Source organism: Zea mays, chromosome 3 (assembly GCF_902167145.1).
Source record: "Zea mays cultivar B73 chromosome 3, Zm-B73-REFERENCE-NAM-5.0, whole genome shotgun sequence".
NCBI classification, from domain to species: Eukaryota; Viridiplantae; Streptophyta; class Magnoliopsida; order Poales; family Poaceae; genus Zea; species Zea mays.
In genome coordinates, this window is record NC_050098.1 from 218116165 (window position 1) to 218187577 (window position 71413).

The window sequence follows — 71413 nt, forward strand, 5'->3', positions numbered from 1 at the left end:
GGAGTAGCTCAAGCGGCATGTCGGTCGTCATGATGTTCTTGTGTGGATGATGAGAACCAACTTGCTTCCCTGCTTGGCATGCGCTACAAATCCTGTCTTTCTCAAAATGAACATTTGTTAATCCTAAAATGTGTTCTCCCTTTAGAAGTTTTTGAAGATTCTTCATCCCAACATGGGCTAGTCGGCGGTGCCAGAGCCAACCCATGTTAGTCTTAGCAATTAAGCAAGTGTCGAGTTCAGTTCTATCAAAATCTACCAAGTATAGCTAACCCTCTAACACTCCCTTAAATGCTATTGAATCATCACTTCTTCTAAAGACAGTGACACCTATATCAGTGAAAAGACAGTTGTAGCCCATTTGACATAATTGAGATACGGAAAGCAAATTGTAATCTAATGAATCTACAAGGAAAACATTGGAAATAGAATGGTCGGGTGATATAACAATTTTACCAAGACCTTTGACCAAACCTTGATTTCCATCCCCGAATGTGATAGCTCGTTGGGGATCTTGGTTTTTCTCGTAGGAGGAGAACATCCTTTTCTCCCCTGTCATATGGTTTGTGCACCCGCTGTCGAGTATCCAACTTGAGCCCCCGGATGCATAAACCTACAAAACAATTTTAGTTCTTGACTTTAGGTACCCAAATGGTTTTGGGTCCTTTGGCATTAGACACAAGAACTTTGGGTACCCAAACACAAGTCTTGGAGCCCTTGTGCTTGCCCCCAACATATTTGGCAACTACCTTGCCGGATTTGTTAGTTAATACATAAGATGCATCAAAAGTTTTAAATGAAAGATTATGTTCATTTGATACAGTAGGAGTTTTCTTAGGCAACTTGGCACGGGTTGGTTGCCTAGAACTAGATGTCTCACCCTTATACATAAAAGCATGATTAGGACCAGAGTGAGACTTCCTAGAATGAATTCTCCTAATTTTGTTCTCGGGATAACCGGCAAGGTACAAAATGTAACCCTCATTATCCTGAGGCATGGGAGCCTTGCCCTTAACAAAGTTGGACAATCTTTTAGGAGGGGCATTAATTTTGACATTGTCTCCCCTTTGGAAGCCAATGCCATCCTTGATGCCCGGGCGTCTCCCATTATAAAGCATGCTACGAGCAAATTTAAATTTCTCATCTTCTAAGTTGTGCTCGGCAATTTTAGCATCTAGTTTTGCTATATGATCATTTTGTTGTTTAATTAAAGCCATATGATCATGAATAGCATTAACATCAACATCTCTACATCTAATACAAATAGATACATGCTCAACAATAGATGTAGAGGGTTTGCAAGAATTAAGTTCAACAATCTTAGCATGAAGAATATCATTTTTATCTCTAAGATCGGAAATTGTAACTTTGCAAACATCAAAATCTTTAGCCTTAGCAATTAAATTTTCATTTTCTATTCTAAGGCTAGCAAGAGAAATGTTCAATTCTTCAATCCTAGCAAGCAAATCATCATTATTATCTCTAGGGTTGGGAATTGAAACATTGCAAACATGAGAATCAACCTTAGCATTTAAACTAGCATTTTCATTCCTAAGGTTGTCAATCATCTCACGGTAAGTGCTTAGCTCACTAGATAACTTTTCACATTTCTCAATTTCAAGAGCATAAGCCTTTTTAACCTTAACATGCTTCTTATTTTCCTTAATAAGGAGGTCCTCTTGGGAATCCAAAAGGTCATCCTTTTCATGAATAGCACTAACCAATTCATTTAATTTTTCCTTTTGAGCTATGTTAAGGTTGGCAAAAAGGGAACGCAAATTATCCTCCTCATCACTAGCATTATCATCACTAGAAGACTCATATTTAGTGGAGGAGTTAGATTTAACCTTCTTCCGTTTGCCGTCCTTTGCCATGAGGCACTTGTGGCCGACGTTGGGGAAGAGAAGTCCCTTGGTGACGGCAATGTTGGCGGCGTCCTCGTCGTCGGAGGAGTCGCTAGAGCTTTCGTCGGAGTCCCACTCCCGACAAACATGGGCATCGCCGCCCTTCTTCTTGTAGTACTTCTTCTTCTCCTTTCTTCTCCCCTTCTTGTCGTCGCTTCGGTCACTGTCACTTGATATAGGACATTTAGCAATAAAATGACCGGGCTTACCACATTTGTAGCAAACCTTCTTGGAGCGGGACTTGTAGTCTTTCCCCCTCCTTTGTTTGAGGATTTGGCGGAAGATCTTGATGACGAGCGCCATTTCCTCATTGTCAAGCTTGGAGGCGTCGATTGGTTGTCTACTTGGTGTAGACTCCTCCTTCTTTTCTTCCATCGCCTTGAATGCGACGGGTTGAGCTTCGGATGTAGATGGATCATCAAGCTCGTTGATCTTCCTCGAGCCTTCGATCATGCACTCAAAACTTACAAAATGCCCGATTACTTCCTCGGGGGTCATTTTTGTATATCTTGGATTACCACGAATTAATTGAACTTGAGTAGGGTTAAGAAAAATAAGAGATCTTAGAATAACCTTAACCACTTCGTGGTCATCCCACTTTACGCTCCTGAGGTTGCGCACTTGGTTCACCAAGGTCTTGAGCCGGTTGTACATGTGTTGTGGCTCCTCCCCTTTGCGAAGCCGGAACCGACCGAGCTCTCCCTCGATCGTTTCCCGCTTGGTGATCTTGGTGAGCTCATCTCCCTCGTGCGCGGTTTTGAGCACATCCCAAACCTCCTTGGCGCTCTTCAACCCTTGCACTTTGTTATACTCCTCTCTACTTAGTGAGGCGAGGAGTATTGTTGTCGCTTGAGAGTTGAAGTGCTCGATTTGGGCCACCTCATCCTCATCATATTCCTTATCCCCTACAGATGGTACCTGTGCACCAAACTCAACAACATCCCATATACTTTTGTGGAGTGAGGTTAGATGAAATCGCATTAAATCACTCCACCTAGCATAATCTTCACCATCAAAAGTTGGTGGTTTGCCTAATGGGACGGAAAGTAAAGGTGCATGTTTAGAAATGCGAGGGTAGTGTAGGGGGATCTTACTAAACTTCTTACGCTCTTGGCGTTTAGAAGTTACGGAGGGCGCTTCGGAGCCGGAGGTCGATGTTGATGAAGTGTCGGTCTCGTAGTAGACCACTTTCCTCATCCTCTTTGGCTTGTCCTCACTCCGAAGCGGCTTGTGGGAAGAAGATTTTTCCTTCTTCTCTTTGTGGTGAGAAGAAGATTTCTTCTCCTTCCCTTTGTTGGAGGAGCTCTTCTTCTTCTCCCTCCTCTTGGTGTGGGACTCTTCCGATGAAGTGCTCCCGTGGCTTGTAGTGGGCTTTTCGTCGGTCTCCATCTCCTTCTTGGCGTGATCTCCCGACATCACTTCGAGCGGTTAGGCTCTAATGAAGCACCAGGCTCTGATACCAATTGATAGTTGCCTAGAGGGGGGGTGAATAGGGCGAAACTGAAATTTACAAATATAAACACAACTACAAGCCGGGTTAGCGTTAGTAATAAAGAAATGAGTCCGCGAGAGAGGGCGCAAAACAAATCGCAAGCAAATGAAGAGTGTGACACGCGGATTTGTTTTACCGAGGTTCGGTTCTTGCAAACCTACTCCCCGTTGAGGAGGCCACAAAGGCCGGGTCTCTTTCAACCCTTCCCTCTCTCAAACGATCCCACGGACCGAGTGAGCTTTCTCTTCTCAATCACTTGGAACACAAAGTTCCTACAAGGACCACCACAAGTTTGGTGTCTCTTGCCTCAATTACAATTGAGTTTGATCGCAATGAAAGAATCAAGAAAGAAGAAAGCAATCCAAGCGCAAGAGCTCGAAAGAACACAAGCAAATCACTCTCTCTAGTCACTATGGCGTTGTGTGGAATTTGGAGAGGATTTGATCTCTTTGGTGTGTCTAGAATTGAATACTAGAGCTCTTGTAGTAGTTGGGAAGTGGAAAACTTGGATGCAATGAATGGTGGGGTGGTTGGGGTATTTATAGCCCCAACCACCAAATGTGGCCGTTGGGAGGCTGTCTGTTCGATGGCGCACCGGACAGTCCGGTGCACACCGGACAGTCCGGTGCCCCCTGCCACGTCATCACTGCCGTTGGATTCTGACCGTTGGAGCTTCTGACTTGTGGGCCCGCCTGGATGTCCGGTGCACACCGGACATGCACTGTTCCTTGTCTGGTGTGCCAGTATGGGCGCGCCTGCCTTCTGCGCGCGCTGCGCGCGCATTTAATGCGCCGCAGGTAGCCGTTGGCGCGGAGATAGCCGTTGCTCCGGAGTTGCACCGGACAGTCCGGTGCACACCGGACAGTCCGGTGCACACCGGACAGTCCGGTGCACACCGGACAGTCCGGTGAATTATAGTGGACTAGCCGTTGGCGTTTCCCGAAGCTGGCGAGTTCCTGAGGCTGCTCCTCTTTGGCGCACCGGACACTGTCCGGTGTACACCGGACAGTCCGGTGAATTATAGCGCGAGTGCCTCTGGAAATTCCCGAAGGTGGCAAGTTTGAGCTGGAGTCCTCTGGTGCACCGGACACTGTCCGGCGGTGCACCGGACACTGTCCGGTGTACACCGGACAGTCCGGTGCTCCAGACCAGAGGGCCTTCGGTTCCCACTTTGCTCCTTTGTTGAATCCAAAACTTGGTCTTTTATTGGCTGAGTGTGAACCTTTTACACCTGTATAATCTATACACTTGGGCAAACTAGTTAGTCCAATTATTTGTGTTGGGCAATTCAACCACCAAAATTAATTAGGGACTAGGTGTAAGCCTAATTCCCTTTCAGTTTTAGTATTGTCGGGGACCATAATTAGGGGTACCCTCAAGACTCCTAATTCTCAGCTGGTAACCCCCATCAGCACAAAGCTGCAAAGGCCTGATGGGTGCGACTAAGTCAGGGATCGGTCCATTCGAGGGACTCGATCACGCCTCGCCCAAGCCCAGCCTCGGGCAAGGGCAGCCGACCCCGGAGGATCTCCGTCTCGCCCGAGGCCCCCCTCCAGCGACGAACATACTTCCGGCTCGCCTGAGGCCCAGTCTTCGCCAAGAAGCAACCCTGGCCAAATCGCCACACCAACCGACCAAATCGCAGGGGCATTTAATGCAAAGGTGGCCTGACACCTTTATCCTGACGCGCGTCCTCCAGACGACAGAGCCGAAGTGACCGCAGTCACTTCGCCGCTCCACTGACCGGCCTGACAGAAGGACAGCGCCGCCTGCGCCGCTCCGACTGCTGTGCCACTCGACAGAGTGAGGCTGACAGGCAGTCAGGCCCGGCCTCAGGCACCATAGGAAACTCCGCTCCGCCCGACCCAGGGCTCGGACTCGGGCTAAGCCCCGGAAGACGGCGAACTCCGCTCCGCCTGACCAGGGCTCGGACTCGGGCTAAGCCCCGGAAGACGGCGAACTCCGCTCCGCCCGACCCAGGGCTCGGACTCGGGCTAAGCCCCGGAAGACGGCGAACTTCGCTCCGCCCGACCCAGGGCTCGGACTTGGGCTCAGCCCCGGAAGACGACGAACACCGCTCCGCCCGACCCCAGGGCTCGGACTCAGCCCTGGCCTGAGCTGACGGTCTCCGCCTCGCCCGACCCAGGGGCTCGGACTCGACCTCGGCCACGGAAGACAGACTCGATCTCGACCTCGGAGGAGCCTCCACATCGCCCAACCTAGGGCGCAGACCAGCCACGTCAACAGGAGGCGCCATCATCACCCTACCCCAAGCTGACTCAGGCCACGGGGAACAAGACCGGCGTCCCATCTGGCTCGCTCCGCCAGATAGGCAATGATGGCGCCCCGCGCACTCTGTGACGACGGTGGCTCTCAGCCCCCTTACGGAAGCAAGAGGACGTCAACAAGGACTCGACAGCTCCGACAGCTGTCCTTCCTCCAGGCTCCAGCGCTCCTCCGACGGCCACGACACCACACGAACCGGGTGCCAAAACCTCTCCGGCCGCCACGATGGCGAGTACTTAGGGCGCTAGCTCTCCTCCGCTAGACACGTAGCACTCTGCTACACCCCCCATTGTACACCTGGATCCTCTCCTTACGCCTATAAAAGGATGGACCAGGGCCCTCTTACAGAGGGTTGGCCGCGCGGGGACGAGGACGAGGACGAGACAGGCGCTCGCGTAAGGCCGCTCGGTCCCTCTCCCGCGTGGACGCTTGTAACCCCCTACTGCAAGCGCACCCGACCTGGGCGCGGGACGAACACGAAGGCCGCGAGATTTCCACCTCTCTCACGCCCGTCTCCGGCCACCTTTCTCCCCCCTTCGCGCTCGGCCTCGCGCCGACCCATCTGGGCTGGGGCACGCGGCGACATTTCACTCGTCGGCCCAGGGACCCCCCGGTCTCGAAACGCCGACAGTTGGCGCGCCAGGTAGGGGTCTGCTACGTGTTGACGAACAGCTTCCCGTCAAGCTCCAGATGGGCAGTCTCCAGCAACCTCTCCTGCCCGGGATGGTGCTCTGTTTCGGGAGTCTTGAGTTCATGTCCCTCGACGGCAGCTACGACATGATTCTCCTTCCCCCGCTGTGCGACAGCAGCAATGGCGGCCGACAGCCCGCCCGCCGGCGGCGGAATCGGCGACGTCTTTCCCGTGTGGTGGAAGAACAACATTCGAGCTCACCCCGTCCTCTCCCCCGTCGACGGAGGAGGAGGCGGGGCAACCAAGGCCAAGCATGAGGCACCGCCTCGTCGGCTGTCGAGCGAGTCGACAGCGCCGACACCCCAACGTGGGGTGCGCCGGGCATCGACCTCGCGTTTGAGACGAAGACGAGCGCCGTCTCCCCGCAACGCGCCGATTCCAAGCAAACGGACGACGCCAGCACACTCGCGAAAGGCTTGCTAGGCGTCACCCTCGTACCAGAGACGACGGTGCAGTCAGTCCCTGACGTGACTTCATCACCGCCCATCGACCAAGAGGTACCGACCGATTCTCATCTCACGCCCCTTGGATTCAGCCTCGACCCGCCAAGCGACTTCGCTTTGGCGGGCGCCCTCGTAGAGGCGAGTCCAAACCCTCTGGGGTTTCGTATGCGGTCACCTTGGGACCGGCTGACGGACGTCTCGACCTACGGGCCCTCTGGGTCCGAGGAAGACGGCGTGCCCGACTTCTGTTGGGATTTCTCCGGACTTGGCAACCCCAGTGCCATGCGGGACTTCATGACCGCATGCGACTACTGCCTTTCCGACTGTTCCGACGGTAGCCGCAGCCTCAGCGACGAGGACTGCGGCCCGAGTCGCGAATGTTTCCACGTCGATCTAGGGGGTCCCTCCGAAGGCAACCATCTTGGTATGCCGGAGAACGGTGATCTCCCTAGGCCTGTGCCTCGCGTTGACATCCTACGGGAGCTAGGAGTGTTCCCCGTTCAGGCGGGGGGTCATGACCCACAGCTCGAGCAAATCCGCGGGGTGCCGGCCAGGCTCGACGAGGGAGCAGGAGCACTTGAGCCGATCCACCGGGACGTCGGGCAGGAATGGGTGGGCCAACCTCCGGCCGGGGAAATGCGTCATCTACCCTAGGGCTTCCAGCACCGCATCGCCAACGATGCCAGGATGAGGCCGCCGCCCGCTTCCAGTGGAGTCGGCCAGAACCTGGCTGCAGCGGCAATGCTCCTCCGCGCGATGCCGGAGCCATCAACCACCGAGGGACGGCGAATCCAGGGAGAGCTCAAGAATCTCCTGGAGGACGTCGTGGTCCGACGGGCCGAAAGCTCCGCCTTCCGAAGGCAGGGGTACCCCTCGGAACATCGCGCCGCGACTTCCCGATTCATGCGGGAAGCCTCGGTTCACACCGGGCGCACGCGCAACACAGCGCATGCGGCCCCGGGTCGCCTCGGCAACGAGCACCATCACCGCGACCGTCGGGCCCACCTCGACGAGAGGGTGCGCTGAGGCTACCACCCCAGGCGTGGGGGCGCTACGACAGCGGGGAGGATCGGAGTCCCTCGCCCGAACCACCCGGTCCGCATGCTTTCAACCGCGCCATACGCCGGGCGCCGTTCCCGACCCGGTTCCGACCCCCGACTACTATCACAAAGTACTCGGGGGAGACGAGACCGGAACTGTGGCTCGCGGACTACCGGCTGGCCTGCCAACTGGGTGGAACGGACGGTGAAAACCTCATCATCCGCAACCTCCCCCTGTTCCTCTCCGACACCGCTCGCGCCTGGTTGGAGCACCTGCCTCCGGGGCAGATCTCCAACTGGGACGACCTAGTCCAAGCCTTCGCCGGCAATTTCCAGGGCACGTACGTGCGCCCTGGGAACTCCTGGGATCTCCGGAGCTGACGACAGCAGCCGGGAGAGTCTCTCCAGGACTACATCCGGCGATTCTCGAGGCAACGCACCGAACTGCCCAACATCACCGATTCAGATGTCATCGGCGCGTTCCTCGCCGGCACCACTTGCCGCGACCTGGTCAGCAAGCTGGGTCGAAAGACCCCCACCAGGGCGAGCGAGCTGATGGACATCGCCACCAAGTTCGCCTCTGGCCAGGAGGCGGTTGAGGCTATCTTCCAGAAGGACAAGCAGTCCCAGGGCCGCCCAGCGGAAGATGCCCCCGAGGCGTCAACTCAGCGCGGCACCAAGAAGAAAGGCAAGAAGAAGTCGCAAGCGAAACGCGATGCCGCCGACGCGGACCTTGTCGCCGCCGCCGAGTATAAGAACCCTCGAAAACCCCCCGGAGGTGCCAACCTCTTCGACAAGATGCTCAAGGAGTCGTGCCCCTATCATCAGGGGCCCGTCAAGCACACCCTTGAGGAGTGCGCCATGCTTCGGCGCCACTTCCACAGGGTCGGGCCACCCGCGGAGGGTGGCAGGGCTCGCGACGACGACAAGAAGGAAGATCACCAGGCAGGAGAGTTCCCCGAGGTCCGCGACTGCTTCATGATCTACGGTGGGCAAGCGGCGAACGCCTCGGCTCGGCACCACAAGCAAGAGCATCGGGAGGTCTGTTCGGTGAAGGTGGCGGCGCCAGTCTACCTAGACTGGTCCGACAAGCCCATCACCTTCGACCAAGCCGACCACCCCGACCACGTGCCGAGCCCGGGGAAATACCCACTCGTTGTCGACCCCATCATCGGCGACGTCAGACTCACCAAGGTCCTCATGGACGGAGGCAACAGCCTCAACATCATCTACGCCGAGACCCTCGGGCTCCTGCGTGTTGATCTGTCCTCGGTCCGGGCAGGCGCTGCGCCTTTCCACGGGATCATTCCCGGGAAGCGCGTCCAGCCCCTCGGACAACTCGACCTTCCCGTCTGCTTCGGAGCACCCTCCAACTTCCGAAGGGAGACCCTCACGTTCGAGGTGGTCGGGTTCCGAGGAACCTACCACGCAGTATTGGGGAGGCCATGCTACGCGAAGTTCATGGGCGTCCCCAACTACACCTACCTCAAGCTCAAGATGTCGGGCCCCAACGGGGTCATCACCGTCGGCCCCACGTACCGACACGCGTTTGAATGCGACGTTGAGTGCGTGAAGTACGCCGAGGCCCTCATTGCCGACCTGGAGAGCCTCTCTAAGGAGGTGCCAGACGTGAAGCGCCACGCCGGCAACTTCGAGCCAGCGGAGACGGTTAAATCTGTCCCCCTCGACCCCAGCAGCGACGCCTCCAAGCAGATCCAGATCGGCTCCGAGCTCGACCCCAAATAGGAAGCAGTGCTCGTCGACTTTCTCCGCGCAAACGCCGATGTTTTCGCGTGGAGTCCCTCGGACATGCCCGACATACCGAGGGATGTCGCCGAGCACTCGCTGGATATCTGAGCCGGAGCCCGACCCGTCAAGCAGCCTCTGCGCCGGTTCGACGAAGAAAAGCGCAGAGCCATAGGCGAGGAGATCCACAAGCTCATGGCGGCAGGGTTCATCAAAGAGGTATTCCATCCCGAATGGCTTGCCAACCCTGTGCTTGTGAGAAAGAAAGGAGGGAAATGGCGGATGTGTGTAGACTACACTGGTCTAAACAAAGCATGTCCGAAGGTTCCCTACCCTCTGCCTTGTATCGATCAAATCGTGGATTCCACTGCTGGGTGCGAAACCCTGTCTTTCCTTGATGCCTACTCAGGGTATCACCAAATCAGGATGAAAGAGTCCGACCAGCTCGCGACTTCTTTCATCACACCCTTCGGCATGTACTGCTATGTCACCATGTCGTTCGGCTTGAGGAAAGCAGGTGCGACGTACCAGCGGTGCATGAACCATGTGTTCGGCGAACACATTGGCCGGACGGTCGAGGCCTACGTCGATGACATCGTAGTCAAGACGAGGAAAGACTCTGATCTCCTTTTCGACCTTGAAGTGACATTCCGATGTCTCAAGGCGAAAGGCGTGAAGCTTAATCCCGAGAAGTGTGTCTTTGGGGTTCCCCGAGGCATGCTCTTAGGGATCATCGTCTCCGAGCGGGGCATCGAAGCCAACCCGGAGAAGATCGTAGCCATCACCAGCATGGGGCCCATCAAGGACTTGAAAGGCGTACAGAGAGTCATGGGATGTCTTGCGGCTCTGAGCCGCTTCATCTCACGCCTCGGCGAAAGAGGCCTGCCTCTGTACCACCTCTTAAGGAAGGCCGAGTGCTTCACTTGGACCCCTGAGGCCGAGGAAGCCCTCGGGAACCTGAAGGCGCTCCTCACGAATGCGCCCATCTTGGTGCCCCCCGCTGCCGGAGAAGCCCTCTTGATCTACATCGCCGCGACCACTCAGGTGGTTAGCGCCGCGATTGTGGTTGAGAGACGAGAAGAGGGGCATACATTGCCCGTCTAGAGGCCAGTCTACTTCATCAGCGAGGTACTGTCCGAGACCAAAATCCGCTACCCACAAGTTCAGAAGTTGATGTACACGGTGATCCTGACGCGGCGCAAGTTGCGACACTACTTCGAGTCTCACCCGGTAATTGTGGTGTCATCCTTCCCCCTGGTGGAGATCATCCAGTGCCGAGAGGCCTCGGGTAGAATCGCGAAGTGGGCGGTGGAAATCATGGGCGAAACAATCTCGTTCGCCCCTCGGAAGGCCATCAAGTCCCAGGTCTTGGCGGACTTCGTTGCAGAATGGGTCGACACCCAGCTCCCAACAGTTCTGATCCAGCCGGAACTCTGGACCATGTTCTTCGACGGGTCGCTGATGAAGACAGGAGCCGGCGCAGGCCTACTCTTCGTCTCGCCCCTCGGGAAGCACCTACGCTACGTGCTACGCCTCCATTTCCCGGCGTCCAACAATGTGGCTGAGTACGAGGCTCTGGTCAACGGGTTGCGGATCGCCATCGAGCTAGGGGTCCGACGCCTCGACGCTCGCGGTGACTCGCAGCTTGTCATCGACCAAGTCATGAAGAACTCCCACTGCCGCGACCCGAAGATGGAGGCCTACTGCGATGAGGTTCGGCGCCTGGAAGACAAGTTCTACGGGCTCGAGCTCAACCACATCGCCCGGAGCTACAACGAGACTACGGACGAGCTGGCTAAAATAGCCTCGGGGCGAACAACGGTTCCCCCGGACGTCTTCTCCCGAGACCTGCATCAACCCTCCGTCAAGATCGACGACACGCCCGAGCCCGAAGCACCCTCGGCCCAGCCTGAGGTACCCTCAGCTTAGTCCGAGGCACCCTCGGCCCAGCCCGAGGTACCCTCGGCTCGGCCCGAGGTACCCTCGGCCCTCAAGGGTGAGGCACTGCGTGTCGAGGAGGAGCGAAGCGGGGTCACGCCTAATCGAAACTGGCAGACCCCGTACCTGCAATACCTCCACCGAGGAGAGCTACCCCTCGACCGAGCCGAAGCTCGGCAGTTGGCGCGACGCGCCAAGTCGTTCGTCTTGCTGGGAGATGGGAAGGAGCTCTACCACCGCAGCCCCTCAGGCATCCTCCAGCGATGCATTTCCATCACCGAAGGTCAGGAGCTCCTACAAGAGATACACTCGGGGGCTTGCGGCCATCACGCAGCACCTCGAGCCCTTGTTGGAAACGCCTTCCGACAAGGTTTCTACCGGCCAACGGCGGTGGCCGACGCCACTAGAATTGTCCGCACCTGCGAAGGGTGTCAGTTCTACGCGAGGCATACCCATCTGCCCGCTCAGGCTCTGCAGACGATACCCATCACCTGGCCTTTTGCTGTGTGGGGTCTGGACCTCGTCGGCCCCTTGCAGAAGGCACCCGAGGGCTACACGCACCTGTTGGTCGCCATCGACAAATTCTCCAAGTGGATCGAGGTCCGACCCCTAAACAGCATCAGGTCCGAACAGGCGGTGGCGTTCTTCACCAACATCATCCATCGCTTTGGGGTCCCGAACGCCATCATCACCGACAACGGCACCCAGTTCACCGGCAGAAAGTTCCTGGACTTCTGCGAGGATCACCACATCCGGGTGGACTGGGCCGCCGTGGCTCACCCCATGACGAATGGGCAAGTAGAGCGTGCAAACGACATGATTCTACAAGGACTCAAGCCTCAGATCTACAACGACTTCAACAAGTTCGACAAGCGATGGATGAAGGAACTCCCCTCGGTGGTCTGGAGTCTGAGGACAATGCCGAGCCGAGCCACGGGCTTCACGCCGTTCTTTCTAGTCTATGGGGCCGAGGCCATCTTGCCCACAGACTTAGAATACGGTTCCCCGAGGACGAGGGCCTACGCCGACCAAAGCAACCGAGCTAGTCGAGAAGACTCGCTGGACCAGCTGGAAGAGGCTCGGGACATGGCCTTGCTACACTCGGCGCGGTACCAGCAGTCCCTGCGACGCTACCACGCCCGAGGGGTCTGGTCCCGAGACCTCCAGGTGGGCGACCTGGTGCTTCGGCTGCGACAAGACGCTCGAGGGCGGCACAAGCTCACGCCTCCCTGGGAAGGGCCGTTCGTCATCGCCAAAATTCTGAAGCCCGGAACGTACAAGCTGGCCAACAGTCAAGGCGAGGTCTACAGCAACGCTTGGAACATCCAATAGCTACGTCGCTTCTACCCTTAAGATGCTTTCAAGTTGTTCGCATAACTCGTTCCCACGCAAGGTTTAGTCATCAAGGAAGGGTCAGCCTTACCTCGGCAAAGCCCGACCCTCCCTCGGGGGCTAAAAGGGGGGGACCCCCTCTACGTCGAAATTTTCCTCGAAAAAAGATTCTTTCTGCCAGAATGTCTTTCGTGCTTTTTCGACTACTTCGAAAGTGGATCCCGAAAACGACGGAGTACACGTAAGCAGCCAAGGCTGACCGAGCCGAGGGACTCCTACGCCTCCGGGATACGGATACCTCACTCATCACCTTCTGCGATAAGTAACTCGCGTTCGGATAAGTGATTCCGCGGACCGAACAAGTCTTCACGCTCGAAAGCTCCTTTGCTGAAGCGATTCTTCGGGCCTTCTTGACTGCGTCGGTGACAGAACCCTATGGACGGGCAAGAGTGCGCGTAAGCGGCAAGGCCGACCGAGCCGAGGGATTCCTACGCCTCCGGGATACGGATACCTCACTCATCACCTTCCGTGAAAAGCAACTCTCGCTCGCACAGACAATTCTGTTACCGACGAAAAAGTCCAGATACTCAAAACAAGAGGAAAAGAAGCGCAGCTTTACAACACGGCGAGGGTGTGTTTGGGCCTCGGCGGCCGCAGAAAACGCACACTACAAGATAACCCGATCCTGCAGGCTCGGATCTTGACAGTTGAAGGGAGCAGTAGCACCCTCGACGTCGACTACACCTTTGGCGAGGTCCGACCTAGCCTCGGACGGTGACGCGGTCCGAGGATCTCCACTCTGAAGGACGACATCATCATCACGCCCGGGCCATCGCCGCCAGGTTTTCTCCAATAATCCGGCTCGAGAAGGCGGCTCGGCTGGTCACCCCGAGGCCTCGGCCAGCTGTCCCCCGAAGACATCAGCCCGGCCCGAGGCCTCGGCAGATCAACTCCGGCGTCGGTCCCGCTAACGGACGACCCGGCCAGGCTCCGGCCGACCAAGTCTTCTTTTCGAGCCAACTCTGCCTCTGTCCGTGCTGACACCGCTACCCCTGGCCTCGGCTCATCGAAGAGCGGCCGAGGGGTTCCTTTAACTAAGCAAGAGAAGCCTCGGACAGCAAGGCCGACCGAGCCGAGGGACTCCTACGCCTCCGGGATACGGATACCTCACTCGTCACCTTTGCACGGGGCGACTCACGCTTGGTGAAGCGGTTCAGACAACCAATAGGCGAGTCTTAGTGCTCGAAAATGAGGAAAAAACACGGCTCTGCGCCAAAAATACATACATGTTCAGGCCCCGACAGCCACAATGAACAAAAGACCGGCATTCAAGGTGCCATTACAAACGGAACTCCGGTTCCGTCCCCGCGGGTATAAACAACCTCCGCACCGGGGAGCCTGCGGGGCGACGAGTTCCTGGCGACTCGCCAGCGACCTCTGTAGCAGCAGCCATGGTCCCAGGACGGACGCGACCACCGGAAGTCTCTCGTTCGCGTCCCCGCTCAAGGGACGCGAACCAGACATCAAAGCCAAAGAGCGGGCCGCTCCAAAGCGCACCGGCAGGTCCTCGCTCCCGCCCTCGCCACTCAAGCGAGGAAGAGGACGGAATGTTGCATCCTAGCTGGGCAGCAACAGTCCGCCTCCCCCGGCATGGCTGGAGGATGTCTCCTCCGCAGAGCTGGAGGCTGGTTTCCACCACCAGAAGCTGGAAGAGGAGGTGGCCAGCCGACCCGCGCGGCAGGTAGAGCCCCGGCTCGCCTCGCTCTCCGCCCCAGCAAGGATGATGAACATCCTTGAAGCTGAGGGCGGGACCAAGATCGCAGCCCGGCTTGCTTCTCCCCATCCAGGGGCTGGTGGTCACCGTCTCAGGTGACCACCGGCGAGGGGATGCAGCCGGGCCACGTGATGAAAATCCTTGAAGCCGAACGATGGCCGAAAGGTACCAACTCCCACAGAGTTGCGTTCCTCCAACGACAAGGCGGAAGGATTGCAGGTGTCCCCCATTCGGGGGCTCGGAAGGTGGAAAGACACGATGCATAAGGGAGTGCGAAGACATGGTCGCCTTTCAAGGGGGTCACCCTCCTTTTAAAGGCGACTCTCCCTACTTGCGTTCCCAGCCGTCGTGGGCTGAGTCTTCTCCAACACGCTCCAAGGTCCTCCCCCTACGGCGCGGGGGCTAGGTCCCACGCGTAATGCAAGCTGGCCCGGAGCAGAAGAAGCCAAACCGCCGCGCGCGGTGCATGCAACCGCCCAGCGGTTACGAGCATCCCTCCGCCTTCGCCCAGACCAGCGGGCGAAAGGGCGGGCAGCCATGCAGGCGGCATGCAACCGCGCCAAGTGGGTGCGCCCCTCCAACTTCCAACGCACCCAGCATGGGGGCCCACGCCCACGCGTCATGCAACAGGCGCGCCGATTGCTACGTGCAAGCAACTGCACCGCCACTCGTACCACTGTCGCGCCTCCTCGACTGCGGAACCAGTACCGCGACTCGAGGTGACCCAGCGCACGACCCAGCAGCGCCAGCCTGGCGCGACGGTCAATACGACCAAAAATGGGCCGGCAGTAATGGCGGTGGCAGGCGGGCAGGAGCAGCGATCACGTCGTCAGCCAAGCTTACGTCCCATCCGAGGGCAGCAGGAGAACCCTCTCTCACGGCGTGAAGACGGCGCGCCCGTGTTCCGTTCCTCGAACGGCTCGCACACGCGCAACGGCCACCTCGCGAACCGCCCGCTCCGTCGCAATAACTCCGCGGCGCGACAGGCGGCGCCTCTGGCAGGAGAAGCGAGCGACGCTTCACCTTCGCCACGTCAAAAAAGGTACGCCGCATCGTTCGATTTCGTATACTTTTCCTTTTCCTCTTTCTCTCTCTTGCAACAGGGACCGGGAAAGGGGGATACCCCGAAAAGGATCCTTCTCCGTGAAGGAAACAGGCCCCGAGCCTCCCTACTGATCAGAGGTTCGAAGGCTGGCCCCTCGGAGGGGTTTAACAGCCGCCTCAGAGCGCGTGGGCTCCACACCCACTACTGGTCAGAGGTTCGAAGGCCGGCCCCTCGGAAGGGTTCCACGGCCGCCTCAGGCCACTCGAGCTCCGCGCCCACTACTGATCAGGGGTTCGAAGGCTGGCCCTCGAAGGGTTCACAGCCGCCTCAGACATAGAGCGAGGGATGACCCTGGGTACGTTCGATACATAACTGAGGCTCGAGCTACGCTCCCGAGGTACCCTAGGACATTTCCGAGACCAGCGGGAACGATCTTGTAACGGAATCCCATCAGAGGGAGGCATCGAGCCCTCGGACCCCGTCGACAGGGGACCGGGTCCGGCAGATCACCCGCAGGTACTTTTGGGCGCGCCTCTGGGCCTCTAGCCGACCCCTAACAAATGGGGCACGGACGTCTGCTCGGATTACCCGCCAGCAGCTCACCGGAGACACCATGTTCGGCGCCCTCCGAGGGCAACATGGCGCTTTTCCCCCTCCTCCTTGCGGAAAGGCGACACATGGGCGTATGTAAAAAAGTCGAGTCTGTCCCTGACCGTCCTCTCGCCCTGTGCAGAGGCTCGGGGGCTGCTCTCGCAAACCCGGCTCCGGCCAAACCGTTGACAGCGTCAACACACCAGCTCGAGAACTTTGGACCCGACCGTGCACCCGGGCTACGGCCATCTCGCATGAGGGAATGACCAGACCAGCCAAAGCATTGCGCGAGGCATTAAGACCTCGGAGGAGTCAAACCACTCCTCCGAGGCCTCGGGGGCTACACCCGGCGGGTGCGCTCGCGCGCACCCACCGAAACAAAACGCAACCGAGAAAGGCTGGTCCCCTTGCAAAAAAGTGTGACAAAAGCCTCCAAACGAGTATTAACACTCCCTTCGAGGCTCGGGGGCTACTGTCGGGGACCATAATTAGGGGTACCCTCAAGACTCCTAATTCTCAGCTGGTAACCCCATCAGCACAAAGCTGCAAAGGCCTGATGGGTGCGACTAAGTCAGGGATCGGTCCATTCGAGGGACTCGATCACGCCTCGCCCGAGCCCAGCCTCGGGCAAGGGCAGCCGACCCCGGAGGATCTCCGTCTCGCCCGAGGCCCCCCTCCAGCGACGAACATACTTCCGGCTCGCCCGAGGCCCAGGCTTCGCCAAGAAGCAACCCTGGCCAAATCGCCAGACCAACCGACCAAATCGCAGGGGCATTTAATGCAAAGGTGGCCTGACACGTTTATCCTGACGCGCGTCCTCCAGACGACAGAGCCGAAGTGATCGTAGTCACTTCGCCGCTCCACTGACCGGCCTGACAGAAGGACAGCGCCGCCTGCGCCGCTCCGACTGTTGTGCCACTCGACAGAGTGAGGCTGACAGGCAGTCAGGCCCGGCCTCAGGCACCATAGGAAACTCCGCTCCGCCCGACCCAGGGCTCGGACTCGGGCTCAGCCCCGGAAGACGGCGAACTCCGCTCCGCCTGACCCAGGGCTCGGACTCGGGCTCAGCCCCGGAAGACGGCGAACTCCGCTCCGCCCGACCCAGGGCTCGGACTCGGGCTCAGCCCCAGAAGACGGCGAACTCCGCTCCGCCCGACCCAGGGCTCGGACTCGGGCTCAGCCCCGGAAGACGGCGAACTCTGCTTCGCCCGACCCCAGGGCTCGGACTTAGCCCTGGCCTCAGCCGACGGTCTCCGCCTCGCCCGACCCAAGGGCTCGGACTCGACCTCGGCCACGGAAGACAGACTCGACCTCGACCTCGGAGGAGCCTCCACATCGCCCAACCTAGGGCACGGACTGACCACGTCAACAGGAGGCGCCATCATTACCCTACCCCAAGCTGACTCAGGCTACGGGGAACAAGACCGGCGTCCCATCTGGATCGCTCCGTCAGACAAGTAATGATGGCGCCCCGCACGCTCTATGACGACGGCGGCTCTCAGCCCCCTTACGGAAGCAAGAGGACGTCAGCAAGGACTCGACAGCCCCGACAGATGTCCTTCCGCCAGGCTCCAGCGCTCCTCCGATGGCCACGACACCACACGAACCAGGTGCCAAAACCTCTCCGACTGCCACGATAGCATGTGCTTAGGGCGCTAGCTCTCCTCCGCTAGACACGTTAGCACTCTGCTACACCCCCATTGCACACCTGGATCCTCTCCTTGCGCCTATAAAAGGAAGGACCAGGGCCCTCTTAGAAAAGGTTGGCCGCGCGGGGAAGAGGACGGGACTGGCGCTCGTGTGACGCCGCTCGCTCCCCCTCCCGCGTGGACGCTTGTAACCCCCTACTGCAAGCGCACCCGACCTGGGCGCGGGACAAACACGAAGGCCGCGTGATTTCCACCTCTCTCTCTCGCTCCGGCTGCCTTTTTCCCCCCTTCGCGCTCCGTCTCGCGCCGACCCATCTGGGCTGGGGCACGCGGCGACATTTCACTCGTCGGTCCAGGGACCCCCCGGTCTCGAAACGCCGACAAGTATTGTGTGGATAGGGATGTCGATTAGATGTACATATCTATGTGGTGGATTTGATATATTCTCCGACATCGATTGAAAATGTTTGTGATTGGCGGTCATCGTGTCATTTATATATATGTGCATGTCAGCCATTGTGCTCTTAGTTTTATTTGCGGGTTTTGGAAACCTCATCATACAGGGGAGGTGCTGTCGAATTTTTTTGTTGACAGACTTGTGTTCCTTTTTTCTAGAGGTTTTTCTAGCCATTGCGGGTCTGCCTGCACCACGTCCACTTGCCATTGCACCGACACGCCACAGCCCCGCTAGCCTAACTCCACCGTCACCCTAGGTATAACCTCTATTTCCGTATCGTGGTCGTAGATCACATAACCTAGTTAGGCGCCTCCCGTTCGAAAGAGACACGATTGCAAATATGCAGGTCTTTACATATCTATAACCGTATCTATTTCAAATTGTCCACGTTTTTGGGATAGTCGGTGGTTGTGTAGATGGGGTTAGTTTCCATGCTTTGCTCCGATCTGATACAGAGTTTTGGCATCACCTTCATGTTGTTCTCTGGATACACACTCTCCCTGCCAGGACGTGTATTTGGAGAATAGTGGGGAGGTGCTGGTCAAAATTCTGTGTCGGGTCGGAGTAGAGCATGTAAACTAACTCCATCTACGCAATCGCGAGTGAGATTAGGACATATCCTCACCTATTAGAAGGTAGGAAAGTATTGTACATGCATTACATGTTTATATTACACTATATTTGGTTATATATGTTAGGGGATGGAGGACCGTGAGTGTATGTACATGGGGCGTGTAAGAAGGGATTATGTCACCCTTGAATGGATTATAATGACCGATGCTTTCTTGGGACGAGCATTTGGTGAAGCTGCTAAAGGAGCAAGTCAAGTCTCATGTCTGTGCAGCAAATGTGCCAACACGAAAAGAAAAACAAAAAAGATCATGAGAGAACATATTTGGGAGAATGGATTTACGTTAGACCATACTTGGTGGATCTTCCATGGTAAAGTGTGTCGTATGAGAGAGGAGGTGGTGAGACAACGCGTCGAGGATTATGATGATGATGCAGGGGTAGCAGACATGTTGAACGACTATCATGAGGCACAATTCGCCGAAGGATGAGCTCATGAGCCAAAGGCGAACACAAAGCCATTCTATAACATGTTTGACAAGGCACATAAACCCCTTCACGGCAAGACAAATGTTTCTCAACTAGATGCCATTGGACGTATAATGGCATTCAACTCATAGTACAGTCTGAGTCGAGAAGCCTTAGATGGTTTGTTGACATTTATTGGTAGCCTGATTTTTGGAAGATCGTGTTCTGCCAAAGAACATGTACGAGGCACAGAAACTCCTTCGTACACTCAAGGTGACGTATGAACAGATACATGCTTGACTGAAGGGCTATGTGCTATTTAGGAAAGAATACGCGGAGGCAAAGTGTTGTTCGTAGTGTAAATCGTTCTAAACAAGCCAAATCAAAATCCTAAGCCAAATAGATGTCTTGACTGTGGAAAGAAGGGCACTTTCTTCATGATTGCAATGCTCCACCGCTAACTCCCTTTTTCCAAGTATGTTAGACCTTTTTTCTTCAATGCACATTGTATGATAAGAAAATATGCTAGTCATAAAGTGAAGGTTAGGTTCCCAGGCCTGTGAAACAAGAATTAGCCAAAGATTATTTGGGTTACAAAATCTTTGGTTGAGAGAGTTGTAGGCCCTATCAAGTCTAGGTGCCTAAACTTCAAGCTTTATCTCCCTTATGTGTATAATGATCGATAGCGGCTGCACACAACACGTGACTAGTGACCCATGTATGTTCACCTAACTAAACGAAGAAATGGATGACCAAGAAAATATTACATTGGGAGACAACTCAAAAAGTGAGATAAAAGGATTGGGGAAAGTGGCTATACCAAATGATTACTTAATTTCAAATATGCTCTTAGTTGCGCCATTGAGCTTTTCAACTTGCTATTCATTGGATAATTGTGTGATCTTGGGACCTGGGAGACCTATATTATAGTGTTGATCTCAACACCATGATCTATAACCCTAATGTTGGTGTCACATTACCGCCACAGATATATCCACACGAACCCTTGCGTGCTACGTCGATGCCATGGGCTATAGTGTCAAGACGTGTTACCTTAAAATCATAGTGCACGACATCGACCTTCCGATCTGAATACTGTTTTACGACAATGAGCACCGTAAGTGTGATCTTTTTAAAAAATGGTTAAATTTAATAAAACAGTACCAAATACGTATCGATCATCCGAAATTTAGCAACTCATTTTTTTTACATGGAAGTGATGCCTGATCCGAGTACTTTTTTAAGTACCATTCATACAACAGAGTATAGTTGAAAGCTGTGTTCTTAGCCATCGGTGCTGCTAATGAGAATGGTAACCACGAAACAGGCCATCAGTCAGTGATGCAAAAATTTGAATTTGAATTCAAGGAACCGAAGTACAGGAGCATCTGGGAGAAGCGCTAGCTGCACAGCTGAGAGCAGACATCACAAATGAACCCACTATACAAGAGTGTTTTTATCCATAGTATCTTGCGTTATTAGGCGGTGCGGTTGGACATGGATGTCCATGTCCTACGCGAGTGAGCTGAGAACCGTCCGTCGTCTTCGTCGTCCCTGTTGATTAGCGCTAAGCGCGCCGCGTAGACCTATAGCGCCAGGAGTGATGGGTTGGTTAGATTAATGGCTCCGGTGCAGAGGGGCTCTGACGCCGGTGCTCCGCCCGACGATTTGACCGGCCATTTTCCTTCCGCGTCTGGCCCTGGCCGAGCCGTCCCGGCCCATGACCGACCGGGATCACGTGCCGCCCCACCTCGCACCGCTCGCGCCCCGATGGCCGCCGAGCCCCACCGCGCACCGCGGAACGCGTCGCGCCTGGACTGGCTCCCCGGCGCCACCTGACCCGACGGGCCCGGCGCCCGCGCGCCGAGGGGAGGCTGCCCGCTGGGCTCCAGAGAGAGAGAGAGAGAGAGCGCCCAGTGAGGAGGAGCAGGACAACGCGGCCGCGGGGCCACGCCGTCGCAGCGCGTGCCTCCGTACCGCGCGCAAAAATATCGCCACGGGATGATGGGATGGGGTGCCGTGCCGCTGTCTGCTGTTCGGGCTCTAGCCGCCTGTCTCGCCATCACGGAAGCGAAGGGAACGGGCGATCCGGCCGGGCGCGCTCGTCCGTCCGTGATCATTAACGTCTGTGACCTGACCCCGACCGACTGACGGCATCAGCGCCGTGCATAATTGTGCCACTGTTGCGCAGTAGTAGTACCTCAGTTTTCCCGTTTGGAAGAGCTGAAACATCCGTCCCCCGGGAAATAGTGGTGCACGGGCCGAAACTGACGAAGGACACAGCGCGAGCGGTGTTCAGATCGGACGCCACCACCAACGAGTCAAAGCGCAGGCTGGCTGGCCGGCCGGCGACTCGACCGCGCGCGAGACACGGTGGCACCCATGCCGTCCGTCCCCGCAACGTCCGTAGCCAGCAGCCTCCCCACTTGCGCTGCACGCCTGCGCCGCGCGCACCAGCGGCCACCTTGCCAGCCATGCATGGCCGGCCCGCACTGCAGTCTGCAGGGGCAGAGCGGTGCAGTGCAGGCTCGTGGAGTTTACAGCTGCGGAAGGAGTACGTACTGTGAATCAATGTGATGAGCCGGCCCCTCCTCCAGCGCTCCTCGTCTGCGCCGGAGGCGGGTGAATGGCCGAGTCCGGGAAGGGGCGGGGTAGTGGTGTGGTACGCCTCGGGGTGATTAATCTACCCGGCGCCGGATTTGAAATGCGACCCGGCCCGTAAACCCACGCAGCGGGAGTAAATGCGGTTGGAGGAAGGGGTTAACCGGCGGAACTTAGGCCCTGTTTGATCGTCACATATAATTGTTTATAAGTGTTAATAATTAGCTAGTACTCCCTCCGTTTCTTTTTATTTATCGCTGGATATTGTTTGCAGCGACAAATAAAAAGAAACAGAGGGAGTAACAATTAGTCATGGTATGTTTAGAGTCTTAGCTAATAGATGTCTTTTCGATTTGTTAGTAGTACCTATTAGCAAAGTTAAATGACTAATGGGTAAAGAGTTTGTCAGCCCTTCGGCTAATAATTAGTCAATTTATTAGTCAGTTGTTTTAAGGTCAAGACTAAAATTAGTTGATAAACTGTTTGGCACACCGATCGAACAAAGCTTAATTACGGTTCTGGCCAGCGCCCTGTCACCACAGCGGAATCGGGCGTGGGTTGCAACCGAGGCTGTCGGGTCGGGGGATCCTATAAGACAGGCGGGTGGACAGCGGTAACCACCCCCGCCTAGTGCACTCCACTCCTCAAAAACCTCCCCAAACCCCCAGAAACTCCCATCCCGTCACCTCCATCCTCCACACCACCTCCACTCCACCGCCGCCGTTTCCCAACGAGGTCTCCTCCTCGGCTTCCTCCACTCCACGCCACGTCGCCACACCACCGTTGCCGCCCCCGGCCTTGTTCTTCGCGCTTTTTACTTCCTCGGTGTTCCTTCCTAGGACCAGTAGGAGGAGTAGCACTCCGAGAGCGAAGCTTCCCCCTCGCCGAGGAGCCAGGAGTCACTCACGGAGCTCGAAAACCGTTAGAGATACTGTAGTATCCCCGGCGGGGCCGCGGCAGCTGCTGCGTCGGTACTACGAGCGCCGCAGGGGAGAGGACGGGGCGCGGCTTTACTGCTGCTGCCTCTGCTTTCAGCTACTGTACTACCGTGGCTGCTGCTGCCTGCTGCTCCTGCCGCATTTCCGTTGCTCTTTTTAAAGAGCCCGTCTTTACTGCGCCACTCCCTTCCGGCCTTCCCCTCTGCGCCCCGGTCTGCCTTCCTGCTCCCATCGCACCGCATCCATCCCCCTCCCTTGGCTCTTTATTCCCCTACCGATCAGCAGAGAAGGACGGAATCCACCCCGGCCGGCCGTTCCGATCACCCCTGCAGCTTCTTTTCCTTTTGGGGGCAGGGGTGCAGCTCGGCAGGGCCTGGTTTGCCGGGGGTTCTTGTGTCAACCAAGTACTTGCTCGGCTCTCCTTCCTCGTGCGCTTCAGGCCTACACGGCTAGCAGCTAGCTTGGGTGAAGCTCCCGGCAGCGATCTTTGTCGTGCTGCGTGCCATGTCGCGCCCGCGCACGGTGCGGATCTTCTGGGACGATCCTGACCTGACGGACTCCTCCAGCGAGGAGGAGGGCTGCGGGACCCGGAGGGTGGGCAGGATGGTGCGGGAGCTGCCACCCATGGCGGGTGCGGCGGCGGCTGCTCCCGTGCCGGACCAGTGCAACGCCGGGGACGGCGACCGCGGGAGGAGACTCGGCGTTGCTGCTCCCGGTGCGTGCAGCGGGGCGCGGAGACGGCTGGCCAAGACTGGCCCGAGCACCAAGTTCCGCGGCGTCCGGAGGCGGCCGTGGGGCAAGTTCGCCGCGGAGATCCGTGACCCGTGGCGCGGCGTGCGCGTGTGGCTCGGCACCTTCGACACCGCGGAGGAGGCCGCCCGCGTCTACGACACCGCCGCCATCCAGCTCCGCGGGGCCAACGCCACCACCAACTTCTCCGCCGCCGCTAACTCCGGCTCCAGGGCCGGCCAGCGGGACCCGGCGACCCCCGGCTACGAGTCCGGCACGGAGTCCTCGCCGGCGGCGTCGTCGCCGACGTCCGTGCTCCGCAAGGTCCCCTCCCTGTCCTCCCTCGCCGAGGACGACTCCTGCGCGGCCCCGTGCGAGCCAGCCGCGGGGTGCCGCAGCCTGGCCGTCCTCGAGGAGGAGGAGCTCGGCCAGTTCGTGCCGTTCGAGGACGCGCCGGTCTACGCCACCAGCGGCTTCTGGGACTTCGAGCCCGACGCGGGGTTCCTCTACGCCGAACCGTCGTCGCCGGAGGCGTCGTGGAACGCCGCCGCCGCCGCCGAGCCGGCCTCGTCCGACGACGCGCCCAGCTGGGCCGCGTCGCCGGTGCAGGAGAACGACTACTTCCAGGGCCTCCGCGATCTCTTCCCGCTCAACCCGCTTCCCGCGATTTTCTGAGCGGGCGGGCGGGGGGACGGACGGAGAGCGCCGGAACCGGAACGGGCTTCGGTGATTCGTCCGCCGGATTTGTTTGTTTTTTTTGGACGACGTCGAGAGTTTGGTGTGTCGTGTGCCTGCGTGCACTGTGTACTTGTATCGATGAGTTTTTGAGGTGCTGGAGTCTACGAGTTATTAGTACGTGAATGTTTTTTTTAAGTGCCGTCCAAATCGTGGTGCCTATATAATGCTGGTGTACTTGTACGGCTGTACCGTCCCACATGGTATACCAGTCTGCTCTACACTACATGGGACGACGGCCTTGATTTGGCAACGAGCATGCGTGCATTCCCATCCCAATTCCCTTGGCTAATTTGCTATTGGGGCTGGGCCGGCTCTGCGGCGCGGTCCAGAGCCCAGACTCGAGGCGCGGCTGTGCTAGTGCAGTTGTGGTTGAAATGGGGAGGCCATGATGCGGCTGTGCATAAAGTCTACCTGTTTTGGTGGCCGGCTGGGTCCGACGGGACCGACCACGGCGTACACGCGCGCGGGAGACCTTGCGTCGTCGACCGGTCGGGTACAGTGACCTCACCGACCGACCGCGCTGGCGGCGCCCGCGCGACGGAGCCGGGGGGAGGTTCTATCCGTTCTACGGGGCAAGGCTTTCCATGATTCCATCGTCATATGGCGCTGTTGCGTTCGTTTCTCTCTTTTTTTCGCTCGACTTGATTGTCTTTTTTTTTATTAAAATCAGATGGCCGAAGTCTCCAACAGCACGGTATCACTCAAACGTTGGAGTTACATGTGTCTCATCTGATCTTTGTGGAAGTGATCCGCTTAGCTAGAGCATAAACTACTGTCGTCGTTTCGAGACAGGGGGGTCCCTAAGCCGACGAGTGAGTGTGCTGCGTGCCCCAGCCCAGATGGGTCGAGCGCGTGGGCGAGCGCGAAAGGGGGAGAGGCGAGGTGGCCGGAGTCGAGTGTGAGAGAGGTGGAAGTCCCGCGGCCTTCGTGTTCGTCCCGCGCCCAGGTCAGGTGCGCTTGCAGTAGGGGGGTTACAAGCGTCCACGCGGGTGAGGGAAGCGAGCGGCCCTAAGAGAGCGCCTATCCCGTCCTCGGTCCCGCGCGGCCAACCTTCTCTGAGAAGGCCCTGGTCCTCCCTTTTATAGTCGTAAGGAGAGGATCCAGGTGTACAATGGGGGGTGTAGCAGAGTGCTACGTGTCTAGCGGAGGGAGAGCTAGCGCCCTAGGTACATGCCAATGTGGCAGCCGGAGAGATCTGGGCACCCTGCTGGCGTGATGTCGTGGCTGTCGGAGGTGCGGCGGAGCCTGGCGGAGGGACAGCTGTTGGAGCGGTCGAGTCCCTGCTGACGTCGTCCTGCTTCCGTAAGAGAGCTGGGGGCCGCCGTCGTCATAGAGCTTGTGGAGCGCCATCATTGCCCCTCCGGCGGAGCTGGCCGGATGAGACGCCGGTCTTGTTCTCCGTGACCCGAGTCGATTCGGGGTAGGATGATGATGGCGCTTCCTGTTGACGTGGCGGTCTGTGCCCTAGGCAGGGCGACGTGGGGGTTCCTCCGAAGCCGAGGTTGAGTCTTCCTTCCGTTGCCGTGGCCGAGCCCGAGCCAAGGGGTCGGGCGAGGAGGAAGTCGTTCGGCCGAGGCCAGGGCGGAGTCCGAGCCCTGGGGTCGGGCGAAGCGGAGTTTCGTCGTCTTCCGGGTCTTAGCCCGAGTCCGAGCCCTGGGGTCGGGCGGAGCGGAGTTCGCCGTCTTCCGGGTCTTAGCCCGAGTCCGAGCCCTGGGGTCGGGCGGAGCGGAGTTCGCCGTCTTCCGGGTCTTAGCCCGAGTCCGAGCCCTGGGGTCGGGCGGAGCGGAGTTCGCCGTCTTCCGGGTCTTAGCCCGAGTCCGAGCCCTGGGGTCGGGCGGAGCGGAGTTCGCCGTGGCGCCTTTGGCAAGGCCTGACTGCCTGTCAGACTCACTCTGTCGAGTGGCACTGCAGTCGGAGTGGCGCAGGCGGCGCTGTCCTTCTGTCAGACTGGCCAGTGGAGCGGTGGAGTGACGGCGGTCACTTCGGCTCTGCCGGGGGCGCGTGTCAGGATAAAGGTGTCAGGCCACCTTTGCGTTAAATGCCCCTGCAGTTTGGTCAGTCGGTGTGGCGATTTAGTCAAGGTTGCTTCTGAGCGAAGCCAAGGCCTCGGGCGAGCCGGTGATGTGTCCGCCATAAAAAGGGGGCCTCGGGCGAGACGGAAGTCTCTCGAGGTCGGCTGCCCTTGGCCGAGGCTAGGCTCGGGTGAAGCGTGATCGAGTCACTCGTGTGGACTGATCCCTGACTTAATCGTACCCATCAGGCCTTTGCAGCTTTATGCTGATGGGGGTTACCAGCTGAGAATTAGGCGTCTTGAGGGTACCCCTAATTATGGTCCCCGACAGTAGCCCCCGAGCCTCGAAGGGAGTGTTAGCACTCGCTTGGAGGCTTTCGTCGCACTTTTTTGCAAGGGGACCAGCCTTTCTCGGTAGCATTTTGTTCCGGTGGGTGCGCGCGAGCGCGCCCGCCGGGTGTAGCCCCCGAGGCCTCGGAGGAGTGGTTACACTCCTTCGAGGTCTTAATACCTTGCGTAATGCTTCGGCTGGTCTGGTCGTTCCCTCATGCGAACTGGCCGTAGCCCGGGTGCACGGTCGGGGCCCAAGCTCTCGGGCTGGTATGTTGACGCCGTCAACGATTTGGCCGGAGCCGGCTTTTGCGAGAGCAGCCCCCGAGCCTCTGCACAGGGCGAGAGGACGATCAGGGACAGACTCGACTTTTTACATACGCCCCTACGTCGCCTTTCCGCAAGGAGGAGGGGGGGAGTGCGCCATGTTACCCTCGATGGGCACCGAACATGGTGTCTCCGGTGAGCTGCAAGCGGGTAATCCGAGTGGACGTCCGTGCCCCGTTCGTTGGGGGTCGGCTAGGGGCCCAGAGGCACGCCCAAAAGTACCTGCGGGTGATTTGCCGGACCTGGTCCCCTGGCGACGGGGTCCGAGGGCTCGATGCCTCCCTCCGATGGGATTCCGTTACAAGATCGTTCCCGCTGGTCTCGGAAATGTCCTAGGGTACCTCGGGAGCGCAGCCCGAGCCTCGGTTATGTATCGAACGTACCCCTGGTCATCCCTCGCTCGGTGTCTGAGGCGACTGTGAACCCTTCGGGGGCCAGCCTTCGAACCCCTGATCAGTAATGGGCGCGGAGCCCGAGTAGCCTGAGGCGGCCATGGAACCCTTCGGGGGGCTGGCCTTCGAACCCCTGACCAGTAGTGGGTGTCGGGCCCACGCGATCTGAGGCGACTGTTGAACCCTTCGGAGGGCCAGCCTTCGAACCCCTGATCAGTAATGGGGGGCTCGGAGCCCGGTTCCTTCGCGGAGAAGGATCCCTTTCGGGGTATCCCCCTTTCCCGGTCCCTGTTGCAAGAGATAGAGAAAGAGGAAAACGGAAAAGGATACGAAATCGGACGACGTGGCGTACCTTTTCTGACGCGGTTATTATTGCGAAGGTGAAGCGTCGCGCGCTCCTCCTGCCAGAGGCGCCGCGTGTCCCGCCACGGAGTTAATGCGACGGGGCGAGTGGTTGGCGGGGCGGCCGTTGCGCGCGTGCGATCCGTTCGAGGAACGGGTCACGGGTGCACCACTTCCACGTCTTGAGAGGAGGCTCTCTTGCTGTCCCGGGACGGGACGTGAGCCTGGCTGACGACGTGACCGCTGCGCCCGCCCGCCTGCCACCGCTATTACTGCCGGCCCACTTTCGGTCGCTTTGACCGACGCGCCAGTCTGGCGCTGCTGGGTCGCCTCGAGTCGCGGCATAGGCTTCGCAACCGAAGAGGCGCGATGGCGGCACAAGTGGCGGTGCAGTTGCTTGCATGCTGCAACTGGCGCGCCGGTTGCTCGACGCGTGGGCCTGGGTTCCCAAGCTGGCGTGTCAGAAGTCGGAGAAGCGCGTCCACCTGGCGCGGTTGCATGCCGCCTGCATGGCTGCCCGCCCCTTCTGTCCGTTGGTCCGGGCGAAAATGGGGGGTCGCTTGTAACCGCTGGACGGTCGTGCGCACCACGCCCGGCGGTTTGGCTTCTTCTGCCCTGAGCCGGCTTGCATGACATGCGGGACCCAGCCCCCGAGTCGCAGGGGAGGGCCTTGGAGCGTGTTGGAGAAGACTCAGCCCGCGGCGCCTGGGGGCGCACGTAGGGAGAGTTGCCTTTAAAAGGAGGGAGACTCCTTTCGGAAGGCAACCATGTCTTCTTCCTCCCTTAAGCGTCGTGTCTTCCCATCTTCCAAGCCCCCGGATGGGGGGTATCCGCCGCCTTTCCGCCTCCTCGTTGGAGGAACGCAACTCCATGGGAGTTGGTACCTCTCAGCCATCGTTCGGCTTCAAGGATTTTCATCAGCCGGCCCGGCCGTACCCCCATGCCGACGATCACCCAGGATGGTGACCGCCGGTTTCTGGGTGGGGAAGAGCAAACCGGGCTGCGATCTTGGTCCCACCCTCAGCTTCAAGGATGTTCATCATCCCCGCTGGGGTGGGAGCCACGCTGAGCCGGCGCTCTACCTTCCGCGCGGGTCCGCGGGTCGCCCTTTCCTGCGGCGTTTGGGGGTGGAGGCGCTCGCTGGCCCTGCGGACGGCGCGGACTTAGACAACGTGGGGCTGATCGACGGCGGGCGTCGTCACCTCCAGCGTGTCGGAGTCGTCGGCCGGGCTTCCGGCGGCCCCTCCTGCCGGAGGGTGACCGCCGCATCGTGTGCACGGGAGGACCACCCACGATTCCGCGCGCCGTTAGGGCGGCGTTCGTGTTCTGGGGTGGTCCTGCTTTTGCACCGGGACGGCGCTCTTGCGCAGAGGCCGGCGCCCCACTCGTCTGGGAGGATTTGAGTGGGGATCTACCGGGGGGCTGGTGTCCCCTGCCATCGGCGCCGAGGCGGAGGCGGCTCGAGAAGTCCTCGTCACCGACGGGATCACTGCCACCACCCGCGCCCCGGGCCACCGCGCTGGCGCGCTTGTCCTCGCCCCTCGAGCGTCGGCGAGGGCGAGGGCAGGATCGCAGCAGCGCCGGCCCACTGTCGCCGTAGTCTGGATGGGCGGCGGCAAGCCGGCCGTCGGTCTTCTGTGGCTCCGCAGGCCTTCCCCATGGAGTGGGGTCGTTCGTACCCGCGGAGGGGGGAACCGGAGTTCCGTTCGTAATGGCACTTCGAATGCCAATGTTTTTTGTTCATTGCGGCTGTCGGGGCCTGAACATGCATGTAATTTCGGCACGGAGCCGTGTTTTTTCCTCATTTTCGAGCATTAAGTCTCGCCTGTTGATTATCTGAACCGCTTTACCAAGCATGAGTTGCCCCGTGTCAAGGTGACGGGTGAGGTATCCGTATCCCGGAGGCGTAGGAATCCCTCGGCCCGTTCGGCCTTGTTGTCTGGGGCTCCTCTAGCTTAGTTAAAGAGACCCCTCGGCCGCCCTTCGGTGGACCGAGGCCAGGGGTAGCCATATCAGTATGAACAAAGGCGAAGTTGGCTCGAGAATGGGAACCTGGTTGGCCGGAGCCTAGCCGTGTTGTCCGTCAGCGGAGCCGACGCCAAAGTCGATCAGTCGAGGCCTCGGGTCGGGCTGGCGCCCTTGGAAGCCGATTGACCGGAGCCCCAGGGGTAACCGGTCGAGCCGCCTGCTCGGGCCGGATTCCCGGAGGAGTCCCTGGACCGCGGCGCCGCCCGAGGCTGGGTCAGGCTTTGCTGAAGACGTCGTCGATGCCGAGGGTGCCACGGCTCCCTTCAGCGTGAAGACCCGAGCCTACAGGATCAGATCATCTTGTAGCGTGTGTTTTCTGCGGCCGCCGAGGCCAGAAGAACACACCCTCGCCGCGCTTGCGAAGCTGCGTCTTTTTTCCTCTTGTTTCGAGCATCTGGACTCTGTCGGTAACAGGGATGTTTGTGTGAGCGAGAGTTGCTTTTCGCGGAAGGGACGAGTGAGGTATCCGTATCCCAGAGGCGTGGGAATCCCTCGGCTCGGTCGGCCTTGCCGCTTACGCGTACTTTCACCCATCCATGAGGCCCTGTCCCCGACTTAGTCGAGAAAGCTTGAAGGACTGCTTCGGCAGGAGAGCTTCCGAACGTGATGACTCGTTCGGTCCACGGAGTCGCTTTATCCGAGCGCAAGTTACTTATCGCAGAAGGTGATGAGTGAGGTATCCGTATCCCGGAGGCGTAGGAGTCCCTCGGCTCGGTCAGCCTTGGCTGCTTACGTGTACCTCGTCGTTTCCAGGATCCGCTTTCCGAAGTAGTCAAGAAGCACGAAAGAAATCCTGCTAAAAAGAGATCCTTTTTCGAGGAAAAATTCGACGCAGAGGGGGTCTTCCCCCTTTTAGCCCCCGAGGGAGGGTCGGGCTTTGCCGAGGCTAGGCCGACCCTTCCTTGACGACTAAACTTTGCGTAGGTGCGAGGTATATGAACAACTTGAAAACATCTTAAGGGTAGAAGCGACGTAGCTGTTTGATGTTCCAAGCGTTGCCGTAGATCTCGCCTTGATTGTTGGCCAGCTTGTATGTTCCGGGCTTCAGAACTTTGGCGATGACGAATGGCCCTTCCCAGGGGGGCGTGAGCTTGTGCCTCCCTCGGGCGTCTTGCCGCAGCCGAAGCACCAGGTCGCCCACCTGGAGTTCTCGGGACCGGATCCCTCGGGCGTGGTAGCGTCGCAGGGACTGTTGGTACCACGCCGAGTGTAGTAAGGCCCTGTCCCGAGCTTCCTCCAGCTGGTCCAGCGATTCCTCTCGGCTAGCTTGGTTGCTTTGTTCGGTGTAGGCCCTCGCCCTCGGGGAGCCGTATTCCAGGTCAGTGGGCAAGATAGCTTCAGCCCCGTAGACCAGGAAAAACGGCGTGAAGCCCGTGGCACGACTCGGCGTCGTCCTTAGGCTCCAGACCACCGAGGGGAGTTCCTTCATCCATCGCTTGCCGAACTTGTTGAGGTCGTTGTAGATCCGAGGCTTGAGCCCTTGTAGAATCATGCCGTTGGCACGCTCTACTTGCCCATTCGACATGGGATGAGCCACGGCGGCCCAGTCCACCCGGATATGGTGATCCTCGCAAAAATCCAAGAATTTTTTGCCGGTGAACTGGGTGCCGTTGTCGGTGATGATGGAGTTCGGGACCCCGAAGCGATGGATGATGTTGGTGAAGAATGCCACCGCCTGCTCGGACCTGATGCTGTTCAGAGGTCGGACCTCGATCCACTTGGAGAATTTGTCGATGGCGACCAGCAGGTGCGTGTAGCCCCCGGGCGCCTTCTGCAAGGGACCGACGAGGTCCAAACCCCATACAGCGAAGGGCCAGGTGATGGGTATCGTCTGCAGAGCCTGAGCGGGCAGGTGCGTCCGCTTCGCATAGAATTGGCACCCTTCGCAGGTGCGGACAATTCTAGTGGCGTCAGCCACCGCCGTTGGCCAGTAGAAGCCTTGCCGGAAAGCATTTCCGACAAGGGCTCGGGGCGCTGCGTGGTGGCCGCAAGCCCCCGAGTGTACTTCTTGCAGCAGTTCCCGACCTTCGGCGATGGAGATGCATCGCTGGAGGATGCCCGAGGGGCTGCGATGGTAGAGCTCCTCTTCGTCGCCCAGCAAGACGAATGACTTGGCGCGTCGCGCTACCCGCCGAGCCTCGACTTGGTCGAGGGGTAGCTCTCCTCGACGGAGATATTGCAGGTACGGGGCCTGCCAATCTTGATCTGGTGTGGCCCCGCTCTGCCCTTCCTCGACGTTCAGTGCCCCGCCCTCGGGGGCCGAGGGTACCTTGGGCTGGGCCGAGGGTGCCTCGGGCTGAGCCGAGGGTACCTCGGGCTGAGCCGAGGGTACCTCGGGCTCGGGCGTGTCGTCGAGCTTGACGGAGGGTTGATGCAGATTCCGGGAGAAGACGTCCGGGGGGACTGTCGTTCGCCCCGAGGCTATCTTAGCCAGCTCGTCTGCGGTTTCGTTGTAGCGTCGAGCGATGTGGTTGAGCTCGAGCCCGAAGAACTTGTCTTCCAGGCGCCGAACCTCGTCGCAGTAGGCCTCCATCTTCGGGTCGCGGCAGTGGGAGTTCTTCATGACTTGGTCGATGACGAGCTGCGAATCACCGCGGGCGTCGAGGCGTCTGACCCCTAGCTCGATGGCGATCCGCAATCCGTTGACCAGAGCTTCGTACTCGGACACATTGTTGGACGCCGGGAAGTGGAGGCGCAGCACGTAGCGCAAGTGCTTTCCGAGGGGCGAGATGAAGAGCAGGCCCGCGCCGGCCCCCGTCTTCATCAGCGACCCGTCGAAAAACATGGTCCAGAGCTCCGGTTGGATCGGAGTCGTTGGCAGTTGGGTGTCGACCCATTCGGCCACGAAATCCGCCAACACTTGGGACTTGATGGCCTTCCGAAGGGCGAACGAGATCGTTTCGCCCATGATTTCCACCGCCTGTTGGGTCTATGCTTCGTCGCCGAAGGTCTTATAGAAAGAAGTGGTCCTCGGATGAAGCTGTTTGTATAATATAGCCGAAGGTTCCTCTTCGTAAAGCTTCGGCATTACAAACCGACTTAAAGATAGAATGACCTTTTAGTCCATAAATGTCTGAGTCAATGTTGTAAGTTTTCATAAGGGGCATACTTGTAATTCCTCACAGGCTGTGTCCTGTGCCTATAAATAGTGAACAGTATTCCGTTACTGTTCACGCATTCTGGTATTTGCAATCGCATCTCTCGGAATTCAACCTTTGTCAAGGCATAGGTATCATTGTATTTAATGATTCAATATATTAAGTGAATATAATATAATGCATTTGTGATTCATTCAACCATTTTATACCTTTCATTTTGCATTATCTTACAATGTTTATTGAAAGTTTATTACGAAGGTTCAACTTCGTAATAATACTCTCATCAACCTTCGTCCAAGACCCATTATCCTCAAAGGAATAATGCTTCACGGACGAAGGACAGTATCATTTAACATTTTATGTTGCCTTGTTCTTAATTCATAGCATTTGAGAACAAGTCTCCAACATTGGCGCCCACCTCCGGTGAACTCACTTCCACTTTTTGAGCTGATGGCTTCGTTCAACGACCAAGCTGGAGCTGCTTCGGACCCGAAGCTGGTGCTCCCGATCACAGGTGGCTCGTCCTCAGAGCCAGCTAACAAGAAACAGAAGAAGGAAGCACAGAGAAGGGTACAACATGTTGGGGTGCAAGGACCCTTCATCAAGTCAAGATGGTCTCACATTCCTATTACCTTCTCCCAAGAGGACCTTCAGCTCAAAGATTACCCACACAATGATGCCATGGTTATCTCTTGTGTTATCAAAGGATTTCTGGTCCACAATGTCTTGGTTGATACAGGTAGTGCAGCTGACATCATATTTGCTAAGGCCTTCAGACAAATGCAAGAGCCAGAAGATAAGATTCATGATGCTACACATCCTCTCTGTGGCTTCGGAGGAAGACAGATTGTAGCACTGGGCAAGATCACCATGTCAGTGACCTTCGGGTTCATCAACAACACTAGAACTGAGCAAGTTGTGTTTGACATTGTTGACATGGAATACCCTTACAATGCAATTATTGGTCGTGGTACTCTCAATGCCTTCGAAGCAATCCTTCATCCTGCCTATCTTTGCATGAAGATACCTTCGGATCAGGGACCCATTGCTATCCATGGAAGTCAGGAAGCTGCAAGAAGGGCCGAAGGCAATTGGACTGACTCAAAAGCAATCCATAACATAGATGGAGCTGAAGCTTGTGAACAGTACAAATTCAGAAGGGAGAAAGCAGCTTCAGCAGATCAGCCGAAGCCTATGCTCTTATGTGAGGACATAGCAGAGCAGAAGGTGCTGTTAGGCTCTCAGTTATCCGAAGAGCAGGAGAAAACCTTGATAAGGTTTTTGTTCAATAACAAGGATGTTTTTGCATGGTCAGCCAATGATCTCTGCGGAGTTAATAGAGATGTTATCGAGCACTCGCTCAATGTCGATCCATCCTTCAGACCCAGAAAGCAAAGGCTTCGGAAAATGTCAGATGATAAGGCCGAAGGTGCTCGCAACGAAGTCAAAAGACTCCTTAGTGCAGGAGTTATCAGAGAAGTGAAGTACCCAGAATGGCTAGCTAACACTGTTATGGTAAAAAAGGCCAATGGCAAGTGGCGAATGTGCATCGATTTTACAGATCTTAACAAGGCTTGCCCGAAGGATGAATTCCCACTACCAAGGATAGATTCTTTAGTTGATGCAGCAGCTTCTTCAGAGCTCATGAGTCTGTTAGACTGTTATTCAGGCTATCATCAAATTTGGATGAAGAAGGAAGATGAGCCGAAGACTAGCTTCATAACTCCAAGTGGCACATATTGTTATCTTCGGATGCCTGAGGGGCTCAAAAACGCTGGAGGGAGTTTCAGCCGAATGACTGTGAAGGTTCTCCAATCTCAAATAGGCAGAAATGTGCTAACTTATGTTGATGACATCATTGTCAAAAGCACGAAGCAGGAGAATCATATTGCTGATCTGCAGGAGACCTTCGCCAGTTTCAGGCAAGCTGGCTTAAAGTTAAATCCAGAAAAATGCGTCTTCGGAGTGAAGAAGGGGAAATTTCTTGGATGCTTGGTTTCAACAAAGGGGATTGAAGCTAATCCAAGTAAAATTGAAGCTATACTTCGGATGGAGCCACCAACTACAAAAAAGGGGCTCAAAGATTGACAGGAAGATTGGCATCTCTCAATAGATTCATATCCAGATCAGCAGAGAGAAACTTACCATTCTTCGAAGTGCTGAAGTCAGCAGAAGTCTTTCAATGGGGACCAATTCAGCAGAAGGCTTTTGAAGAGCTAAAACAGTATTTAATAGATCTAACAACACTGACTCCACCAATGCCAGGGGCTCCTTTATTATTATATGTGGCAGCTTCGCACTCAGCGGTAAGTGCAGCGCTTGTCCAGGAGAAGCTTGATGGTCAAGTCAAAAGGCAGGCCCCAATATATTTTGTTTCCGAGGTTCTTAGTTTATCAAAGAAAAATTATACAGAGTTGGAGAAGGTATTGTATGCTGTCTTGATGGCCTCCAGGAAGCTTCGGCACTATTTCCAAGCTTACAACATAATTGTTCCTTCATCACAACCTCTGAAGGATATTATGAGGAACCGAGAAGCTACTGGAAGGATTGGAAAATGGGCTGCAGAGCTCAATGAATTTTGTATTGAATATGTTCATAGATCTTCGATTCAGTCACAGGCGCTGGCAGACTTTATTGCTGATTGGACGCCAGGGGCTCAGGAGGAGGAAACGAATAAAGACAACGAAGCCTGGACAGTGTTTTGTGATGGATCCTGGGGAACCTTCGGAGCAGGAGCGGCTGCTGTGTTGGTTTCACCTTCCAAAGTCAAAACTTGTTATGCGGCAAAGCTTGATTTTAATTGCACAAATAACATTGCTGAGTACGAAGCATTGATTCTAGGTCTTCGGAAGTTAAAAGCAATGGGAATCAGAAGGGCCATACTTAAAACTGATTCCCAGGTTGTTTCGGGTCATATTGACAAGAGTTGCAAGGCTAAGGATCCGAAGCTTGAAAAATATCTGGATATGGTTCGAAGAGTCGAAGCTTCCTTCGAAGGGTTTTCTGTCAAAAATATCCCTCGAGGACAAAATGAGCATGCTGATTTGTTAGCTAAGTCAGCAGCACAGGGGCTGCCTCTACCTTCGGATGTGTTCTTCGAAACAATAAAAGCACCTTCGGTGGAACTTCTTGAAAGAGCAGTCCTTAACATATCTCCTGTTTTTAGCGAAGATTGGAGAACTGAGATCATCTCTTACCTTCAGGGTAAATTCCTTTCAGATGACGAAGCTTATAACAAGAGAATAGAGGCAAGAGCTCGTCCATATGTCATGATAGAAGGGGAGTTGTACAAACATGGAGTTTGTGCTCCGCTGCTCAAATGTTTATCCAGAACCGAAGGTATAGAGTTAATGAAAGAAATACATGCAGGCCTGTGTGGATCTCACATCGGATCTAGGCCGTTACTTGGAAAAATTTTCCGTCAAGGGTTTTATTGGCCGAAGGCAGCTTCGGATGCAGCAGAATTGGTTCAAAAGTGCGAAGGTTGTCAGAAATGTGCAAGAGATCAAAAACAACCTTCGTCCTTAACACAGCTCATACAACCCACTTGGCCATTGCAAAGGTGGGGCCTTGACTTGTTAGGTCCGTTACCACCGGCCCAAGGGAACCTGAGATATGTTGTAGTAGCTGTGGAATATTTTTCTAAATGGATTGAGGCGAAGCCTTTAGCCACAATAACTTCGGCCACCGTCCAAAAGTTTTTCTGGTAGAATATTGTTTGTCGTTTCGGGGTGCCAAAGGCCATCACTGTGGACAATGGGACACAGTTTGACTCCGAAGCTTTCAGGGATTTCTGTGACCAAATTGGTACGAAGATCCATTTTGCATCAGTTAGGCACCCGGAGTCAAATGGACTCGTTGAAAGAGCCAACGGCATTATAATGACAGGAATAATGAAGTTAATCTTCAATCAACCCAGAGGAAAATGGCCAGATCAGTTAACCAAAGTGGTGTGGAGCCACAACACGACAACATCAAGGTCTACAGGCTTCACACCATTCAAGTTGTTATTCGGTGACGAAGCAATAACTCCAGAGGAAGCTAAAACCGGATCAATAAGGATAGTAGCTTCGGCAGAATCAGATTCCGAAGCTGCTTATTCTATAGAAAAAGATGCTTTAGAAGGGATCAGACTGCAAGCCGTGGAGAATATCAATAAATATCAAGCTGAAACAGTCAAATGGCGGGATAGAAAGGTTCGGCTAAAAAATATTGAGCCAGGGCACTTGGTGCTTCGGAGGGTGGCCAACCCGGAAACAGTGGGCAAATTGCAGTTGAAATGGGACGGGCCTTTCTTAGTAGCATCTTCGTCAAGACCCGGTTCATACAGATTGAAAGATATGGACGGCAATGACATTCCTAGGTCTTGGAATGCGGATGAGCTTCGGCGATATTATGTATAATTCGATGTAATTTTTCATATTTTTTATTTTTTCTTTCATGGCACCCTTTTCCTTTCCAAAGGGGGAGAAAGGTTTTTAATGGGGCCAGCATATGTAATTTCCTTTTTTTAGTCTTATAAGAGCAAAATCCCCCAAAGATTGTAAATGTAAAAGCTGAGAGCGCACCATCGAGTGCCAAAAAGTAAAAACGAAGAAGCTCCAAAGACGTTCCTAAGGGAATGCAGAGCTTACAGCGAAAAGTCAACGCTGATTCCGCCAAAAGTAAAGGCGAAGAAGCTCCAAAGACGTTCCTAAGGGAACGCAGAGCTTACAGCGAAAAGTCAACGCTGATTCCGCCAAAAGTAAAGGCGAAGAAGCTCCAAAGTCGTTCCTAAGGGAATGCAGAGCTGAGGTGTGATTGTTTTTAAGAAAATAATGGCTATGAATATGGCTTCGGATACGTGTTTGGCCATTCATTTGCACATCACATTACATCATAGCATTTGCATTCATAAACATTCATCTAGGCATATGTAGGATAATCATCTTCATCGCATAAATGGTTGCTTCGGCAAAAAGAGAAAAAGAAAGGGAAAAAAGAGCTTCGTACACAAAGAAGAAAGGAAAATGTTGTTTTCTATGCTTCGCTGCGTACGAAAAGAAGGGAAGGTGTTTTTTCGCCTTCGGCTCAAAAGAAAATTTCGTCCACATCAAAGCATTTCTTATACATCAATGGAAGGATAAGGATATATAACAAGGTATGAACAGATTTCATCAAAGACAAGTTTTGGTTACATTTACAAAAGTTATCTCAAAAGTTTTTTAAGTACTGTCTATAGACTACTATCTAAATCTCCAAGGAGCTTCGGCTTCGGCGTTATTTTTGATCATCAGCTTCGGCTTCGTCATCCTACATGAATAAGGTCGTTGGAAGTCAAAATCAAGTTTACAGGAAAAGGTAAGCACAAGGTATGGTTTCTTACTGGATCAAGGTGGCTACGAGCTTCGTCTCCAGCCTTCTCTCGACCACCTTTTGTCCATATCATTTTTATAAATCGATTCGAGATACTTCGGGCGAGATCAGGGATGTCATCCAGGATTGATGGTGATAAAGTGAAATTTGGCCTATTGACAATCTTCCCATGATCACAGCCAGCAATCAGGAAGGCTGCAGCAGTCCCTCGAGAAGCCACCCAGGCACAGAAGTCACCATGCCCAGCTATGACTTCGTCGAGCTCGTCAATCTCCCCCTCAATATGTTCGAAGGTTTTCGGAAGATCTTCAGCTGAGGGGGTGAATTTTTCACTGCTGGCTCCAACTGAGTAAAAAATCTTTCTTAATCGTTGAATGCATTTGTTGCTAAATTCCAAGCATTTTTCTTGAAGACTTGTCAGCAGTTTTCTCAAATCTGAATTTTGCTGAGCTTCGGCTTCAAGCTTTGCATTAAGATCTTGTTTTTCTCGTTCGAACTGCTCAGACTGGCGGAGAAGCTTCGTGTTCAGTTCTGATATTTTTGCTTCAGCTTCCGCCAATAAACCTTCGGTTGCGTGGAGCTCAAAGTTCTTTTTCTCGAAAGCATCTGATTGCTCCTTTATTTTGTTTTCCAAATTTCCAATTATAACTTCATGCTTTTTATCTTCAAGATCTTGCTGCATTTGCAAGGCTTTGCTCAACAGCATACTCTACACGAACACAACCTTCGTCAGACATGTTTTTATTAGAAGAAATAAAAGTTAAGGGACAAGTTATTCACCTTGAAGTTGGAGTAAAATAAACTACCAACGACATGTTGTCGTCGGTAGCGGCTGATGTCTGTTTCTAGCTTCGGGAATCCAATACTCTTGGACAGAGTACTGATAACTTTGGCCCCTGTTTGGTCTCGAATACACTCTAATTTCTCATCATCAACGCCTCCGAAGAGGAGTGCTCCAGGTTTGTATCCACAGGATTTGGCATACTCTTTAAGCTCTTCTATTTCAGTTTTTGATAGATGTTCTCCAACTAAGTTTTGGAACACGAAGGCTTCGTTTTTTAAAGCTTCATCAGCAATTTCTTTTCCTTTCTTTGACGCTGCGGTCACGGCCTCTTCGGCAGCAGTGGTAGCTTCTTCTGCAGCCATGTCTAGCAGTATTTGGTCAATATGTTCAATTGTGCTCTCCAAATTCAAATCTTCAGCTGAGGCAGCTTCGGCAGCTGCGGCCTCCGAAGGTGCAATTTCAATATCTGCCCCCTCTGCAGTCGTTCGTGTTTTTTGGGCCGAAGCTCTTGGCGGCGTTTTGTCAATTACCTCTGTCACGGTAATGATTCTTTGTTTCTTTGCCTTGATCGTTTTCCTCGATTTCTCGGGCTCCTTGTCCTTCTGAAAAAACTTTGTCAGTTGAGGGCCCAGTGGACTTAGCTTCGCAGGTAAGGATTCAGTCATTACCTTCAGAATTTCCTCAACAACAGCAGCAGAAGGTGATCCGGGGGTTTCTTCTGCTTCGGATATTTGTTGCTTCGGAGAAGAAGCTTTCCTTTTCTTCGGAATTTTCTTCTTTATTGGCTCTTTTTCACCTTCATCTAAGGCTTCAGTTACCCTTTTCCTTTTTTGGCCTCCGGCACCTTTGTTCAGATTTTCGTAGTCTGGGTATTCGAAACCCAAGGCGTCCAATACTCGATTTAGCCTTCGTTTCGGACGGGTGCCGAAGGCTGCGGTCATCAATTGATCTTCTTTTTTGGAATAATTGCCAAGTATCTCATTGCACATCACTTCAATCGTATCCAGCCACTCTTGGCAAGGAGTTTTAAAGTATTTCTTAAATTTGAAGTAGTAAGGTAAACGTACAAGTTCACCTTTTTTCTTCTCCCCCTTCAGCTTCGGCATTTCCCACTCTTTTACACTAGGAAAAACCTTGAAAGCCAAAAATTCCTGGACCAGGTCCCTTGTACTGATATGCTCTGCAATTATTTTGAATTCATACATTGCTTTTTGAGTTGGACCCTCTGGTAACATGTGGCACTGGGGGCGGGTTTCTCCGAAGATTAGTGCAAGTGGACTTTGCACAAGCTTTTCCTTATCGTCATCAACCTTGACATAGAACCATTCCGATTTCCACCCTGCTGCCCATTTGCTTCGGTAGCTGATCACAGGATACTTCGTAGTTTTCCGATAAGCAAAATTATAGCAACCAAAATTGTCATGTAATCCATCCTTTCTAGCCTTTGTCTGATAGTGCAGTTCGTGAACTCGGCAAAAGCTGTCCGCAAACGGTTCCACCGCCTGGCTTCGGAGTGCCCAGATATAAACACTAAGCCTAACGATAGCGTTAGGGGTTAGCTGGTGAAAATAGATTCCGAAATTCTTCAATATCTCTGCAATAATCCCATGAAGGGGGAATCTTAATCCAGCCTTTAGGAAGCTCTTAAAAATAACAATTTCATCTTTTTCCGGCTTTGGGGTAGTCTCTTCTCCCCCGAAGCGTAATAGCTTCTTTTGATTTTCAGTAAAATAGCCTGACTTTACCATCTTGGACAGATCAGCCTTCGAAACAGTAGATTTCCCGAAGTCCAAATGGATGGGTTTGCTTGGCGTGGCAAGGTGATAATCATCTTCGGGGTCAGTTTCCTCAGCATCTTCTCCTTCTGCTTCAGCGATTGCTTGTTCTGCATCATCAATAGGAATCTTTTCCGAAGTCACTAGCCCGGATCGTTGCATGGCTTCGGAGATAGGGACAGTCTCCGAAGCTTCCGTTTCGTCCCCCTCACGCTCAACCCTGGCGGTAGAACGGACTCTGGCCATTTAACTATGAACTTGTGAAACTTTAATACTTTTTTCCTCCGAAGCAGGCTTCAAGATGGAGCTTCGTTCGATTCCGACAAACAAGCTTCGGCGACGGTTAAAAATTTTGGCAGCAAAACAGTGCAAATAGCAGTAAATGCTGTGGTAACTTCACACCTACTCGTCTGTTTATATAGTGCTGCAGGAAAGAAGGCGAAGCGCCAGAAGTTTTACACCAGGCGGGCACCCGCTCGCACTCGCTGTACGGTGGACCGCAGTGACCGAACAGTAACTCTGCAAGGTGGGGCCGCTACGCGCAGGGAGATTGAATCGTTTCTCGACAACGAGCTCAGGGAAGGTGTTTTTGAGACCTTCGGCGCTCCGAAGCCTAAGAAACTTTTTTCACGGATCAAGCTCGTTACGAAAAACGATCTAGCACCGCGAAAGGGGCTACTGTTGGGTCTATGCTTCGTCGCCGAAGGTCTTATAGAAAGAAGTGGTCCTCGGATGAAGCTGTTTGTATAATATAGCCGAAGGTTCCTCTTCGTAAAGCTTCGGCATTACAAACCGACTTAAAGATAGAATGACCTTTTAGTCCATAAATGTCTGAGTCAATGTTGTAAGTTTTTATAAGGGGCATACTTGTAATTCCTCACAGGCTGTGTCCTGTGCCTATAAATAGTGAACAGTATTCCGTTACTGTTCACGCATTCTGGTATTTGCAATCGCATCTCTCGGAATTCAACCTTTGTCAAGGCATAGGTATCATTGTATTTAATGATTCAATATATTAAGTGAATATAATATAATGCATTTGTGATTCATTCAACCATTTTATACCTTTCATTTTGCATTATCTTACAATGTTTATTGAAAGTTTATTACGAAGGTTCAACTTCGTAATAATACTCTCATCAACCTTCGTCCAAGACCCATTATCCTCAAAGGAATAATGCTTCACGGACGAAGGACAGTATCATTTAACATTTTATGTTGCCTTGTTCTTAATTCATAGCATTTGAGAACAAGTCTCCAACACCGCCCACTTCGCGATCCTGCCCGAGGCCTCTCGGCACTGGATGATCTCCCCCAGGGGGAAGGATGACACCACAGTCACCGGATGAGACTCGAAGTAGTGTCGCAGCTTCCGCCTTGTCAGGATCACAGCATACAGCAGCTTTTGAACTTGTGGGTAGCGGATCTTAGTCTCGGACAGCACTTCGCTGATGAAGTAGACCGGCCTCTGAACGGGCAACGCATGCCCTTCCTCTTGCCTTTCGACCACAATCGCGGCGCTAACCACCTGAGTGGTCGCGGCGACGTAGACCAAGAGGGCTTCTCCGTCCGCCGGGGGCACCAAGACAGGCGCCTTCGTAAGGAGCGCCTTCAGGTTGCCGAGGGCTTCCTCGGCCTCAGGGGTCCAAGCGAAACACTCGGCCTTCCTTAAGAGGCGGTACAGAGGTAGACCTCTTTCGCCGAGGCGTGAGATGAAGCGGCTCAGGGCCGCGAGGCATCCCATGACCCTCTGTACCCCTTTTAAGTCCTTGATGGGTCCCATGCTGGTGATGGCCGCAATCTTCTCCGGGTTGGCTTCGATGCCTCGCTCGGAGACGATGAACCCTAGGAGCATGCCTCGGGGCACCCCGAAGACACACTTCTCAGGGTTAAGCTTGACTCCTTTCGCCTTGAGACACCGGAATGTCACTTCAAGGTCGGAGAGGAGGTCGGAAGCCTTCCGCGTCTTGACTACGATGTCATCGACGTAGGCCTCGACTGTGCGACCGATGTGTTCGCCGAACACCTGGTTCATGCACCGCTGGTACGTCGCGCCCGCATTCCTCAAACCGAACGGCATGGTGACATAGCAGTACATGCCGAACGGCGTGATGAAAGAAGTCGCGAGCTGGTCGGACTCTTTCATCCGGATCTGGTGATACCCTGAGTAGGCATCGAGGAAGGACAGGGTTTCGCACCCAGCGGTGGAATCCACGATTTGGTCGATGCGAGGGAGAGGGTAGGGAACCTTCGGACATGCTTTGTTGAGACCAGTGTAGTCTACACACATCCGCCATTTCCCCCCTTTCTTCCTCACAAGCACAGGGTTGGCAAGCCATTCGGGATGGAATACCTCTTTGATGAACCCCGCTGCCATTAGCTTGTGGATCTCTTCGCCAATCACTCTGCGCTTCTCCTCGTCGAATCGGCGCAGAGGCTGCCTGACGGGTCGGGCTCCGGCCCGAATATCCAGCGAGTGCTCGGCGACATCCCTCGGTATGCCGGGCATGTCCGAGGGACTCCACGCAAAGACGTCGGCGTTTGCGCGGAGAAAGTCGACGAGCACTGCTTCCTATTTGGGGTCGAGCCCGGAACCGATCCGGACCTGCTTGGTGGTGTCGCCACTGGGGTCGAGGGGGACGGCCTTGACCGTCTCCGCTGGCTCGAAGTTGCCGGCATGGCGCTTCACGTCTGGCACCTCCTTGGAGAGGTTCTCCAGGTCGGCGATGAGGGCCTCGGACTCGGCGAGGGCCTCGGCGTACTCCACGCACTCCACGTCGCATTCGAACGCGTGTTTGTACGTGGGGCCGACGGTGATGACCCCGTTGGGGCCCGGCATCTTGAGCTTCAAGTAGGTGTAGTTGGGGACGGCCATGAACTTCGCGTAGCATGGCCTCCCTAGCACGGCGTGGTAGGTTCCTCGGAACCCGACCACTTCGAACGTCAGGGTCTCCCTTCGGAAGTTGGAGGGTGTCCCGAAGCAGACGGGGAGGTCGAGTCGCCCGAGGGGCTGGACGCGCTTCCCAGGGATGATCCCGTGGAAGGGCGCAGCGCCTGCTCGGACGGAGGACAGATCGACGCGCAGGAGCTTGAGGGTCTCGGCGTAAATGATGTTGAGGCAGCTGCCCCCATCCATCAGGACCTTGGTGAGCCTGACATCGCCGACAACGGGGTCGACGACGAGCGGGTATTTCCCCGGGCTCGGCACATGGTCGGGGTGATCGGCCTGGTCGAAAGTGATGGGCTTGTCGGACCAGTCTAGGTAGACTGGCGCCGCCACCTTCACCGAGCAGACCTCCCGGCGCTCTTGCTTGCGGTGCCGAGCCGAGGTATTCGCCGCATGCCCTCCATAGATCATGAAGCAGTCGCGGACCTCGGGGAACTCTCCTGCTGGGTGATCTTCGTTCTTGTCGTCGTCGCGGGCCCTGCCACCCTCGGCGGGTGGCCCGGCCCTGTGGAAGTGACGTCGAAGCATAACGCACTCCTCGAGGGTGTGCTTGACGGGCCCCTGATGGTAGGGGCACGGCTCCTTGAGCGTCTTGTCGAAGAGGTTTACACCTCCGGGGGGCTTCCGAGGGTTCTTATACTCGGCGGCGGCGACAAGGTCCGCGTCAGCGGCGTCGCGTTTCGATTGCGACTTCTTCTTGCCTTTATTCTTGGCGCCGCGCGGAGCAGACGCCTCGGGAGCTTCTTCCGATGGGCGGCCCTGGGGCTGCTTGTCCTTTCGGAAGATAGCCTCGACCGCCTCCTGGCCAGAGGCGAACTTGGTGGCGATGTCCATCAGCTTGCTCGCCCTGGTGGGGGTTTTGCGACCCAGCTTGCTCACCAGGTCGCGGCAAGTGGTGCCGGCGAGGAACGCGCCGATGACATCCGAGTCGGTGATGTTGGGCAGCTCGGTGCGCTGCTTCGAGAATCGCCGGATGTAGTCCCGGAGCGACTCCCCCGGCTGTTGCCGGCAGCTTCGAAGGTCCCAGGAGTTCCCGGGGCGCACGTATGTGCCCTGGAAATTGCCAGCGAAGGCTTGGACCAAGTCGTCCCAATTGGAGATCTGCCCCGGAGGCAGGTGCTCCAACCAGGCGCGAGCAGTGTCGGAGAGGAACAGGGGGAGGTTACAGATGATGAGGTTGTCGTCGTCCGTTCCACCCAGTTGGCAGGCAAGGCGGTAGTCCGCGAGCCACAGTTCCGGTCTCGTTTCCCCCGAGTACTTCGTGATAGTAGTCGGGGGTCGGAACCGGGTCGGGAATGGCGCCCGTCGGATGGCCCGACTGAAGGCCTGCGGACCGGGTGGTTCGGGCGAGGGACTCCGATCCTCCCCGCTGTCGTAGCGCCCCCCACGCCTGGGGTGGTAGCCTCGGCGCACCCTTTCGTCGAGGTGAGCCCGACGGTCGCGTCGATGGTGCTCGTTGCCGAGGTGGCCCGGGGCCGCAGGCGCGGTGTTGCGCGTGCGCCCGGTGTAGAACGAGGCTTCCCGCATGAATCGGGAAGTCGCGGCATGAGGTTCCGAGGGATATCCTTGCCTTCGGGATGCAGTGCTCTCGGCCCGCCGGGCCGCAGCGCCTTCCAGGAGATTCTTGAGTTCTCCCTGGATTCGCCGACCCTCGGTGGTTGACGGCTCCGGCATCGCGCGGATGAGCATTGTTGCGGTTGCCAGGTTCTGACCTACCCCACTGGATGCGGGCGGCGGCCTGATCCTGACATCGTTGGCGACGCGGTGCTGGAGACCTTGGGGCAGATGACGTATTTCTCCGGCCAGGGGCTGGCCCACCCATGCATGTCCGACGTCCCGACGGATCGGCTCAAGCGCTCCTGTTCCCTCGTTGAGCCTGGCCTGCGCCTCGCGGACTTGCTCGAGTTGTGGGTCGTAACCCCCCGCCGGAGCGGGGACCACAGCTAGCTCCCGTGGGATGTCGGCGCGAGGCACCGGCCTAGGGAGATCACCGTCCTCCGGCATGCCAAGATGGTTGCCTTCGGAGGGATCCCCTAGCTCGATGTGGAAACATTCGCGGCTTGGGCCGCAGCTCTCGTCGCCAAGGCTGCGGCTTCCATCGGAACAGTCGGATAGGCAGTAGTCACATGCGGTCATGAAGTCCCGCACGGCACTGGGGTTGCCAAGTCCGGAGAAATCCCAACCTATGCTGGGATCGTCATCTTCCTCGGACCCAGAGGGCCCGTAGGTCGAGACGTCCGTCAGTCGGTCCCAAGGCGACCGCATACGGAACCTCAGTGGGGTTGCACTCGCCTCAATGAGAGCGCCCGCCAAAACGAGGTCGTTTGGCGGGTTGAGGCCGAGTCGAAATGACGCAAGATGGGAGTTAGTCGGTACCTTTTGGTCGACGAGGAGCGATGTAGTCACATCGGGGACTGGTTGCACCGTCATCTCTGGTTCGAGGGCGACGTCCTGCAGGCTTTCCGCGAGCGCGCCGGCGTCGTCTTCTTGCTCGGGGTCAGCGTGCCGCGGGGGGACGGCGCTTGCCTCCGTCTTGAACGCGAGGTCGACGTCCGGCGTGCCTTCCGTCGGGGCGTCGGGGGCGTCGATTCGCTCGACGGCCGACGAAGCGTGGCCTCCCGCCTGGCCTTGACGGCCCCGCCTCCTCCTCCGTTGGCGGGGGAGAGAACGGAGCGAGCCCGAATGTTGCTCTTCCACCACGCGGGGAAGACGTCGTCGATTCCGCCGCCGGCGGGCGGGCTGTTGGCCGCCATTGTCGTAGTCGCGCGGCGGTGGAAGAAGTACCATGTCGTAGCTGCCGTCGAAGGACATGAACTCAAGAGTCCCGAAACGAAGCACCGTCCTGGGCCGGAGAGGTTGCTGGAGACTGCCCATCTGGAGCTTGACGGGGAGCTGTTCGTCAGCACGCAGCAGGCCCCTACCTGGCGCGCCAACTGTCGGCGTTTCGAGACAGGGGGGTCCCTAAGCCGACGAGTGAGTGTGCTGCGTGCCCCAGCCCAGATGGGTCGAGCGCGTGGGCGAGCGCGAAGGGGGGAGAGGCGAGGTGGCCGGAGTCGAGTGTGAGAGAGGTGGAAGTCCCGCGGCCTTCGTGTTCGTCCCGCGCCCAGGTCAGGTGCGCTTGCAGTAGGGGGGTTACAAGCGTCCACGCGGGTGAGGGAAGCGAGCGGCCCCAAGAGAGCGCCTGTCCCGTCCTCGGTCCCGCGCGGCCAACCTTCTCTGAGAAGGCCCTGGTCCTCCCTTTTATAGTCGTAAGGAGAGGATCCAGGTGTACAATGGGGGGTGTAGCAGAGTGCTACGTGTCTAGCGGAGGGAGAGCTAGCGCCCTAGGTACATGCCAATGTGGCAGCCGGAGAGATCTGGGCACCCTGCTGGCGTGATGTCGTGGCTGTCGGAGGTGCGGCGGAGCCTGGCGGAGGGACAGCTGTTGGAGCGGTCGAGTCCCTGCTGACGTCGTCCTGCTTCCGTAAGAGAGCTGGGGGCCGCCGTCGTCATAGAGCTTGTGGAGCGCCATCATTGCCCCTCCGGCGGAGCTGGCCGGATGAGACGCCGGTCTTGTTCTCCGTGACCCGAGTCGATTAGGGGTAGGATGATGATGGCGCTTCCTGTTGACGTGGCGGTCTGTGCCCTAGGCAGGGCGACGTGGGGGTTCCTCCGAAGCCGAGGTTGAGTCTGCCTTCCGTTGCCGTGGCCGAGCCCGAGCCAAGGGGTCGGGCGAGGCGGAAGTCGTTCGGCCGAGGCCAGGGCGGAGTCCGAGCCCTGGGGTCGGGCGAAGCGGAGTTTCGTCGTCTTCCGGGTCTTAGCCCGAGTCCGAGCCCTGGGGTCGGGCGGAGCGGAGTTCGCCGTCTTCCGGGTCTTAGCCCGAGTCCGAGCCCTGGGGTCGGGCGGAGCGGAGTTCGCCGTCTTCCGGGTCTTAGCCCGAGTCCGAGCCCTGGGGTCGGGCGGAGCGGAGTTCGCCGTCTTCCGGGTCTTAGCCCGAGTCCGAGCCCTGGGGTCGGGCGGAGCGGAGTTCGCCGTGGCGCCTTTGGCAAGGCCTGACTGCCTGTCAGACTCACTCTGTCGAGTGGCACTGCAGTCGGAGTGGCGCAGGCGGCGCTGTCCTTCTGTCAGACTGGCCAGTGGAGCGGTGGAGTGACGGCGGTCACTTCGGCTCTGCCGGGGGCGCGTGTCAGGATAAAGGTGTCAGGCCACCTTTGCGTTAAATGCCCCTGCAGTTTGGTCAGTCGGTGTGGCGATTTAGTCAAGGTTGCTTCTGAGCGAAGCCAAGGCCTCGGGCGAGCCGGTGATGTGTCCGCCATAAAAAGGGGGCCTCGGGCGAGACGGAAGTCTCTCGAGGTCGGCTGCCCTTGGCCGAGGCTAGGCTCGGGTGAAGCGTGATCGAGTCACTCGTGTGGACTGATCCCTGACTTAATCGTACCCATCAGGCCTTTGCAGCTTTATGCTGATGGGGGTTACCAGCTGAGAATTAGGCGTCTTGAGGGTACCCCTAATTATGGTCCCCGACAACTACCTTAGCCATCGAGATTTTTGTAAGAAATTGATGGAGGTCTAATACTATATTAGAGTGCGCTTGATTCGTTGACGTGTTCTTTCTAAGGATGCTCTCTTATGTTTTATGGTGGTGTTTTATTATTTTTCGATCTATAAAGCTATATGTAGGACACCGCAAAATGGCTAGACCATTTTGTTTTTATTATCTAATAAAAATAAGCATAAACTACCTTTTGCAAACTTGTATAGGAAAAACAACTCTTCAAAGACAAGTCCACGTACATGTTACAATTTTTATATATCATATAGTAAATTTTGTTTTAGAATGTCTCTTCTTTTTATACACAAACAGAACTACAGTACAATGGTAAGGGTACTCCCTTCGATGTCAAACCACCAGGTTGAGTCCCGCTGTCACTATCTTTTTTTCAATATTTCGTTTAGGGATGGCAATGGATGTGATTTATCCACGTACTCTTGGATAAAAAACATGTTGGGCACGGTTTTAGATACGAGCCTGTACCCGTGGATAGATACAGGTAGCATTTGATATCCGTGGATATTTTTAAAACGGGTACGAAAAATCAGTATCCATATCCGAATACCCGAATATCCGTTAAAGTAACCTGACAAGTAGGGTCACTGGAGTTTGGAACCACTTCACGGACCACAGTCAGCCCAAGTCCCGTCGTGGCCCGCCCATCTCCTGACCGTCTAGTCTCCACAAATCCCCAATCGTGTTTTTATCATATTTGAATTTGCTGGACAAATATGTTATGATATTTGAATTTGCTGGATTTAAATATGTTGTATGTGTAGCGGGCAAACGGATATATCCGTGGATATCCATTATCCGCGGGTAACAGATGTGGATACTATTTTTTATTCGTAGCGAGTAACGGGTACGGGTTAGGATATCATATATAAGTCACGGATATGGATGTCCAGAGACACTATCCACGGATAGTTTATCCGTTGCCATCCCTAATTTCGTTGCAGGAGGCAACATACGCTCACCGCGCATACAAGATAGGGAACGCGCGCGAGACAGTGAGACGCACGAAGGGAATTGTCAAGTCTTTCGTTTTGCTCTCAATCCATATAAATTAGGTGGGATTGACTGGGTTTAAATCCCAAACAAATCAAAAATCTTTCATAATCTTTTCAATCTCATCCAATCTAAATAGAATAGAAATAACCGAACAAGACCTTAAAAGGAGTAGAGATTTCCTCTATTGCTTAGAGCATCACCAAGAGCTCTCTTAAAATGTCTCCTATCTTAAAATTAAAGAGAAATAGAAAAAATCAAACGTCCAACGGGACTCCTAATCCCTAATTTTTTTCATATCTTCAGAAAATTCCCATTGTGTAGCTACAAACAAGGGAAGTTTGAGTTCCCCCAAAGTTTCTACCGCCGGCCCAGCTAGTGTCTCGCCGGCCCATCCACACCATTTCTGAGTCGTCTGGTTCATTCGTATTGTGCTTTCTTTGTGAAGTCTTCGGTGCCAGCGCCGCCAACGACTCTCCCCCGCCCCACATTCCTCTTCACCGTCGCCGGCGATTCTGCCCCACCCCCACTTCCCAGCCGGCGTGGGATTCAGATACGTATCGTATGACGGCTGTGGCTTCCCGTCCACGAAGGCAACTGCAGTCTCAGATACGTACGACGGTTGCGGCTGCTCATCCACGAAGGCTGATGCTGCTCCGTCCACGGACTCAGCTTACATTCCCCTCCAATCATATGATTAATGTTTGGTGGTTTGCAAGTTTAATTTAGAGATATTAGTTGGTGCCCGGTGAATGAGTCCGGGTAGACCCAGTTTATTTTTTTTGTGACCTGTTGGAGATTACAATAAACAAACAACTCCAACACGGTTTGGGGTGCTCCAAAACTACTTTTAATGGACAATTTTATAGTGTTCTTTTGGAGATGCTTTTAGCTAGAACATCAGCTATAAGAGCAACTCCAAAAGACTAGGTATATGGTTTTGTAAAAGTAAATTTAGCTAATATTAAAAGAAAATTGTATCCAATAGACTCTGTAAACAACTCTTCAAATTTAGTGGCTCTCTATTTCTCCGTCTTCGCTCTCCATTTTTGGATAGCCTGCTTCACTCTCTATTCAGTCTGTAGGTTTACCGAGTCTGTTGGATTAGCCTACACTTTTTCTCTAAAATCTATTTTAGAGAGTAGCTAAATCAGTAAATTTGGCTAGTCTTTTTAGCTAATCTCTTGAAGTTGCTCTAAGGAGTCTGTTACCACGTAAACTCGATATAGACCTTGCATCTTGGCAATTTAAAGTGCATCCCTCCATTCTAAATCCTCCATATTATGCTTACATCGAGTCTTCTGTCATACCACTTAGCGTAGGATCAAGGTACCGTTTGGTTCACATATTGGTAACGTAATGGGTAACCGATAACGTTAAATCATGTTTGTTTAAGTCCAACCGTAATCGATACCACACTATAAATGGATAGCATCTTATTTAAATTTGTTACCACCGGTACTCGAGTATAAATCATTACCATTACCATTTACGTTACATTTTGTGAACCAAACGACACCCAAGATCTTCTGTAGGTAATTCACCTACAGTTGGTCACTGACGTGTGGGTCTAGACCGGACTAACCCCAGACGTCATTGATCTAACTGCATGGACACTAGATATCGCTCTTAGCTTATAATCCAGGTAAGGGTTTGTTTGGTTTAATATCAAGCGGCCTCCATTTCAGAGGCAATTGATCACTTCTTGGCTGGATAGTCTGTTTTCAGGTGTCATAAATCAAACGTCGTATATCGCGCCTAAACTCGCGCTTGTTGCACGCTCATGGCCGGCCACTAGTATACCAAAGTTTTATGCCTATTATGAGGTCTAAACTTTACATACGGTTTTAGTTGTCGACATCAGTAAATAAAATGGCCAGCTCTACATCAAGAATCACTAGTGGAAACACGTTTTTACGGGTGGTTTTGTTAAGAAAACATTCAGTACAAAATCTATAATTTCTACTCACAATTTGCTTAAGAAACTTCCAGTGAAAATAGATTTGTACCGGTGGTTTTCTTAGAAAACCGCCAGTAGAAATATTTTGAAAACGATTTTCCAAGTTTTTCTAATGACCTTGTATGACAAAACCATAAAAATAAAAGTTGTAGATCTATAAAAGTTATGAAACTTTATAGTTGACAACCGTTCATTTGAAATCATTTGCACTCTCAAAATTGAATTTGAATTTATCAAATTTAAAATACAGATTTTTACAAACGACCTAGGATGGAAAAAAATACCAAAATAAAAGTTGTAGAACTTAAAAAGTTATTCGACTTTTATAGTGGATTTTTTTTCTCGTTTAAATTTGTTTGCAGCCCCAAACAATCAATTTTACATTCGAATTGTTTTAATATGTGTGCATCAATATCGTAACCTATGAACAAGGCACGTGATGGGTGGAGCGGTAGAGGAGGCTTCACACGAGGTGAGGTCGCGAGTTTGATTCCCACTTGTCATCGTAGTGTGCAAATTTCTAAAATAGATTTGTAATGGCGGTTTGTTTCATCAATCGCTAGTAAAAATCCAGTTTCCACCGATGATTTTATTAGCTCGACCGTCAGTAAAAATCAATTTCTACTGGCGGTTGTGAAGAAGTCTTGCTCTCCATGACAGTGTTCATTCCCCATCATCCATAGAGCGCACATACCACGCAAAATCACCACTCGGTCACCTATAGGACACACTCAGTCACACACAACATCCATCAGAAGCAGGTCAAACGCCCATGTGTCCGGGTTTAGCTTGGGGACCTTCATCATCCCCGTTGGCAGCCTCGTTTGGATCCAAAACTTCCTTGCCATTGTACAGTCCAGCAGCGCATGCCTAATCGATTCCTTTATCGCCATAGACTTCGTAGAAAGCTACTTACTGGTTCGATGTGTCTGTGCCGGTAAGAACTCTGTGCAGGACCCTTCACGGAAACATGTTCGTTCACTTGGAGGGGGACCCTCAATTTCCACGCTGCCTTCCACGGTCTATGCTATGCTGAACAAGTGAACAACACGCTACCCTGCAAATTTTCTCCTGCACCCGTCCCCACCCCACCCATACATATGCCGACTTCACTGAATGCGCGCGCGATTCCTGTGACTCCGGCAGCGTAGCAAACGTACTACACGCCACGCCAGAGTGAATGCGCGCGGGCGGGGCGCAGCGGCGGAGGTGGGGTCCTGGCTGTTGCTGTTGCTGTGCTGCAGCGCTGCCGGCTCCTCCTGATTGAGGCCGGCCGCCGTCCTCACAGACCGGCCCACGACCACGTAGCGACACGGAGAGGGAACACGTACGCCGGGTGACCACACGGGGAAGACAACGTACGTACTCCTAAAAGATAAGGTGGGGAGGCGCAGCGCAGGCCTACGAGACCAAGGTACTACGTGCCGCCGCGGTGGGAGGACATGCTGCCGGCGCGCGCGGCGTTCCGGATCGACCGCCGGAGATCGCTGTACGTACGCTATGTGTGTGGACAGTGGACTAGCTCGATCGTGGTCGTCCAACGGCGGGGCTCCCGTCCGGCCGGCCTCGTAGCCCAACGGAACGGAGTTCTCGGTGACGGTGTGCATGCATGGCCGCAGAGACGCGTGATTCTTGTGGTCGCTCGCTACGCTAGACACACGGCGCACACCCAGATGTGCATGTGCCAGACACAGTAGTATATAACCACAAGCAGCATGCACTCTGCATTGGTTGTGTACTTCAGCTCTTTCTCTTGTACCAAGTAGTACAAGCATGCCAGGCGAGTCGTGCTGATAACGTGTTGAAGTATATTCAGTGGTAACGAGATTGAGAGAGACAAATGACAGCGATATGTCCTTTATTTTAAGGAAGACTTGTTTATATACATGTGACAGGGATCATTACCAAAGGGTGTGTCCCTTGGGGATGTGTTCGTCGAGCCCTTTAGATTGGTCACCATATCACATATAACTTTGTAATATGTTATTTTGTAACAGCCTTGTGGGTGACTCGGGCGAGTGCGCACTGCGCGAGCAGGCCGTAGCGGGCGATGTTAGGTCGTGGACAGTGCAGGCGACGTGATTGTCTGATTGATCACAGGAGCTCAACCGATCGAGTACAGCGGCATTGTCCCCCCGGCAGTCGCATCGTTGGGTGACCTGACCCGAAGGTGAGGAGGCTAGAGCTGAACTCGTTGAACGTTATTGTCGCCGGCTGCCCTTTGGTCACCAAGTTGCTGTCCTACAACCTATGGACGGACACGTGAACTAATGTAATGTAACCAAGCTTTTCTTCTTTTGATTTCCGTATTTCGTTTTCTTGCCAAACACCACAGATACCGAGCAAGATGAAGAAGAGAGCAAGATGAAGAAGAAAGGCATATAGTGAATCTGTTGGATACGTTTTGAACCAGCTTTTTTTACCGAATCTAAACATTTTACCTACCGTTGGAGTTGCTCTAATACATGTTAGGCTCATAAGAGTTATAGCAACTCGCATCTAGCGATTAAGCGATATTAGATTTGGTTGCAGCACATAAGCATATTTGGAAATGTAAAAAAGTACAAATCATGGCCAACATGCCACTTCTGTCCATTCGTCCACTTCCATCGATTCAAGCAGGCCAGTGGCATTACTCACTTTCAATTGCAAACATGGAATTTACTGTGTTTTCAACCTCTGGTAATGAACTCAGGTAGCAGTCACAGCAGGTATAAGGCAAATCAAACACAGCCACACAAACGTATCGCAAACTAATAACCGAGTATGTCCAGGCTTAAATCCAGTCAAGAAAACTGCAAAGCCAAGAATGGCATGTTCAGCACCCATTGGATCTTTAGCTCTGCAAGGCCTGGAAAATTTTTCCCAAGAGAGCTGTACCAGGGACAACATATCACAGAAATATATGCACAACCAACAAAAAACAATCTCACAGAATTTGAATCTGGAATAGTCGCTAAAACCAAGAGTGTAACCCACAGAATAAAGCTTATCAATGGGTAAGTGGCTTCCTTGCAGAATCCTGCTCCAATAAACAGTGACACTCCTGCTAACATTTTCCGTTAGCATTAACAAAAAAATCCTCTTGATTCTGTTTTCAGAAAAGGAAATGATACCTCTCTCCAAAACTCTTCTGAGTCTGCAGCACACACTATTCAAGTGCCTGTTTCTTTTAACACAAGTTATTGTTCAAACTCAAATTAACATGCACATAGTGGATTGTCTCTATCCATTCATTCTTTTTTATATAATACGCAGGATAGCTGCGTATCATTATATTATATTGAGAAGAAGGGGAAAAAAAGGGAAAAGACCCAATACAATTGAACAAACTAACTACCCTGGGTCAAACCCCTTGAGGAAAGACAGGCCAAAACATCAGCCCTAGCAATACTTAGGGCTATATGTAGATTTAGAGACCCCTCTTGGAACACACACCTATTTCTATGTTTCCAAAGGACCCAAGCACCAAGAATCACCTCTATCCATTCTTTTCTTGGGTATCATATCCACTCATCAACGCACAGGATGAGATTGAAAATAAAGGATGCATATACCATAGGCAGTTATGAGCTCATTCAGTACGATCTTCCTAAACACATGCAAGAAACAAAGTTACTGCAACTTCTACAACTACTAGCCGTTCTAATCCGCGAAGATGATAAGTTTCAGCATTAACTACATACATCACATTGTCACAACAAAACATAGTGACCCCTTCCATATGATAAGTTGTGCAAACCTTACCAGATACAGTTTTGTCGCTTTCAACAGAAGTATTTATCGTCTTTGTTCCTGTAAATACTGAACAACTGCTCAGAGCATTGCAATACTACTCTCTCAAGTAAATCATGACCTGTAGAATCACGCTTCACTAGGTCCTCAGCAGTTCTTGTCAGCGGTCCCTGAAGGTTGCCATCCAAAAGAAATTCTGCCAACTCAGCCGCCCTAAAGGAACATCCTCAAACAAGTATAGCTTTAGAAACCACGACAATGGCCAGAGTATCGTGCCATTGTAAGAAACATAATATCATAAATTACTATAAAATGTGTTTTGAATTTTGACAACTGGGTCACCATGAATAAATATATTAACTTTCCCAAAGCTTTTCCAAGATGAATCAAAAAAATTTACTAGAAAATTTAATAAATACACATGTCAGAACTTTGATAAAACTAAAGGGTTGCTACAAACAGCAAAAAGGTAAGTGCACTGTTCGCTAAAGATGCTTTGCAGAGGTTTAAGATTCATGGATAAGCAGAAAACCACACTGTTGGCTGACTAAATTACAGGATATCTACTCATAGACATTAAATTAGAAATTACTTGATATTAACTTTCGCAAAGCTTTTCCAAGATGAATCAAAAAATTTACCAGAAAATTTAATCAATACACGTCAGAATTTTGATAAAACTAAAGGGTTGATAGAAACAGCAAAAAGGTAAGTGCACTGTTCGCTGAAGATGCTTTGCAGAGTTTTAAGATTCATGGATAAGCAGAAAACCACACCGTTGGCTGACTAATTTACAGGATATCTACTCATAGACCAGTGTTATTAAAACTACGTTTAAACGTCAAAACTCTAATTAGAGGTTGAAACCACGTTTTAGCGTTTTGGCGTTCTAAACTGTAAAACGCAGTGTTTTATGCATTTTAGACCATTAGCTACTTTTGGGTCCAGTCTATTAGTTACTTTTGAGGTTCAATCCAGGTCATGGGTAAAGTTTTGGTAAGCCACTAAACTCTCTATTTTGTATTTAACTTCATATTATTGTATGAAATTATGATGTATTGGTATTTTTCCTATGTTGTTTAAAACTACGTTTAAACTTTGTTTAAACGTTTAAAAGTCAAAATTTGATCTATGAGCGTTCCAACGTTTTACCGTTTTAATAACCTTGTCATAGACATTAGATTAGAAACTACATACTATGGCCCTGTTTGTTTAACCTCTAGATTATATAATCCGGTTTAAATAAGTTAAGAGGCAAACAAAAAACATAAATTATTGGGATGGGTTATATAATCTAGGTATCTAGGTACCTAGATTATAACAATCCATATCCATAAGCAGGTCATTGGGTGCTTATTTTAGATAATTTTTTGGCTTTTTACCCACTACCCTTAAAACTTGGTGAATATTTACCCACCAAATGAAGTTATATGAACTGGACTATATAATGTATATAAATAAGCTAGATTATATAATCCTAGAAGGAAACTAACAGGCCCTATGTGCATAAGCTCATTCAAGAGGATATACATCTAAAACATTAGGATTTGCATCAGAACATAGTTCCAGAACTTAAAAGAACTGAAGTAAATACTGGCATAACCAAATCAAATGTCATTCCTCACGGATACAACCATACATCCATATCCAACCCAAATATGAATAGTCATTACTCATTACTCAAACATAAATACAAATCATGCAACTAGGACAATTACAATGTTCACAACTTGTAAGTTAAATGATTTATTATGATCTTGTCTTCAAATATCCATGTGATTAAACTTATCTGAATGTTAAAGCTACTTGCTGAATAAAACACAGTTATGAGCTAAGACAGAGTAGAAAGCTAAAGGCGGTATGTTACTAACTTACTACCAAATATCCTACACAACTGCTGTCAGGCAAACACAAGCAATACAAGTATGGGCACAAAATTGATGATTATTTAAACCATATGACTTTTAACCTCCAAGGTACTCAATTTTAACAGACCTTTCTGCATCAAATTTGGTGATTCCTCCAGTTAGCTGAGTTGTAAACTTTTTCTGGCGGTGAAGAGCACAAGCAGCTTGCATACAAAGCTCCTTATTTCCTAGGCATGAGAAAAGAAGAGCTGAAGAAGATTTCCACTGTCTTGTAACTGCTGAAGACAATGAACTCTCTACTGACATTTGCTCCGGATGCAGCTCAAGCTGGTTTTTCTGCAAGGTGGCTAACACTGGCTTATCTGATGTTGTGGATCTGCCTCCATGAGCATCCACCTGGCTACGAAAAGGACTGAGCTTACCCCCTTGTTCCTTAATTCCATCACTTCTTGGCAACACCTTTGTGTGGAGCACTAGGCCAGCTGGTTTCTGTTGCTCTCTAGTATCCTTCAACACGATCCTAGCTTTGTCCCCAGTTCCATTAGTATCCAGCGACACCTTCGTCTTGTGCACTAAACCAATTGCTTTCTCCTGCCCTTCCATAGACTTGAGAGCCACGTTGACAGTTCCATCCGATGTAGAATGAGTGTGCTGCATGGGCGTCTCAGCAACAACTCGTGCTGATCCCACATTTGTCCTCGCCATGTTCGTAACGCTTGGAGTTCTAACCTGAACGGACGCATCATTCCCCGGGGGAGCAACAGGACTTTGTTTCTCACCGATCCTCGTTTGGCATTCAGAGCCATTCTTGTGTGGGCCGTTCTTGTGTGGGCCGTTCCCAGCACCGGAACCAGTGGGTGCAGGACTCGGCATTGTCCTGGACAATCCCTCATTCTTCCCCGATTGGCCATTCCCGGTCCCCTGCATGAAAACCGACACCTTTGGATCATCAGGGCTGGCAACCATGTGCTCAGAGACTGCTTCGGGGATTCCCCTGATCGCGGGAGAAATCACAGGCCGATCAAATCCCAATGGTCCAGCAGAATTCGCCTGCACATCTCCATGCCCCTTCTTGGGTTCGCCATTAGCCCAAGGCTTAGCGCTGCTCCGCTTCTTTATAAGCTGGCTGAGCGAGATTTCGTCGTCGTCGGACGAGCACGCGGACGCGGGTGCCTTCCTCTTGCGAGAAACCCGCGCGCGGCGCCCTTCCTGGCCCTTGGACGCGGAATCCTTCCGCGTGCCAGAAACCCCCGCGACACCAGGGCGGAACTCCCCCTCCTCAAACTCGTCGTTGTCGCTGCTGCTGCAGAGGTCAATAGTGCTCTTCGGGGCCGGCTCCTGAGCGCGCCGGTTGACTCGCGGCGCCGCGGCCGCTATCGCGCCACCCGAGGAGCGGCTGCTCGGCCCGCGGCTCGCCGCCTTGAGCTCGAGGTAGCGTTCCTGCAGGGCCTGGACTTCCGCGGTCAGGTCCGCCAGGCCCGTCCGGGCCTCGGCAAGCGCGGCCTCGGTCTGGGCGTGCCTGCGGTCGCGGTCGCCGAGCACCCGCGCGGCCGCTTCGTAGTCCGCCCTGCGGCAGGTGACGCGGAGGTGCGCCACGAGGTCGGGGCCGGAGAGGAGGGCGAGCGCGGCGTCGACGTCGGAGGCGTCGGCGCCGGAGGACATCGTTCCGGCGCCCGTTGGTCGGTAGCGAGTCTCGAGGCGGGCTGGGGCACGCACGCACGCACGTAGGAAGAAATCGGCGGGGCGCGGCTGGGCTGAGGAGCGGCTGGGTACTAGTTGGGGGTTTTTGGCCTCGATAGTTGAGGGGCCGGGCGGGCGGTGTTTGTGGAGGGACGTACTCCCATTCCAGCGGAGAAGTGGGTGACTGCCGGTTTCGCCTCGATTGGTTTGATGAATGGAAGAGCCGAAGAGGCAACTGCTCCTACTGGGACTGGGACCGGGACTGTGGTGCGAGCCTCCGTCCGTGAGAAGAAACCGTTTGAATGAATGTCTCGTACTACTTGAGTGACCGTTGTAATACATACATACCAGTGGCGTAGCTAGGTTTTTAACGATAGGTGGTCCGGCTTATCTTTTTAAACAATTTAAATACAACACATCATATAAATAAAAAATTACTAAATATAATATAATTAAATAAATAGGTCTTACATTCATCTAACATCTTAATAAAAGTATAAAAATTATATCTTACACATACTAATAATGCTAGTTTACGAAGAATATAATGTTACTTTTTTTGTCGGGCCTACGCCTTTTAATAGCCATGAAAGTATTGATAATATTATCCTCATCCACTTGTCAGAAAATATCTCGCTCAACAAAAGTGACGAGACAATCGTCCAAAAGATTGTCACCCATCTTACTTCTCAATTTATTCTTGACAAAGGTCATTGCAGAAAATACTCTTTCAACACTTGTTGTTGCCACCGGTAGAAGCAATACTAGTTTGAGAAGCGTGTACACCCAATGATATACTTTGTCCCTCTTTGTTTCAACAAGTTTAATAGAAAGGTCAACAAGATTGTTTAGTCCTTTGAACATATCATCTTTTCTCATATCATCAATATAGTTACCAAGTTGCAATTCAAGTCTTAGCAAGTCAGAACCTTTAAATTCATTAGGGTAAAACTCAGCAAGTCTACGTACCTTATTTGCATCAAAAGAAGCAAATGAATCAACTGGACTAAAGGCAGCCATACAAGAAAGCAACTCCATATTTACCTCATCAAACCGATTATTTAGCTCAAGGCTAATTTGGTCAATGACTCCAATATATACTTCTCTTCTAAAGTGATCATCATTTGTTTGGTTTCGAGCAAAACGTGCTGATCTTCCATAAGGTACATATTTATCTTGCATTGTCGGAACTTGGATGCCATATTTATTGCAAAATAGTGTTACCTTTTGAAGGAATGGAACCCATCCATCAGACCTCAACTCTTGAATTTTACACTTCACCACACTAACAAGTGACATTGCATTAAGAATATCTTGGTCCCTTCTTTGTAAACACTCTGACAAATCATTAGTGTATCCAAGAATCACAAGCATCAAATGAGCACTGAAAATAAAGTCAAATGACTCAAGGACTCCAACCATGGTATGTATTTTTGGCCATTCACCCCTTTGTGAGGTATCTTCTCCAAGAGCTATGAGTACATCACGAATTGTAGGATACATAGCAATCATGTTGACCACAATTTTGTAATGAGAGCCTCATCGAGTTTCACCAGGCCTAGGCAACCCCATCTCTTGATTCAACCCACTTCCAGATTCTAGTTCACCACTTTCAAGTGCTTTCATGACATTATCAAATTGGTGATGACGGAGCATGCCATGCCGCTTACAAGAAACTCCAACAATATTTAGCAAGAGTGATACTTGGTCAAAAAACCACACACAATCATTATTTTCCTTTGCAACTGCAACAAGAACTAGTTGGAGTTGATGTGCAAAACAATGAATATAATAAGCAGAATGTGACTCTTTCATGATCAAAGTTTTCAACCCTTTAATCTCTCCTTTCATGTTGCTAGCCCCATCATAGCCCTGACCACGAATTTGAGTAATAGTCAACCCATGACTAACAAGTAAAGATTGAATTGCTTCCTTAAGTGAGATAACAACAGTATCATCTACATGAACAACTCCAAGAAAGCGCTCACATGGCCTTCCCAAACTATTAACATAGCGCAAGCAAAGTGCTAGTTGTTCCTTATGAGAGACATCACTAGACTCGTCAGCTAGAATTGTATAATACTCATCCCCAATTTCTTGAACGATATGTTTTCTAGTTTCCATAACACAACATTGGATAATATCCTTTTGTATGTCTGGACTAGTCAATGTGCAATTGCCTGGAGCATTCTTCAAAACATACTTGTCCACCTCCACATTATTTGTTGCAAGCCACTTCAAAAGTTCAATAAAATTCCCTCTATTACTAGATTCTTCACTTTCATTATGCCCACGAAATGACAATCCTTGTAGCAAAAGAAACTTCAAGCATCTAATTGAATAAGTCAACCTGATCTTATATAAACGACGGTCCTCATTATCCACCTTCACAATTTGTTCATCAATTGCCTTTTGAGGATTCACAAATAAGTTATATCTTTCTTGTGCTGCATTGTGAGCACTTGTAACACCACCCATATGCAAATCAAGTGCATCATATCTATTCCAATTATTCCAACCACCATTGACAAATGCTGATTTCTTAATCTTTTCCCTTGCAAATAAGTAGCAAACAAAGCAAAATGCTGATTCTAGTTTGATACTATATTCAATCCAAGGATATTTATAAAACCATATAGGGCTGAATTGTCGGTCCCTGTTTCCAATTCTTCTACTTTCAAAATCATGTGCATAAGGTTGGAATGGACCTCTAATAATATAGGCTTTTCGAATTGCATCTTGATCATTAACGGGATAACTTGCAATGGGTTGCCTATCCCCTGGATCATGCGAAAGCCGACTAATATCATAAACAGGTGCTGGTGTCGGTGTTGGTGTTGGTGTCACAATACCTTTAGGTGCAAGTGGAGGTGGACAAGATGGCATTGTATTAACATTTTCTTCAACCACTTGCTCTTGCTCTGGTGCATCTTCTTGTTCTTGAATTTTCTCCTCTGAAACATCCCCAATAGATGTAGAAGAAGCCTTCTTCTTGGATGCATATTTCTGGAAAAGAGATGCAATATCTCCACTTCTCTTCATGCTTCAACAAACCGACGATAGAGTTATGTAAAATTTAAAATTAATATTACAAGGACTAAAATTTAATAACTTTCTTGATTGTTTTTGTCTTGAATCTATCTATAATAAAATTATATGATATTTTAAATTATCATTCCAATTACCAAATGTTGAAAAAAGGGTATGATTGGTTTTAAAAAGTACCGTGATTGAAATATAATAATCCGGTGCAAAAACATCTATTATCTCAACTCTTTATAAGTCTTGCCTAAACTAATTTTGTATGAGTCCATAACGATGAACAATATGCTAATTAGCTTTGAGCTTTGTGCATGTAATACTTTACAAATTTGAAACGTCACGTGATGTACCTGTTGGCTGTTGCTGCCTGAGAATCTGATGGATGCAGATGTGCATGCAGATGTGTAGGCAGGCCTCAGCACCTCTCTGTCGCCCCTTGTGGCCACGCGGCCCACGCCTGACGTCGCCCGCCGCTTTTGGCTGGTGAGTTTTCGACCTGTGGCGGCGATGTCGTCCGTTCTATCCTTGATTGGCCCGATTAAATAGTAGATGCAGTTGCAGATATATAGAGTACAGACTGCGGGTACGCGGTATTTAACAGCACACACACGGAATCGTATCTGCAGAAGATTTGTATGGTGTTTGATTGGGCCAAATATATGGTGGTTCGTGGCCCACAAGGACCACCATGTGGCTCCGCCCCTGATACATACACACACTAGCATACTTGGCTACGATTTCTATATGTATATATAATATAAATAAACCTTGTTAAATGAAATATTTACTCAAAATGAGCAAAATCTATAGATTCCTAGATCGCTGAACATGGTCACCAGAGGTACGAGCAATCGGCGGGCCTCTAAACCGAGCCAAACCAATGTCGAGCTAGTTATACAGCGACAACATCTGTATCGGCACGTGGATCCACAGTGTGCCTCATGTGGATCTAAACGCACAACGACATGCTTCTAAGGTTGGATCATGCGGATTGTGTCTTGTGCTACACCTAAGATTTCGCCCAAGAGACACTAGACGATGATGTGGTGAGAAGAGAGGCGGAGAGGACGAGCTGCGAGGTATGTGGTGTGGGGTGAGACAAAATGAAGCTTTTTCACTTGCTTTTTTCCACACTCGCCCCTCACCATGGCGAGATCAGGGACAGTGAGGCAGGAGATATTGAACTATAGATGGTCAAATGGACCGCGTCTAGCGGGCCGGCCTGAGACATGACCTATTTAATAGTGTCACTGAAAGGGAAATGTTCTCTTGGACCATTTCTAAGTGTTTTAGTGATTAAATATCAAACACATCACTTTGAACTAACATGCCTACTATGAATATGACTACAAATAATTAAAGCAAATTGAGAAAAAGTGCATATGTGTGAACATTGCAAATCCTATTGCATTAAACGAACAAGATATGATTCTAGTACTTAGTAAATTGTTTTAGTTGCTAACTATGTTTATCTAAGTGCCAAGAAACTCTCCAAGTCGAGATAAATTGGAGTGAAGAAGTTTAGCTAAGTTTGGCCAAACTTGCACCAATCTGTGGAGCACCGGATTGTCCGGTGCCCAGGCTGGTGTCACACCCGGTTTCAGAAGGTAAACCGAGTGCGAACCGTGTACGTGTCAGGATCAGGAATTCACGTACACTGCGATTACATAATTGGACATCATCACATAATGCTCAAATAATAGCGGAAATAAATATTACTTTATTACATCATGATGTCCGAAACATCCACATAGTCATTAACTTAAACATAAATCAAAGTGTTGAACGAAACGTGATAAGATAAGGCCTTCATAGATAGTCGACTGGGGGTTTGCCGCTAATATAGTTTAGAATTCCTCGAAGTCTTGAAACTCCTGAAAATCCTTCGTTGCCTTTATCTTCTCGTGAGAAATGGTTGCAATAGGGACAACCTTGTATTTGGTGTTTAAGCAAGGGCAAATACACATCAATGTACTCATCAAATGTCCTATTTGGTTGAAGTGGACTAGATGTATGTGGCGTTAAGCTCAAAGCAGTTGCTTTTAGTTGGTCAAATATTTATCATTAGTAGAAGCCAAGTTTTATCATAGAACCCCAGTTGTTATTCCCAAAAGAAAGCACCTCCTTAGAGAGGAAAGTAACAGATATCATAAGTATAAGCATCATCGTTAAACCATCAACATAAATGAATTCAGAGTATCTCTAATCAAAGAGGATCCCAAGGTTGCTCTTAACCGTGAGCACGGCTGATATACCAGTTTCTAACCCTTTGTAGAGGTTGCACACTTTACCCACGAGTCGTGATCCCTTCCTAGCCTGGGTTTGGAAGACCCGATCTTCACTACCGAGATGAATGGCTAGGGATTCACTACGTAGTCTTTACAAAGATTCTCCTGGTGCGTAGCCGCCCGTTAGGTTTCGCTAGTCGTACAAACACAGTACTCCTCCCTAAGGTGGGTGACTAACAAAACCAAATCGAATGAACATCGACACCCACTCTTAGCAGAGCAAGCACTATGCCCTAGCCCCCATTGACGGCACATCGGCGAAGAAAACTACACCTCCAGGTTCCTCCAATTAATCAACTAAGGGTGTCTCATACCACCCTCATAGTTGTACTGTTGTCCCGGGTGGTCTCTCAATGAATAGGTCCTTACAGAGAGGTGCTCGGAAAACAGCCCGAGCCCCCTAAAATGCCACAAGTTTATAATCATAATAATAATGCATCATCGTATCATAAAATAATTCTTATCATGTTCGTTGATTAGGGTAAAGCATTAGCATTTAGCTGATCATAATAACCCAACACAAAAAAGGTAATCAAGGACAAGATAAATAGAAAGCTAGTCAATCCTTAGGTTAATCATAATATGTGGGATAGTGCATTATAAAGTAAATATGACATAATAAGTCAGATGACACTTGCTTTCACCAATTTGTTGTTGCTCAGGGGCTTCTCCTGCAACTTCCTCGGACTCCACGAACAAAACGTTATCTAAGCGAGTGCGAACACACATTTAATATTCTTGAAACAGAAAGAAATAGTACACTATATAACGAAAAACATTATAAACTGAAGCGCCTCAATCCTTTGGGACTCAAATGTGATACAATTACTAGTCTCAGGAGGCTAGTAAACACATTTATACATCAGATAGTTCCACATCTGTTTAAACGAGACAAACCTGTAAAGGTGGCGATCAACTTTAAGAGTTGGTCCACAACTCGGGACATATCATCAGAGTGGGGCTAAAGCAGCCCGATATACGCAGCGAAGCAAATCAGCGATCCAACAGCCACATGCAAGGTTGGAAACAGGCGTAACTCTTACCCGATCAGCGATCACCTTCTCTGAAAAACAACAAATAAGCAAGGGTGAGTACAAACGTACTCAGTAGCCCACCTTCACCCACGGAATGGGGAAATTAGATATAATGCATGGAGTATGTGGAGCTCAGGATATTTTACAGAAATAGCAATGTTTGATGCAAGGTTATTTTGTAAAACATTTTGTATTTTTCAAAACGCATCCTCTCCCAAAGGAGCAGGAAGTTTTTCAATATAGAACAAAATCCCGAGGACTAAACCATCCAGGTATCTCAGCAGTTTCCCACTAGGTTTCATTTTCAAAAATAGCTACTGGACTTCCCGTCCACCATAGCTCACGGCTCAACCGCCAGATCTTTTAAAACCACTTTTCAAAATAATTTTTGGAAAACAAAACACTAATTGTCAAATCCATGCCATGACTCATCCATATCCGTGGACGCGGACTATTCGAATAGGTTTTCAAACTCTGCGCATAGGTGTACACTTTACCCACTAGTCCAGTTTCTGCAATCTCGCCGTCGTGAGATCCGAATGTCGAATATCTCTCTTTCCTTGCACATCCTTACCTCAACGATTATACCGGAAGGAGTCAGGCCACCACCATGCCCAAACCGAACAAAACATTCCCCTCCTTATCCTCCTGGTGCTCCCTAGCCATCATAACCATGGGGTTCAGACCGTACAAGTTCAGATTGAGCGACCGCCCATAGTCTCGAGTGGTTGTACTTGATAAGAGTATAGGTAAGGAGTGATGACAAATCGGTCCTTAGGCGAGAGGGAGAATCCTTCATGCTCACACCTAAACCAGCTGAACCATCACCTTAGGCCCTCCCCTAAACTAGGGAGTCCTTGATCATCCCGCTCAAAAGGTGATAAGGGTGACAACCCTTCATCATACCCATTTTGAAAACATTTTCTTTAGAAAACTCACACCTTTTCTCAAATCATTTGTAACAAAGATATCAAGGAGTATAAAGATTAATTGCGGCAAAGCGGCTGGGTGGCCATAATAACTTGTCTCAAAGTCATATCATGCATAAAATAACAAGCTGAGGGTTGTGGTTGAAAAAGCATAGGTAATTATGCATCAGAGGGATCTAGTGAGCTTGCCGTGCTTATCCGGCGAAAGGGTGAGAGCTCGCGGAACTGGCTTCTGGCTCCACCGCCTGGCGTAGACTTGCAGATCTGGCCTCCACAAGACGACACAAATGCTCCGATAACTATGCAACATGAACAAGCAAACATACAAACCAGCAAGTATATCATCAAATATTTAGTATAGTGGTCAGAATAGCGATATATGGATGGGTAGAGTCTTGAGCAGAATCTGTGTCATGTGGTGTTGTGATATTACTGGTGATGGTGCTTACTAGGAGGGTGGATTGGAGGCAAAGCGGCACTATGCGTGTAGCCAGCAAAGCGGGGTAACTGAGTGGGTGGGGTGTTTGCCTTGGCTGAGGGCGTTGAGTGTGTGGAGAGGGAGAGGGTAGCTCAGTGTATTTATAGGTGGGTATCTGTGGTGTAGTACATTAGAGTTTACTGTTGGTGAGAATAGTGATGAACGAATCGTCTAACTTAGTCTGAACATGGAAATTATAGGTAGAATATGGGACAAGAGTATTTTGGGAGTTTTCTGGAATATAAACCATGCTTAAGGTATGACATGGTTGGATAGGGAATAATTTGATAAGAATTCAGAAACAAGAATTGTTGGAATCTGAATTTGGAAGCTTGGCTTGAAAGAATCTCAAAGTTAAGCGTGCTCAACTTAGAGAAATCTGTGATGGGTGACCAGATGAGAAGTTCTTACTGGAAGGAAAATCACAGTCATCGGAGTTCGTATGACTGGAATATTGGTCTGGCAGGTCTTAGGTGAGCTGGACAGCATGATGGATGAGTAGTTGAAATTTGGGGTGATCGGATGACCGATGAATAGTAACAATGAATAGTAACAATGAATAGCGACGATAAATAGTAACGGTGAAGTAGTAAAGATAGATATCATCGATGAATAGTAACGATGATGAATAGTAATGGTGAATAGTAACGATGATGAATAGTAACGACGAATAGTAACGCTGACGAATAGTGTGCTAGTGTGTGCTTGTGTGGGAGGTGGAGTGGGCGTGTGGGGGGAGGAGGGAGAGAATTGCCATGAAATGTCTTGGGGTGCCTTGAGAGGAGGCCCTTGCCCCTCTATTTATATGCTCGGTGGGGGGGATTAGGGGGAGGATGCGAGGATTAGTGGGAGATAAGCATGGATTTGTCTTGTATAAGTGAGATTAGCTTGTAGAGCTCAGTGTATGACACCGGAGGCGTACATATACATATGAGCATGACAAAAGTTATGAAGAAAATATTTGTAGGGACTTTAAAAATGATTCTGAAGGTATTTCTCATGAGGAAAATATTTGGAGAATTTTTGGTGGAATATCTAGGCAATATTTCTGTAAAGAATTTGAGGGGGTCACTGGGGAATTATTTGTAGGATATGTTGAGGACGATTTTGGAGATAATATAGACCACTATATTTTATTTGTTGATATCAACTCGCAAACAAACATTTTGAAACGAAATTTAAAATTCATTTTGAATTTAGAGCGAGTTTGAGAAATTTTCAAGATTTGAATTTTTGGGATGCTACAGATCTACCCCACTTAAAATGAATCTCGTCCTCGAGATTCGGCTTAGAAGGGTTATGGGTATAGCTTTACTTCAGCTACATATCTTTACTTTGCATACTCTTCGAGGAGATGGAGCTTCAACGAAATCTGGCCTTTCAGGAGCATCCGGTTGCCGATTGCAAACGCTGATTATGGCTATTCAAATATCATCTTCACGCTTCTAACTTTCGCTTGGCAGCTAGCTTACTGAAGAAGCATCGATGCCAACATGCAAACCTTCCTCTTGCGAACTCCCACATGGATTCCTTCCTTGATTGGTCTTCTGGTGCCTCATCAACGGAACTTGGGTGACCACTTCTCATCCAGAAACTTATATGCTTGGATGATCTGGTCCTCCACAAGCTTGCTACAGGCCTTCTTCTTCTTCTCCATAGCAGGAACTTTACTGGAATACTACCCCACTTAAAAAGAATGAGGGTAGAACTCTTGAATCTTGGGGATTTGAACTCATTGAAGTACCTCATAACAAGGGTGTTACAGGGCCTTTTTCTGCAGTTGCTGCTTGAGCAGGTTGCGGAGAGATGACTGACATAGAGTTGATTTTGGGAAAACCTTCTTCTCATCTTCTCTTCGCTTTTTTTACTTTTCACTGCACCTTTCTTTCTCTTTGCTCTTCCCACTGGAGGATTCTATTAAAGAGTATTACCATCATACAGAGGAGAAAACCAAAGACTATGAACCATGCTTCAAGGGTAAGCTTCCCGGTATCTTCTTGGGTAAGGCGCTTTTCTTTTGAGATGGGTTAAGATGAGAATGGAAGCATAAGGTGAGGATTAGCTCTAATTTGTGATCTATGTTTTTAGAGAAAACCTTTCTTAAAAAGAAAGAAAACACACAAGCTCAGCAATGATAAGCACAAACAAATCAAATGTTTTGAATAAGGAAAGAATAGAGTTTTTCCAAAGCACGGACTACTCAGATTCGGGGGCTAAGCATAACTACTATTGCTCGGCTCCTGAATTGAGAACTATGCTAAATGCAACTTATGAGCACTAACGTTAAAGCATCACATATGCACTCAAAAGGGAGGAAAACATCAAGCGAAATTCATTTTGAAATGCCCTAGGGGGCCACACAATTAGAGTTTTGCAAAACACGAGTCTACACGATTACCTCTCATACATACAGGGCTCTAGCCAAAGTGAAGAAAAACTTCACTACCCAATGCATGCAGAGGACTGGACATAACTAACTCAGACCAGGCAACTTCTCTTCTGGCAAGGCTTGCACACAACTTCAATCTGAGATATCTCCTGGATGGGTCAAGAGGGAGCTGATGTTGATGACTTCTTCTGGCGGCGACTGAGATGGTAGCACAGGGTCGAACTCTTCTTCAAGCAGGACTGACTCTTGTAGCTCCTCAGAGGGCGGTGGTGCTGGCGGGGTGCTTGCAGCTTCTTCTTTGACATCAGGGGATGGTGCTGGAATCTTCTTCATGGTGAGGGGCTCAAATAACTCCGGCAGGGGATCTTGGGAGGATTCAGGGTGCTCTTGCTTATCCATAGCCTGAGGGAAGACTGGAATTCCTTCCAAGACTATGACTCCTTCCGGTAGTTGCCAAGTCTTCATCTCTCCTCTGATAGAGACTGGGCGACCTTCAAGAATCTGGGGGTCTTTAGCTCTTCTGGGTTGAACTGGGTTGGATGAAGCGGGCTCTTGGATCCGCAGGGCTCTACGTTGGTTGTGGGTTACCAAGTAGGCCTCCATCAACTTCTGGACGTGCTCATCCTTGGCTTGCTTCAGGGCTTCAACAGCAATGACTTCACGACTTTCCAAGGCAGCTACACGGGCTTGAGCTGAGGTGAGATCCACATGGAGCTTACGGTTGAGCGTCTCTGCATCTTCTGCTCGGGCAATCATCTGATGGTGGTGCCGAGCCAAGAAATCATATTGTGCATCTAGGGTGAGCAGGTATGCAGTGAGGTACGCGGCTGTGGGGTCGTCCTCAAGCAGCTGCTGACCTTCCAATGCACGCATCCTGGCCATCCAAACGGGATGGTCTCTCTGAAAGGGTGGAAAGAATCTGAGCGGGGTGTCGGTCACTTCTTCTTCATAAATTTGACACAGGGCCCTCAATGCCTTGCGGGCGACGACTTGGCAAGTGTCTTTGAATCTGTGCCCAGCAGCAGTGACACTCCATTCCACATGGTGCGGACTAGATCCAATGTATACAGTCATGACACACTTCTCTGTGCCATGCTCGATGAATTCACGACCATCATACTCTAGCTGGCTCCTGATTCCGAGGCGAACTGTGCATGCTCTCAGCAACTTGGGGAAACCATCTTCATTCTGACACAAGCTGGTTTGGTAGCGGACCTCCATTTGACTTCTGAGAGAAGGAAAGGGGGAAAACATTTTTGAAATGAAGGGATGAGAGCAAGATTTTTTTAAGAAAATAGTTTTGACTCAAAAACTTTTGGATCAGGCTAAGGGTTACATCCTGCGGCCAACCTAACAGCTCTGATACCACCTGAAGCGCCCCAATCCTTTGGGACTCAAATGTGATACAATTACTAGTCCCAGGAGGCTAGTAAACACATTTATACATCAGATGATTCTAGATCTGCTTAAACGATACAAACCTATAAAGGTGGCTATCAACTTTAAGAGTTGATCCACAACTTGGGACATATCATTAGAGTGGGGCTGAAGCAGCCTGATATACGCAGCGAAGCAAATAAGCGGTCCAGCAGCCACATGCAAGGTTGGGAACAGTCGTAACTCTTACCCGATCTCCTTTTTCTGAAAAACAACAAATAAGCAAGGGTGAGTACAAACGTACTCAGCAGCCCACCTTCACCCGCGGAATGGGGAAATCAGATATAATGCATGGAATATCTGGAGCTCAGGATATTTTGCAGAAACAACAATATTTTATGCAGGGTTGTTTTGTAAAACATTTTGTATTTTGCAAAGCGCATCCTCTCCCAAAGGAGCAGGAAGTTTTTCAGTATAGAACGAAATCCCCTGGACTAAACCATCCAGGTATCTTAGCAGTTTCCCACTGGTTTTCATTTTCAAAAACAGCTACTGGACTTCCCGTCCACCATAGCTCACGGCTCAACCGCCGGACCTTTTAAAAACCATTTTTCTCAAACGCACCCTTTTTTGAAAACAAAACATTAATTGCCATACCATACCAGACTCGTCCATTCCTGTGGACACAGACTATTCGAATAGGTTTTCAAACTCTGCGCAGAGGTGTACACTTTACTCACTAGTCCGGTTTCTGCAATCTCACTGTCGTGAGACCCGAATGCCGAATCTCTTTCTTTCCTCGCACGTCCTAACCTTAACGGTTATACCGGAAGGAGTCAGGCCACCGCCATGTCCAAACCGGACAAAACATTCCCCCTCCTTATCCTCCCGATGCTCCCCAGCCTTCATAACCCTGGGGTTGGACCGTACGAGTTCAGATTGAGTGACTGCCCACACAGTCTCGAGTGGTTGTACTTATCATGAGTACATGTAGTGAAGGATGACAAACTGGTCCTTATGTGAGGGGACAATCCTTCTGCTCACACCTAAACCAGCTGAGCCATCACCTTAGGCCCTCCCCTAAATCAAGGAGTCCCTGATCATCCCTACTCAAAGGTGATAAGGGTGAAAACCCTTCATCATACACATTTTGAAAAGCATTTTCCTTTGAAAACTCACACCTTTCCTCAAATCATTTGTAACAAATATATCAGGGATTGATTGCGGCAAGCGGCTGGGTGGCCATAATAACTTGTCTCAAAATCATATCATGCATAAA

General features: G+C 51.9%; 2 protein-coding genes across 2 annotated transcripts; one reads left to right on the top strand and one right to left on the bottom strand.

Moving 5' to 3' along the window:
• The first annotated feature begins 22482 nt into the window (after positions 1 to 22482).
• LOC100192050 (uncharacterized) lies at positions 22483 to 24573 on the top strand. Its single transcript, NM_001137473.2, has one exon. The coding sequence runs from the start codon at positions 23467 to 23469 to the stop codon at positions 24364 to 24366; it is 900 nt and encodes a 299-aa protein (NP_001130945.1). The 5' UTR covers positions 22483 to 23466; the 3' UTR covers positions 24367 to 24573.
• A 30449-nt stretch (positions 24574 to 55022) lies between these two features.
• On the bottom strand, positions 55023 to 58785 carry LOC103651405 (uncharacterized). The gene is made up of 2 exons (XM_008677040.3): positions 57045 to 58785; positions 55023 to 55262 (listed from the first exon to the last, which is right to left on the bottom strand). Exons 1-2 carry the CDS (start codon positions 58577 to 58579, stop codon positions 55082 to 55084), a joined length of 1716 nt encoding a protein of 571 aa, XP_008675262.1. The 5' UTR covers positions 58580 to 58785; the 3' UTR covers positions 55023 to 55081.
• Positions 58786 to 71413: the final 12628 nt, after the last annotated feature.

What these genes read in the sequence shown, in the direction of transcription:
- LOC100192050 (NM_001137473.2), top strand. Translation starts at nt 23,467, where the DNA reads ATGTCGCGCCCGCGCACGGTGCGGATCTTCTGGGACGATCCTGACCTG.
- LOC103651405 (XM_008677040.3), bottom strand. Translation starts at nt 58,579, where the DNA reads ATGTCCTCCGGCGCCGACGCCTCCGACGTCGACGCCGCGCTCGCCCTC. An exon ending in ACCAAATTTGATGCAGAAAG is followed by an intron (nt 55,263 to 57,044) that starts GTCTGTTAAAAT and finishes ATGTTCCTTTAG; the next exon opens with GGCGGCTGAGTTGGCAGAAT.